Source organism: Spinacia oleracea, chromosome 6 (assembly GCF_020520425.1).
Source record: "Spinacia oleracea cultivar Varoflay chromosome 6, BTI_SOV_V1, whole genome shotgun sequence".
NCBI classification, from domain to species: domain Eukaryota; kingdom Viridiplantae; phylum Streptophyta; class Magnoliopsida; order Caryophyllales; family Amaranthaceae; genus Spinacia; species Spinacia oleracea.
Window position 1 is genome coordinate 131,001,408 of NC_079492.1, and position 63,592 is coordinate 131,064,999.

The window sequence follows — 63,592 nt, forward strand, 5'->3', positions numbered from 1 at the left end:
CTGGCTGTTACAGTGGAGCTTGTTCCACTTAACTCTTGATTTGTAAATGTTGTGCATAATATATACTATACTTGCTTATCAAAAAAAAATGAGGAAATTCTCTATAGTAGCATCATATTTTTGCAAATTTTCATTATTAACAAAAATTTTGCCATTTTTTCTTAAATAGCATTGGTAATCTAAGTTTTCTCTAATCAAACATCATTTCACTAAATTTGACTTAATTAACCAATCTACTACGGAGTACGTAGTACTAATTATGGTTATTTATCAGGTTCCCTTAGTGATTTGTAATGTTTGAATGTGAGATTAGACTGGTCAAATTTCTAATGTGATTTTAGTTAGTTTATGTTTTAGGCCTTTGTTTAATCTAATTATAATTAATGGTTTATCAATTTTTTTCCCTTTCGTGATTGGAATTAGGGATGAGGATAATTAGTCAAGATTTATTTTATGTTAGAGTTTATTGTAACAAGTGTGTACGATTTCAATGGAAAACAGTATCCATAACTGACATTTATATTTATCATCCTAAAATTACAGAAATAAGTTATTTTTTGTGTCGGAAACTCAAACATGCATCACCATACTCCGTACCTGTAATGAAAGTTGCATAACATGAACTTTTACCCACTTATCCACCATTGTTCACCTGAAAAAATAAAATGAAGGAGGTGAGAGAAAAAAAAATAACGAAGAAGACAAAAGGGGAAAATGAGGGGCTGCATGTTATGATTTTAATTATAAGAGCCTTTGGAGGAGGAATTGGTGATTTTAAATTTTTGTTGGAAAACAATTCAAATGAGTTACCACGGTTAACTTTAATTAGGTTAATTAGGTCGAAATTGGTGAAATAATGTTAGATTAGAGAGAACTTAGATTACCAATGTTATTATTGAGAAAGTTGTAAAAAATTTATTGTCAATGAGAAATTGCAAAAGTATGATGCTGCCATAGATTATTTTCCAAACGAAAAATACATACTCTGAAGTTTCTAGAGTGACCTTGTGAGACTAACGGTTTAGAAAATTGGTGTCTTTGTTTAATTATACGCAAGTTTTTTACATGCATGGCATGTGCCATTCTAGTCAATATGAATTAAGATATACAAGCTTCTATAATTTACACTTACTTCCACATAACTTGAAATAAGAATTATTTGATGCATATTAGTTAATCAATAAGAATATTAAGAAAGAAAAAAATTAGGTAGTATTCATAATTCATAATTCATAAGTTGTCATGCGACTACTCAGTAAATGAACATTTTAAAATCACGTTTTAATTATAAAAAAACAACAAACAATTTTGCTCTATTAACACCAAAATTTCTTCAACGTTAAATTAAACAGTAAAAATATCCATAAATTGTACTTTGTATAGAGTATTGAGTAAAAAGTTTAGTATAAAACAAATTCATAAACATTTGTTTTATTTCTTAAATTAACGAGCTCACTTGCAATCGTTCTAGTCGAACACAATTCAGTCTGATCAATTTTGTTAATTCTTTTGATATTTAACTATAATTTTAAGGTTAAACTTGGCTTGTTAACAAACAAATTAATCTAGCTCAAATCAATATTCAAATTTACCATACCTATCAATTGAGAACATTGTTGGGGTCCACCTACACCCTAGTAAAGAGGAAGGAGTAGCTAAGAAGATTAATTACTACTCCGTATGTTAAAAAAAAAAAAAAAAAAAAAAAAAAAGCTAAGAAGATTAGTTATAAGTTGGGACGTCCAGTAGAAAATGGGTAATGGGCTGAGTGATAAACAAAAAGTGTCCTTTACCCTAGTAAATTAAATACGCTGATTCAATAAACACTTTAAAGTTGTGACATTTATTTCTCCAACTATCTCACCACCACCCTCCATTGAAGTGTAGCAGTAGCAGTTATTACAAACCACGTTACTTCCCTCACATTTTGCATTATATAAACTCACTTCTTTCACTCTCAAATAGTCTCACTGCCTCCTTCTTCATACAACTAATTTGAGTGAGTGAGTGAGTGAGTGAGTGGGTGGGTGAGTGAGTGAGAAAAATGGGTAAGTGTAGCATTGCATTTGTTGTGACACTTCTTTTAGTGCAATCTGCCTTGGCAGCTAGAAATGCACCAGTAAAAACCACCACAACAACCACCAATGTGGTGGACACCACTAAGAAAGGTGTAGTTGCACCAACAACTGACAAGAAGAACTTTGTTTCTTTCGGTGGGATCGGAGGAGCCGCTGGCGCTGGTGTTGGCGTTGTAGGAGGACTACCCGTTGGTGGTATCGGTGCTGGTGGACTAGGAGGAGCTGGTGGTCTAGGAGGTTTGGGTGGAGCTGGAGCTGGTGGACTAGGAGGATTGGGTGGAGCTGGTGGCTTAGGCGGTGCTGGAGGAGGACTTGGTGGTTTAGGCGGTGCTGGGGGAGGACTTGGTGGTTTAGGCGGTGGTACTGGAGGACTTGGTGGTTTAGGTGGCGGTGCTGGAGGACTTGGTGGGTTAGGTGGCGGTGCGGGAGGCCTTGGTGGTGCTGGTGGAGGTGCTGGTTTGGGTGGACTTGGTGGGGCAGGTTGCGGTGGTGGTCTTCCAGTTATTCCTTAAGAATATTATCATAAATTAAATAATATAGGAGTTTATGCATGGTGTGATTAATTATGTTTTGACTAAAATTAATATGATGCAGCTGTTGGTATTATTTTGTCATTATTATGTTCTTAGTCTTTAATTTTGTTGTTTAGATGGTATTCATTGTTTGTAATACGGAGTACGGGAGTAAATATGCATGAGATCGAGCTAGTTAGGGCTTGTAGAACTCTCTTTTGCGTATGTTTTGGTTTGTATGTTTGCTAGCGTTTGTTGTTATTCAATAAAGGCTACGGAGTAATTTTTTTCTTTTAATTTCATCTTCTTCGTTTTTGTTTTGATTTACTCAACGTATACTACATACTAGGCTACTACTCTACTAGCCGTGAATCGTGATCAAAGGGCGGAACCAACAAGAATAAATAGATGAGATTTAAACAAATATTTCGTACAACTATAGGATACATATCCTTACTCGTTTTTATTTTATTTTGGAAAAACATCAGTATCTTATCTTTTTCATTTAAGCTCTTACTCGAAACCATATCCGCAATCATTTTGAATTAGACTTATAAAGTGACAAAATAGTTAGAGAAAAAATAGCGTAGGGATTATCGAACATTTATCATATTATCTAAGTTAGATTACATATTAATTAAGCTCAATACCGCAATTTAACTCAAAAATTGTACTCCCATAGTGTATACTACGTACTCAGGGTGTTTGAAGTAATTTTCCTATCCTATCCTATGTTATGCATTATACAAGTACAATTCACTCATAATCGATTTAAAGATCGTATTGCACTGGCCGTAATGATAATCGTAACTTTAATCCAAGCCTAAGCTTTAACTTCTTCATGCCTTATGTGTTATGTAGTTAATTGGTACAAAATACAAGTACGAGTAATAACGTCGGAACACGAGAAAAACACGGCGATACTCGTCGTAACTAAAACAACGTACCTATCATATTAGTCTACTCTTTAAAGTCATGGCACGGTTCATGATTTGATGTAGAAATGTAGAATCGTAGATGTATTTAAAGCTTCAAGCCTCCAAAAGACATCTCATATGGTGCCTTCAATTCTTTTGCTAGGGGTTAGGGACTTTTGCTACCTAGGGTCATGTAAAGTTATGGATACTATTGAATACGAATTACTCCCAAGTCCCAACTGCCCCCAATTAAGAAAAAAAATATATACTTTTGAGATATAAATTTTTACTACTCCCGTTCTTAAATACTCCACACTAGTCCTAATTTGATCAGTGGCGGATCTTGAACAATTTATACGAACTTAACAATACTTGCATCATTTCTTTCTTCACGTATCCCAACACGCTTATTTAAACATTAATATCTCTAATTGTGTGTAAGTAAAAATTATAAAAACTTGATATTAGGAATCCTCGCATTGATACGAATTTAACAAGATCTCACTTGACTATATTTATTCTTACATAATGTGAAAGAATGATTATTGTCAAAGTTAGTTAATGAATATTGTCCAAATGAGAAACGATGCATCTATTGCGGAACGGAGGTAGTATAAAACAATTGATATTGTGAAACGAATCATTGAGACGAATAAAACAATATCTCACATGAATATGTTTTGATATACGTGCGTGTCGAAAATAAATTAAAAAATATTCTATTTAATTGTATAGAGTACTACGTACGTGTCAAGATTTCAAATAATACTGTTATTTGATAAAAAGATAAATTGTTTTTTACCACCTAAAAAAATCGAAAAATTGTTTTTTACTACCTAAAAAACTAAAACTTGTATTTTACCACCTAAAAAAAGTTTAAAAATTGTTTATTACCACCTGAAAAATGGAAATATAAATGAAAATGTTATGTAGGGGGTCACAATTACGGTAATACTTCTAATAATATGTTCTATTCTTCCACGATTTCATGTATTTAACTCTATTTTCTTCCCCCCCCCCCCCCCCCCTCCTTAAAAAAACTTTACGGCTGCACATAACATGAAAATAGGCGTGAAAAAATAACTCATACTATATATAGTTAAATGATACTTATAATTATATGTTGACGATTTTTTCACTAAATTTAATAATTTCCATAAAAGGAGTTACCCAAATAACATTCGAATTCTATAAATATGATTTTTTTTTATTAAAATGATCCCATAATTGATTTGTAATATTTGCAACATAATTTTTATTTTTTTATTTTTTTATATATAGGACTTAGATTGAAATTATTTCTAAACAATTATTTATTTTTCATTCAAATTATAATATTTGTGTAACATTATACAATTAGGTTAATGTAAATAAAATATACGGAGTATATAACTTAAAAAAAATTGAGATGATTTCTAAATAATTATTTATTTATTTGTGTACCATTATAAAATTAGGTTAGCATAAATAAAATATATATAACTTGACACAAATTATTGTCGTACGGACATTTTTCGCGTATTATTCAATATTATTCTTTACTATCATTTTGGGTTTTCTTAAGATCATGACTTATATTTTTTTTAAATGTAATATTCATATTAATTAATTGTTACAACCAATGTTGATAAACAATGGGGATAATAACTTTTGTGTTAGTCCCCATAAACAAACTTTACGGCTACACATATCACGAAGTATAGGCGGTTAAAAATAACTCATATTATTCATAATGATACTATATATAGTTCAATGATACTTATAATTATACATTGACGATTTTTACACTAAATCTAATCATTTCCATAAAAGTAACGAGTTACCCAAAATATATTCTTAATTCTATAACTATGATTTATAGTTTATTAAAATGATCCCATAAATGATTTGTTAACATTTGTAACATGATTTTTATTATTTTTTATTTTTTTATATAGGATTTAGATTGAGATGATTTCTAAACAATTATTTATTTTGATCAAAGTTTTCTGAATTTTTGGGAGTGGTATATTTTACGTAAATCTATTTTTTTTAATAGGACCACAAAATATTTAGTTTTGAACACAACAAATACAATTAACATGGTGTTAATTTTAGGAGGGGTTTGTTTTCCATTAATTTACATAATTTTTCACCACCATTGATTTACAAAATTGACAAAATTTAATGGACGTAAAGAGCGAAGGGTGAAAGAGTTAAAGAAAATCACACAAGGAATGTATAAAATTGGAGGAAAAATGAATTAGGTAGCCATACATAAAAGTTTCATCTATTTTTTCGTTTTTTAGGTGGTAAAAAACAAGTTTTAATTATTTTTTAGGTGGTAAAATACAAGTTTTAATTTTTTAGGTGGTAAAAAACAATTTTTCGATTTTTGTAGGTGGTAAAATACAATTTGTCCTAAAATATGAAGTAACGCTTTTTACGAGGTTGAAAAATAGAAGTGTTATACGGAGTATTTTCTTTACTTATTGGCTGCACCACTTGTTATTTGAAAATCTTTCCGATATCGGATGAATTTTGTTTCTTGGAAGAGAAGGACATTAAAATGGATCCGTTTAGTAGTTCAACTAGTATAGTACCCGTGCGATGCACGTTTTGTAACATAAATATAAATTTATATGAATATAAACTATAGTGGTAGATAATAATCATCAAAATAGAGGTCATAGATATTCTGCTAATTAAAATTAATGATGGATAATTTGTTATGACCTATCTGTTGTCTTATTTATTAAAAAATACTGTAAAACAAAAAAGGGTATATGGACAAAATTATATTCATAATCATTCATCATCTATATCAATATTATATTTACTTTAATCCACCATTCCCTTCGATAGTTATATCTACATTAATACTCGTCCCATCTGCCTCATTATCCGACCACTTAACACATAACCCCACCATTTACTCTATTTTTCTAGAGATGACTTTGAGACGGGGCACGACCTTTACATCGTACCCGCCTAAAAAATTTCATCCCCATCCCCGCCACCGCCAGTGATAGGAACGATAGTCACCCCTCCCCATCCCCATCTCGAGGGGTAAAAAAAAAATCTCTCTCTGCTCCACCACCCACCCGTGTATCCACATCCGCCTCAAACCCTCCCCTATAGACTCACCTATTTTTTTCGGTAAGAGTGTTTTGAATTTTAAATCTTTTTTCTAGAGTATTCGACAATTCAGTTATCTGATTAATTAGAGTAATTGAGTAAATAAATATAACGTTATACTACATAATGTGTAGGATAGTATTCTATCCGTCCTAATTTAATCGTCACATTAAGTTTTCAAGGAGTTTTATATGATAAGTAGATTTTGGCTTATCTATTATATTTAAACACAAAAGTAGTTTAAGTGAATGAGACAATAAGTGAGACCTTAAATTTTGATAGTGAGAAGAGAGATGTAATATATTTATGTTGTTGCAAATATATTAATAATACAATAATTTTATCATAATACTACCACCATTTTTTGCCAGCCTCACAATTTTGACTAATTTTTTTTTTGTTCGAGAGGAATGTCAACATTAATTTTAATCTATGTTTTTTTAGAAAATTTTATCATAAGTTAATTTTATTGATTATTTCCTTAAATTCTTATTCTTCTAAATTTTCAATTCAACTTATTTACTTTGCTTATTTAAGTCTATTCCTTAAATAAATAGTTACTTCATAATAATATGATTTAATGAAAATTTTATTGAATGAAATTTATAATCAACTATTTTCTTAATTAGATTTATTCATAGTCAATTACAATTAATAGTCAATTCAAAGTTTACTTGAGTCCATGCATGTTAGGTTCTTGCATTTTTGGTTTTGTGAACGGATTGCATGTCCATTGAAATTTATTTTTGGTTCTAAATTGCAGAATATGAGGGACAAACTAAGTAATTTATTCCCTTAATTATTTACATTGTAATTTTAACTCTTAAAGAATTAGTTTTACCATGTTTTAGAATTAAAAAAATGTAATACGTATTAGTTCTATCAACTATTGTCAACATATTAATAAGTGCAAATTGAGATGAAATTAAATAAGTTTGAATTAAAATAAATACATAAAAAAATTAGTAGAATTTGAAAGGAATTAAAAAAAAAAAGTATGCCCTTATTTTTTTGAATTTGTGTTGATTTTTTACTGTGCATTGCTTTTTGAGGTAAGAATTTATGGCATCTGCTATGCTTTAATGTATGGTATACAAAATGACAAAATCAATGAAAGAAATTTTAATTTCAATATTTGATATTACTCTAAATTTTTTATGGGGTTTTTTTGTAAGGGCGTGTTCGGCGGTAGCGTTTGAGGTAGCGGGTAGCGTTTTGACCTAGTCAAGACGCTACTTGTAAAATTTGTAAGTGTTTGGTAAAGTAGCGATTTAGGTAGCGGTTAGCGGTTGAGGTAGCTTTTGTCAAACGTTAAAATTAGTAGCGTTTAAGGTAACGGGTAGCATTTGACAAATTTATAATAAAGTTTTAAATAATATTCTAGCTTTTATTTTTGTTTTATAATATCAACCGCTACTTTTACCGAACACTCATATTACTTACCGGCTACTTTGACAGCTAACCGTTACCCGCTACTATTCACCGCTACTCGCTACTCTAACCACTACCCGCTACTCAACCGCTAACCGCTACCCGCCACCGCTAATTAATTTTGCCGAACAGGGCCTAAGTTTTATTGATTATTTTCTTCTTTATATTGTCGACATGTTCATTTGTTTTCTCGATTTAAGTCATTTTCTTATTTATAATAGAGGTAATATAGTTTAATTAGTAACTTAATGAGTGCATTTTAATCTTTTTATATAGATCGAATAGAGGTCAATATTTGGTGATATTGTTAAATGGTGTGGATAGTCGTACAAAGCCAAGTAGTATTTGGTAATTCAAATATCTTTAGATAGTCACATGGGGAAGCTAAGCAAATTTTAGAAAATAGTCATGCGAATACTTTAAGATGATCATGATTATTCACGGCAATATGAATTATCATTGTAGAAAATATTTTACTCTTTATATAGTTTGATATTAATTACACACTTAACTTATGTAAAAAAAAAAGATCTTAATTACACATACTATTGGCAATGTATGTCATGATTGCAAATTTACGCATATAAATTCCTTTCTAAATATGCATGTTTAGATGGTTAATAATAGATGATTAAAATTGATCATATATAATTCACCATATACGAATACTACACCAAAAATCTCGATCTCCTGTGTATATTTGACTATGACATATTTCGATTACTGCACTCATATCACTTATATTAATTATATTGGAGATTATTGTTTTATCTTATTATATATGATAAACGTCATTAATAAAAAAAAATGTTCGCCAATATAAAAAGTCTTTGATATATAATTGATATTATAATTTATATAAATTATATAATTTTTAATTTCACGGCTTAAGTAATCAGTAATTAACATATTATCATTTTATTCATTGCAAATTAATTTCCATAATTTATTACGTAGTATATAATAACGTAGATAATCGAAACATTCGTGCAATAATTACGTACATAAATATGTGTATATATATTTTACATAGCTAAGTCAAAATTATATAATGACATGAATATTTTTTAATTAAATAACATATAATCAGTTTTTAAGGTTTAGGAGAGAATATTTAGCATAATATATGAATCTTTAAGAATGGAATATTCAACAAATCTTTTAGTTTTATAATGGCAATCAATAATATCTTTTCTGATTCTTTCCCAATAAGGCAAAATAAATTTAGACTAATAATTATCTTTTAAAATTAAAAGAGAGGCCAATCAATGAGTGACATTTGTCATCACCACATTGATTTCCTCTCTTTTAGTATATTATATAGATTCTCTTCCCTGACGCAGTCGGAATTACCAAAGAAAAGCAAGCGCTAATCTTTAGAACGAACGAACAGATTTACGAGCGATACATCTGTAAAAGCTCCGGAATCCACCAGAGAAAGAGATAATTTTATTATCAAAAGAATAGTTGCCTTCTAATGAAGAAAATAAAGTGTTTAAATAATTAACACAAAATCCTAATACGAAACGGAATTAAAAACAAAAGTCGAAAATAATTAAACTGCAGTTTTCGAGCCCTAGACGAACTCGGATGGCTTAAAAAGCCCATCAATCACGGCATAGCAGTGTGTTGAACTCGTGGGCCCGTTTCCTTTCCGAAAACATATTCTATTAAGCAATCGGACACCGGAGGCTCGACTAGTAGAAATCATTTCAGCAATTTTTGACAATTTGCTTCTTTGTCGAATCGTGCAGCCATCCTTCCTACATCATTCTCGGTCTTTTCTTTCCTCCAAATACTGTCCATTACCAATCCTTGTTTCGATCCCTTTCCCTTTGTATTGCTCTATATATCCGAAGTTCCAAAACACATTGCAAAGGAATACAAAGTACTTTAATTGCTTGTTTTCAAGTAATCGAAGTCTGCCTTGAAGGTGTCAAAGTGGTCATCCTAATTACTATGGTTCCATTCAGGTCATAAGTGGAAATACTACGTACGCCGTATAATATGAATCATTTGTGCAGTATTATGATATTTGTAGACTTCACAAATTCTTATTTACAATGGGTGTACAATAAATATTGAACACCGGAGTAAAAGTTAACTTTAAATGCTTAAAAGTTATGCATATATATATAAAAGTTATCTATTTTTCAGTGATAAATTTTTTCATTTTAGTAAAAATTATTTCTTCAAAATAACTAATGTATAAAATTAATCATTTAACCTTTAAAATATTTATCTATCATTTTTTTTACTAATATAAAAGTTAATCAAAATTAGGTTAAAGTTACAAAAAAAAGGGAGTTATATTGGTGTACAATAAATTTATTGTACACCTTGTGCGCGCAAGACCTTTTGTATAAACTTTTATATAAGGCGGTCTTACACACAAGATCACTTTGATGTCATATAAGTTAAGCAATTAAATCAATTAGGTAAGTACTAGAACTAATTAGTTAAGCACCGAAAACAGTTAGTTAAGCAATTAAACTAATTAGTTAAGCATTAGAATTAATTAGTTAAATAATGGAACCAGTTAGTTAAGCAATCAAAGGGGGCTTTCCAATAAAGGCAGTCTTACACAAAGTTACCGATATTTACATTTGGGTTTTTTTACCTTCTAAAAAATTAAAAATTACATTTGTGTGTGGTCATATTCGGATATTTATACTCTCAGTTAACTTGTTGATGTAGCCTTGTGAATTATGGAGGAAAAAAACGTAGTTAAATAAATTTTAAACCAAGAACCAATATGAAGTATAAGGGTCCGTTCCGCGTTATTAGTCGTTTTCAGTTTTTGATTTTGAAAGTCATCATTTGTTCTTATTTACATGACACATTTGGGTTATGGACACTATTTATACAAGCTCATTTAACTTCATTTTGTGATTTATAATACTTAAAAAAAACATTGTCGTTTTAATAGATTCGTCTCAATAAATATTTTTTAAATATCAACTTTTTATAATTTTTTTTAACCATAATTGAAGATATTAGTGTTTGAAATCATGTATTGGTAAATGTGCCTAAATAATTGTGTCATTTAAAAAAAACGGAGAAAATATATAATTTAAATTGAATCATATATTAGAAAATATGCATAACTATATTAATCAGGTTGATATTGAAAACTAACCCAAAATAATGGATAGCGTTTTAACGATCTCCTTATTTGTATTTATATTTTCCTAAAAAACAAAACATAACACCGGCCGACGGGGTTTAAAGACTACTCCTTTCTTAAGCATCATCAAATGGTGCGTTAACAAACACAAAATCAAAATATTTCCGATAATGCCGGCGTTAATATTTTGATGCCCAGTAGACAACAACATCAAATTGCTTATAACCCTCCTCGGTGGGTAACACTTTTATGTTATGGCTTACTATAATTTATCAAATTGCTGATAAGAAACTGTCAAAACATGAAATTTTAGGGCGTTGGGCGTCGTAGATTCCCTTGGACTACGACACCCTTGGACTTTCTATTATTCTTGTTCTTTTTTTACTGTTTGAGAAGTCGTCCTTTAATTTCAATAACTGAGACTAGCTGGCCAACTGTATAAAATAAATTAACTCCTCCATAATAATTTAGTTGAAAGGTAAAATAAATTAACTCCTCCATAATAATTTAGTTGAAAGGTTATTTTCCAATTTCCACAGTAATAATGTATGGCCAAAATTTATCCAGGTTTTTAATTACTACCCTTGTACCTTTCTGACAACATGCTTTTATTAATTTTTTCTCTTTCTACCTATACTAATGCCATTAAATGTCTTTCTTTCTTTATTGAATTCAGTTTGACTTTTGTTACTTTTATATATTTATCATATTTTGTGATTTATATATTGGAGAAACATAACACGAGTAAGATTTTGTTATTTCAATTCGTCTCAATTTATACTATTAAAATATCCATTTTTGTAACTTTTGGTCATTGATAATTAAAAATATGGTACGTGGTATTGAATGTTAAACTTATGAATTAACCAGCAAAGTGGTCAGAAATGTCAAGTTTAAAAATAAATATTAAAAAAAAAGGAGAAAGTAGAGTTTTTTTTTGTTAAAAAGTAAAAGTTGAGAAATGAATTTCTGAACTAAATTGAAAGAATTGAAATGGACCAGATTGGTTGTATAATTGAAATTTAGGTTGTGAATGATATTATTATTATTCAGAATTATTTATTGGAGTGCAGATTTGCGTTAGTACTGACTGAACTACTAATCAATATCTGGGGTGCAAACGGCTTAAGATCTTAGGTCCACCCTCATCCTTTTTGCACAAGTTTGGTGAGATGGTCAACATAATTTCAGTTTTTTAAATTTACGAAACAAATTGTGACCACATTTCTATTCAAAATTTGAAAAATATCTAACCCATCTGTGTTAAATCTGTTGTAAACTTGATTTTGGCGTAAGAATTTCATTCTCAATACTAAAATCCAACGCTTTAACCCCAAGAACTTACAAGAAATTGTATTATTAACGACGGGAAATCCCGTCGCGAAAGGCCAATAATCGTTGATTAACGACGGGATTTCCTGTCGCGAACCCGTCATAAAAGGGGGCCGTCGTTAATAGAAAATCCCGTCGTAAACCCGTCGTAAAAGACATTTGCGACGGTTATTCCCGTCATTGTTTGGTTGTTAGCCCCGTCATAAAAGGCTTTTGCGACGGAATTTTTAACCCGTCGTAATTAGGTTGTCGTTAAAGATACAAATTTTTGTAGTGTTTTTAGAGCTTGAGAATCAGATGAGTTTTGTCTTACCATTTCCATGCTTGGTCCCCTAAGCTTTCAAACCATACTTCCTTGCCATGGCTATAGTGTACGGTGTGCTACTATACGTCTGAGAGAAAATTTGGGGAGAAAGTCAGGAGGTCACCTTTTTTTTCCTATTTATGAGTACAAAGTTACAAACCTTATGATGTGAGTCGAGCATGAATTGAAACATTTCCCTTTAATATAACTTTTAACCAATATATATACACGTAATATCAACTAGTCATGCATAACCTTGAACTTCAACCAAAATTACATGTTACATTTATGCATAAAGTAAATACTCATAGTTATCATGAATATATAAAATGATCGACCTGTTATGTAAGCAATATATTCATGAAAGATACGTAGTAGTTCTCTATATTTCGTTTGGAGTCGGCCTCCAAATTATTTAGGATCCTACTACATGCACTACAAGAAATTGTATTATTAACGACGGGAAATCCCGTCGCGAAAGGCCAATAATCGTTGATTAACGACGGGATTTTCTGTCACGAACTCGTCATAAAAGGGGGTCGTCGTTAATAGAAATCCCGTCGTAAATCCGTTGTAAAAGACATTTGCGACGGTATTCCCGTCATTGTTTGGTTGTTAGCCCCGTCGCAAAAGGCACTACAAAAAATTATACTATTAACGACGGAAAATCCCGTCGCGAAAGGCCAATAATCGTTGATTAACGACGGGATTTCCTGTCGCGAACCCGTCATAAAAGAGGGTCGTCGTTAATAGAAAATCCCGTCGTAAATCCGTCGTAAACCCGTCGTAAAAGACATTTGCGACGGTTATTCCCGTCATTGTTTGGTTGTTAGCCCCGTCGCAAAAGGCTTTTGCGATGGGATTTTTGACCCGTCGTAATTAGGTTGTCGTTAAAGATACAAATTCTTGTAGTGAGGCTTTTGCGACGGGATTTTTGACCCGTCGTAATTAGGTTGTCGTTAAAGATACAAATTCTTGTAGTGATGTACACCTATTGTACAAAACATCTTGTACATATTATGCTTTTCTATTGGTTGAAATGGCATATTTATTGAGTTTCATTCTCATTTTTTAGTAGGTTTGATGATGTGTCAACAAATTAATGGTGGTATACAAGAAAATAGTCTTTTCCATTTATTTATAAATAAAAAACCCCTAGATTTGGGGGCATGGTCAATTCTATCCCATTAAAACGAGTATACGACCATACAGACATGCAGTAATTAGCTGGCATGCATGATGGCATGCCCCCTTTTAAGTAACATAAATTCTCCTGAACAAAGTCACAAATGGCTATTCCTTCCTTTTTTTTTTATTTAAAATAAAATTACAATTATTTACTAATTTTTGAAATAATATTTTATTAATTTAATAATTTAATCTCAATAAAGCTAGTCTCCTATGTTGAGTGTTTTAAAAACATAAAATTTTATAATTTTTGCTAATACAAAATTAAAGATATTGACAGGAGAAATTGTGTATTACCAAATGTATACAAGTCAAAACAATAATAAAAGGTCTTGCATTCACAAGATGTATAATAAATTTAGTATACGCCAACATAATTTTTATCTAGTTTTCTCTAACTTTTATCCAATTTTTTCTAATTTTTATATTATTATAAAAAAAAAGTTGATAGATAAAAATTTAAAAGGGTTAAATGATTAATTTTATACATTAGTAGTAATTTTGAAGAATATTTTTTATTAAATTGAAAAATTTTATCATTAAAAAAATATATAACTTTTACATATATAAAATTAACTTTTAAGCATTTTACGTTAACTTTAATTTCGGTGTACAATATTTATCGCACACACCATGTAAATAAGAATTTGTGAAACAATAATAATATCAATATAAGAAACGAATCATATCTATCTACCCGATATTAGTCTAGTCTTAGATTTTACTCCTTATAAATTAAATTTTGATATAAATTTGATGACATTTATTGAACCTCCAACTTCCCCAATCTTTCTTTATAAACCCCACTTCATCGACCTCTCTGCATCACCAATCCAATAACCAAACAATAGAAGAGAGAGAATTAAAAAACATTAAACATGGCAAGGTGTAATGCTGCTTTGGTATTGGCTGTTGCGTTACTTGTGGTTATGGTGAACCACTCTGCATTTGGTGCTAGGACCATGCAAATGAGCACCAATACCAAGGCTAATGTGGTTGATATTGATGCCACTAGGGCTAACCCTAGTGGTGGTCTTGCTGACAACAAGAACCTTTTGTTTGGTGGTGTTGGTAGTGCCATTGGTGGCACTGCTGGCTTAATTGGCCCCTTTGGCGGTGTTGTTGGGGGTGCTGGTGTTGGTGGGGGTGTTGGAGGTGTTGCTTTCCCTGTTGGTGGACTTGTTGGTGGTGGTGTCGGCGGTGCTGGTGGTGTTGGTGGGATTATTCCTTAAGATAATTCTTAGCATAATGTTAAGCTAATTAAGTTACGTATGTTAGCTAATGTACGGCTGGATTTGGGTGGTTTGTGTTGTAAACCATCTAATGAGTTAGTTACTTAGTTATGGTTAGGGTTTCTCAGGAGTTGTGTGAGGTAACGTAGTAATAGTGAAGGTTGTTTAATTTAAATGAAGGATGTACGTTGCATTACTTGCATAGTTGCATGAGGATGAGTTGTACGTCCACCTAGTAGTAGTATTAGAATGCAAGAGTGTGTAATAGCTTATTAAATGTTGAATCTTGTTTGTCATTTTAGTTTGTGTGTTACGAAAAATGTGGTTTTATGTGTAAGCAATATTGCTAGCTATGTATTGTGATTCAATCAACTAGGAAAAAAGTTTGTTCTATATTTCTTACTTATCTTATTTATCGCTTTTTATAAACAATCTAAGTATATATTAACTATAGCAGATTATTAGTTCTTAACCAAAGTTGATCTTAAAAAATATATGAACGGAGAACATTATTGAAATTGGTCACTCCTTTCGTATAGCTCCATCATCATGGTATATATAATTCAATTACCGCAAATGTTATCTTATTGTTACCCCGACTTATCGTTACATGATTCACCCTTTTGACTCGAGTTAACACTCTCAATTAAAATTGACCAGACTATTGAAACAAAACGACATACACAAAAGATGACAAAAGTAGTAAAAAATAAAATAAAATAATATACCGTACTTTAAAAAATAATAAAAGTTATATCATTATCAGCCTCTCATCTCTCATGCCCCCTTTATAATTAAGTTTGACTACCAACCATTTTTGGTTATATCATTCACACAATAAACCATATCAACATTCAATTTCAGGTGTAATATTATTTTATTTTATGCACTTTTCACCTTTTCTATGAGCACGTCTTAATTTTTCCAATTTATTTTTATTATTTTAATTAATCGTTTTCATTGCTATTTTAGAAGAAACTATTGTCGTTGATTGTTACTCCTGAATTTTGTTCAAGTCAATTTTATAATAATAGAAAAGAATAATAAACAAAAAGTGTTTCTATTTTATATCTTACAATAACCAAATATTTGTGAATGTACCATATAATATATATTTTATGATACCTACAAATTGTATGTCGATGTAAGTCCTTCACACTTTATATACATATAAATATATAATACTCCCATGTATTACACGGGTCAAAATACTAACGGTAGCTTTTGTGTAACACCGCCTTATCGGAAAGAACATTTTAATTGTTTAACTAATTGGTTTCATTGCTTAACTAATTATTTTCATTGATAAACTAATTATTTTCATTGCTTAACTAATTGATTCGAGTGCTTAACTAACTACACTACAAGAATTTGTATCTTTAACGACAACCTAATTACGACGGGTGAAAAATCCCGTTGTAAAAGCCTTTTGCGACGGGGCTAACAACCAAACAATGACGGGAATAACCGTCGCAAATGTCTTTTACGACGGGTTTACGACGGATTTACGACGGGATTTTCTATTAACGACGGCCCCCTTTTATGACGGGTTCGCGACAGAAAATCCCGTCGTTAATCAACGATTATTGGCCTTTCACGACGGGATTTCCCGTCGTTAATAGTACAATTTCTTGTAGTGTTAGTTCCAGTGTTTAACTAATTGATTCCATTACTTAACTTATATCATACCAATACGGTATTTTGTGAGACCGCCGTATATAAAAATTTGTAAAATACTAATTTCAAATTAATAATATAGACGATAATCATTGTTCCTAAAACTTATCGTGAAACTGTGGAAGAATGTGTAAGCTAAAAATCCTATGTTGTGCAATTAGATTATCAGCGGTCAATGAACCCTTTGTTGGGCCTTTTGTATATACTCAAAAAGTCAAAAGTCATAACCACTAACTTGCAAGTCTAATGGGCCTTAGATTGACTAATTTGCCAGCAAAAATAGCCCAAACCACTAACTTTTTCCTTTGTTGATATCATCAAATGTTTCAGGCTTTCAGTTGTGTTGCTCCCTGCCTTCATCGTTACTCCATTTTTTTTCAAAAATAAAAAACCATTATTACTGGAAAACTAGTTGGAGGTAGGTGTGTTGCATGTGTCCGTTAAGAAATTATAATTTTCACATTAAAAGTGTGTTATCTTTAACTTATATGTCCGAACTTATCTGAACCGAGTTTATTAGAATTTATATCATCCTATTTTAACTTATAGTATCTTACAAAACCTTATTTAACTTATATCATCTTATAGTAATAGAGGATACTAAGGGATACTCGTAATTGTAATATTGTACGTTATTATTATATATATGAGTCACATACACTCGTATTAGGGTAAGCCGTATCATTGTATTCACATGGTATTAGGAAAATTACATAGCTCGGTTGGTGAGATTGCCCAGCAAATTCAGCAAGGCCCACGGCCTGCTTGTGGCACATTTCCTCGTGCCACTGCTGAACCGTGGAACTCACTGAATAGTGAGCATTGTTCCACCGACACCACCCCGAATTCAAGCCCACAGCTGCACTCCACAACTCCTTCTCCCTTGCATGCGGCCCATAACTCCCCAGTGGCCCACAACTTTTCAGCGGCCCAACTCAACATAGATAGTGTTGTTCCCTTTTCTAGCACAACGCAAACACTCAATGAGCCCAATGCCTACACAAATTCATTGTCTTCCTTGTCATCGGTTCATGCCTCACCCGCTATTGCACCTCCTTCGAGTGGTATTTTTGCGGTTCCCTCTACGAGTAATGTTCACGAAATGCGAACACGTGCTAAAGATGGAATTTTTAAACCAAAATCAATATTAATTAAATCTCAATACAGTTGAAAAAGAAAAGGCACCAACTTGTTTTTCAAAAGCTAATAAAATTCCGAAATGGCGTGAAGCTATGGAGGAAGAGATTAATGCAATGCTTGTCAACAAACCTTGGGATTTAATACCTTTTGATGCGTCAAAGAACTTGGTTGGTACATTTGGATTTATACAATAAAAACTGACGAAGATGGTAATGTGATTAGGCCTAAGGCTCGTCTGGTTGCTCGTGGGTTTGGACAGCAAGAAGGTATAGATTATTCCGAGACTTTTAGCCCTGTTATGAAATCAACAACTATTCAGTTGGTCTTGTCTTTAGCTCTTTCCTCTAATTGGGTCATTCGTCAATTATACGTTAAAAATGTGTTCTTACATGGTGACTTAATTGAGGAGGTATATATGAAACAACCGGCCGACAGGTTTCATTCATCCTGATTTTCCTAGTCACATTTGTCGTCTTAGGAAAGCAATCTATGGTCTGAAATAGGCTCCTAGAGCTTGGTATCTTCGCTTCAGCAGTCTTTTGTTACAACAGGGGTTCTTTTGTTGCCAATCAGATAATTCTATGTTCATTTTTCATCGTGAAAAATTCATTGTGTATCTTCTTCTTTATGTTGACGATATCATTGTCACAGGCAACTCGGCTCATTTGATCACCAAATTCATATCCCTTTTGTCTGTCGTGTTTGCTATGAAAGATCTGGGCGATCTGCACTAATTCCTAGGAGTGCAGGCGGTGCATACTTCCAAGGGTTTATTTTTGTGTTAGAAAAAATATGTTTATGATCTACTTCGTAAATTCCATCTGCACACTGCTAAACCTGTCCGTACCCCTCTTCCTAGTCATACCACACTTTCTATTACAGACGGTGATTTATTATCCGATCCTACTGAGTATCGCAGTATGGTTAGGGCTTTACAGTACTTGACTATGACAATACCTGATATTACATATGATGTGCATTTAGTTTCCCAATTTATGCATGCACCCCGGCCCGTACATCTTACTTGTTGGTTGTCAAGCGTATTTACAGGTACTTGCAGGGCACTTCAGACTACGGTATGTGGCTTCACCCCGCCCTAGACATGTCTATCATGATTGCCTATTCAGATGCGGTTTGGGCAGGTTGTCCCAATAGTTGTCGTTCCACCACTGGTTATGCAATTTTTCTTGGTGGCAACCTAATATCCTGGCGCTCGAAGAAGCAACCCACTGTCTCCAAATCTTCCTCAGAAGGAGAGTATCGCGTTGTTGCATACACAGTACAAGATACTCTCTGGATACGTTTCTTATTAGCTGAGTTGGGAATCATCATCCGCGCCCCCGTGAAGCTCTTTTGTGATAATGTTTCTGCATCCTATCTTGGTAAATCCGGTTCAGCATGATCATAGAAAGCATATCAAAATAGATTATCATTTCGTTCGGGAGCATGTTGCTCGTGGTGACTTAGTTGTACGATATGTCCCTATTGAGTTACAAATCGCTGACATTTTTACGAAAGGTTTGTCTGGTCATCGTTTGAGTTTTTACGGTCCAATCTGCACGTGGTTCCCCCCTGCACAGATCGAAGGGGTGTAATAGAGGATACTAAGGGTATGCTCGTAATTGTAATATTGTACGTTATTATTATATATATGAGTCTCAGGCACTCGTATTAGGGTAAGCCGTATCATTATATTCACATATAGGACCTTCTTTTATATAGGTGCGTATAGCATATGGTAACATCATTGTATTGTTGCTCATAAAAATATATAGAAAAAAAATATCTTCTGATTTCTTCTTCCTGAAAATATTTTTAACGCATGTATTGAGTTCTAAAATCCTTCTTACTTGAGTGCACAATTTAGATGATTGTTGTGTACTTGTGTTAAATCTTTTGGAACAACCCCGTTTTATTTGCACCTTATTCAGGGTAAATTTTTCTTCTAAGACAATGTTACTAACACGCCACATCTTTATAAACACCTTAAACAATTAGCTCAAATTTCTTTCTAATGTTTTGCTGATTTTACAGTGATTTTCCTAAAATAATGATACTCCATTTATACAACAAACCAAAACCCAAGTAACGTCACTCAATTACAACTTACAAGCATTCCACTGTCTAAGATAATAGACCGAGCTAAAGGATCCGCCTAGAATATGCCAAAGAATTCGATTTTTATATCTCGCCCTGTTGAATTCTCTGGGGCGTTTGGTTTGGAGAATTTATTAAAGGGAAAGACAATGAATTAACCTAAATGCCTTTATGTTGTTTTCTAGACCAATTTAAAATTTCCTTTACCCCTATAAGGCTATGATTTCCTATACCCCCAAGAAATCATCCTTACCCCCAAAGTCCTCTTCATCTATCTTAGCACTTTGATTACCCTCGACTATCTCATTGCACCACATCAAACCACCACCTGGCTAACACCACTACAACCAGCAACGACTCCCTCCCAACCACCGAACCACCTAGGGAACCACCCGACCACCACTCAACCTACGGTCTACAGTTCAAATTCAGTAGAGAATTGATGTCAAGTTTGTGTGTTTCTATCTCTAAGTACACATACAATGAGAACCACCAAAATGAATAAGCTGTTGGAGAAGCAAGATTCGTAAACACCTATTGTTAGGAATTAAACACAACTTAGTTAAGTAGACAAGAATACGAAACAAACTTGTTTGGTTTAATATCTTGTTTCCTAGTTTAATTAGAATTGTAATTAGGAAACTAGATATATTTTGGTAAATATATCTAGTTTCCCCCTCTATTCTAGGTTTTCAACTGAAATAAATTTATTTGAACTTATCTAGCTCAACTAAATATAACTGAACTTAATTAACTAAACATATTTTTATTGAAAAGAACTTATTTGCGTGTTTAATTGTCTAAAAAGAAAAAAGTATTTTGCTGAACACCTGAACTTATATGATATTATCCGAATTCATGTGAACATATTTAAACTTATTTTTGTTTACATAAGTTAAAATAATAAGTTGAAACAAACAGATTCTTAATTCAAGCAAATTTACAGCTCATTTAATTTTGATATTAAATTTTTGATTACAGCTCATTTACTAAATCTCGTTTACTAAACCACGTTTACTAAAGCTCATTTAAAGCCATTTGATTTGGCTCGAGATCGAAATTGAAACGAGCAAGTATAAGCCGAGACCGAGCAAGAATTTTAGTAAAATAGCCTGGCTCGAACAAAAACAATAAAAGCTCGTTCAAGCTCGAGCCGACTCGAATACAAATATTTCTTAACAAGCTTAGCTCAATAAGGTTATTACTCGGCTCAACTTGACTCGACTCATTTGCATCCCTAATCCCTCCTTTTTAGACATCCAATTACATTTCTTCAATTTTTTATGGGATACATAATTTATAACCCAAAAAATAATTTTATACTCTAGCTATATGCATAATTCTTACGGGTTTTTTATGAAATGCCCCTGAGGTTTGCAAAAACGCACCAAATACCCTCGCGTCTTTTGAATCACATAATATACCCCTATTTTTCCATACTGTTCATGAGATGCACCTTGGGTTAACGGACGTTAGTCTGCCGTTAGTCTCGGTTTACTATTTTGCCCTTAATGTTGTTATGGCGCCATTTGACTCTCACCCCTCAACAGAAACTCAAAAAAAAAAACTTCTCATCTTCTTCTCTTTCTCTCTCCTCTCCCGTGTTCTTCTTCAAGCTTCAAATCTACTCGAAACCTAGTAATTCTGGGTAGATCTTCATTTTTCTTGTGAAATTTGCTACGCACCTTAAAGGCGAGTTCGTGGGGGTGATTTTGGTTCATTCGCGACAAAAAAGGGAGAAAATTGAGACGATTCACAGCGCGAGTTAGTGTCAAAGAGGAATCGCCAATTTTGAAGTTGGATAATCTACCTCCAGGTAATAATCTCTTCGTCGCTGTATTTTTTTGCTTGTAAAGTTGTTTTTTTCGTGAAATTGATTAGGGTTAGGGTTTGTGAAATTGTCAGTTATTTTTTTGAAATTGAGCAAATCTGTTGTTAGTGTTAGTGATTGATAGTGTTTGTTTTTTCTTAGAAATGAAAATTGTGGTTTTTGTCTGGTTGATTATTCGATGTTGGTTATTGATCAATTGTGGTTGTTGGAATGAAAATTCATGTTTCTTTCCTTTAGGATGATTGTTATTTGGTTGTTACTGCGTTATGGATCACATAGCTTTGATATTAGAGTTACAGACATGGAAAAATATCGTTTTGTTGAAGTTGTTTCTTGATATGTTTGAGGAATCAGTTAAGCAAGATAATTTTTTGCCTAGTACCTTTACCTTCAGTCTCCTTGTGGTAAGGTTGAGTTGAATGATGATAAGACCTTAAGGCATTTGTGGGGATGGAATTGGGGTAAAGACACTGTTGAAATTTGGGTTGAGGGAACAGATAATCCAGGGTTGGTGTTTAGGACTGCCGTTGCCACAATTGAGAATCATAGTAAGGAAAAAGAGAGGAAACTTAAGGAGAGACAAGAGGAACTGCTGAGGGCTCAAAGAGAGGAGGAAGAGGAAATGAGGAAAAAACATGAAAGGGAGGACATTTTGAGGGAAATACAAGAACAAATGGAGTTCACTGTGGCTATGGAGGTCCCTGTGGTTGATTGTGAGGACTTGAAGGTTGATATGTGAGGATCATTAGCAAAGATGATGTTGATGATGTGTTTCCAGGTGGCTCTCAACCACAACCAACCCAAGAATCCCCACCCCTAAAGCAAAAACATGTTGCTTCTAAGCCAAAAGCCAAGGCAACTGCTTGACCATCATGAGAACATTTTTTTGTGAATTGTAGGTGCACAAAGTGAAACTAACTTAGTCAATTAAGTTACGATTAAGTTAGAATCAGTTTTTGGAAACAGTTCAATGCTTAGACAGCCTATTTTTGTGCAGTTTCAGTGGTGTTTGTCCACTTAAAGATCAGTTTTTGTAAAGCTAATATGCTTGAACAAGTATTTATGGAACAAAGTCTCTCTTTATTTCATGAAATTTGTTGCAACTCTACTTCATTGCTATCCAAATCAGAAATGCAAACATTAATACACCAATTTTAATTGCAAAATTGATCTGCTGTTTTTGTTGTTTAATCTTGTTCTTCAATAGCTTCAACTCTTCATGCATTCCCCTGCTTTCTTCTTGCATTCCCCTGTTTTCATCAGCTCTGTTTCCCTTGCTCTGAACTTCATCAAGTGTCTGCTCAAGAAAACCTTTGCACCACTTGAAATTGTCACAATGATCACACTTGTAGTAAAGCTTTTGCGGATTTTTTGTCGTTTCCGAGCTTCTAATGGCAAATCTTCTCCCGCAAGAGCAATTTTTATTTGGAACTCTAATATATGCTAAATTTGGGATGAAAGAAGATTCGGTTTTTTAATGAGAGCTCATGGCTAATTAGGAACACTAGTAGAGGGGAAAGTATGCAAGTGAAGTGAACACTAGTAGCATTTATAGGCAGCAAGAACATAACGGCTATATTTTTCTCCCTAGGTTTAATCAAACTAGCCGTTAAATTTAAATTCTTGCAAGTTGGGTATCTGGTGAAACTTAGTTTCAAAATAGGTGTATATTGTGCAATAAGTTTGTAAATAGGGGTATTCTCTGAATTATAAACACGACTGGAAGGTCGGTTTAGGGGTATTTGGTGCAAACTTGGGAAAAACTAAGGGAAATATTATGTGATTCAAAAGACGCGAGGGTATTTGGTGCGTTTTCGCAAACCTCATGGGGCATTTCATGAAAAACCGTAATTCTTACTATATTTTTCACGGGAGGAGCTGATTAAAGCATTATAGCAATTTCAAAAAATATATCGACGTCTACCTAACAATCTAGAACCCCCCCTTTAAAAGCAAATTCTCAACTCCGTTATTGCCCACTACGACATACGAACTTTGTACCGTATATTTTATACGACCATCTTTGGATGCGATCATTTAGTGTATCACTATTCGACGTCCGCGTACGCTAAAATCACCCGCAGAAAAGATGGCTTTGCCCTTATAAAATTCTATCTCATAATAATAATAACAATTGAAATTTTAAAATTAAACAGTAATTTTTTTATTTATGGTTAAACAGAGGTTAATGTTTTTTTAAATCAAACATTTATTTTTTTTAAAAAACAGGGGTGCTGCCCAAATATGGCGGCCCATACCATGGTTCAACCGCTCAGAAAGCGGCGGCGACCATGGCTCAACAGTGCAAGATAGGCGGTTGTACCATGGTCTGGGCCGCCATATTTGAGCGGCACCTATGTGCGAGCAGAATGAAAAAATCAAAAAAAATAATAGAACGTGGTTGTCGACGAGAGAGGCGACAGTACAGAGCCACAGAGAGGCGGTTACGCGGTCATGGTGGTGGATAATTCCTGATAGACTATGAAATAGTTAACGTAAATATTAACATAATATTTGAGTTGTATTTAGTCAATATATACATAAGAATTGTTTAACTGTCAACATAATTAAAGGCTAGATATAGTATCTAATTAGCTATACAAGGGGAATATATCACACCTAATATACATTTGCTAATTATGAAAAGATTATGCTAACGTTCTTTATGGCTGTTTCATAATTTATCAATTCCCAACATACTACCCGAGAAGAAAGAAGAAGAAGTTTTTACAGTGACTTTATTGTCGAAATTATCCGCCGTCAAAACCTCTAGAGCAGTGGTGGTAATACCTCCGAAGGTTGCAGGCTGAAGGGGAAGAGATGGGGTCTAGGGTATTACCGTACTTTCATCATTAATACGCAGACAATTTTAGCGAATGAATACGTCGAATAACAAAGGCAAATTTGCTAAAAAGGACCTTTTATAACCCAAATTTTGCGAGAAAGGATCTTATATTTTTTTTTTTGTGAAATCACACCTTAATGTAAAAAAAAATTGCGAGAAAGGACCTTATATAATTTTTTTGTGTGAAATCACACCTTAATGTAATTTTTTTTTTGCGAAAGAAAACCAAAAGTAAGTTTCCAGCATTGACTGAGCTTTTCCGGCCATTGACTTGCACGTGAGAAGTACGTGTGGCTTTATTTTGCTAACCACACCCAATTTTCCTCCAAAATTCTAAACTTTAAAACCTAAAGTTAAATTTTTTTTTGAAATAAAACAAGTTTGAAAATTCTAGACTCGGCAAAATCAGTGTCTTTTGCCAACTTAAGCCACACGTGCTGTTTACGTGCAAGTCAATGGCCGGAAAAACTTAGTCAATGCTGGAAACTTCCATTAGGTCCTTTCTCGCAAAAAAAAATACATTAAGGTGTGATTTCAATAAAAAAATTATATAAGGTCATTTTTTGCAAACTTTGTGTTATAAAAAGTCATTTTTGACAAATTTACCAATAACAAAACCCATAATTTATCACCGAGAGTCGAGCATAAAGAAAATAAAAACGCCCGTCCCTTCTTTCCAAAGCCACTCGGGCACTCAACTCTCACTCTTCACTCCACCTCTACTCTCTCTCTCTCTCGCTCGAATTCCTCTCTCCTCCAACAATGGGCCAAAACAGCAGCGGTCTAAACCGCCAAGGTGGCCCTCCCGGCGACCGTAAAGACGGCGAAAAAAAAGAGAAGAAATATGAGCCAGCAGCGCCACCCGCTCGCGTCGGCAGAAAACAGCGAAAACAAAAGGGCTCTGAATCCGCCGCCCGTATCCCCACCGTAACACCCTTAACCAAATGCAAGCTCAGGCTTCTCAAGCTCGAGAGGATTAAAGATTACCTCTTAATGGAGGAAGAATTCGTCGCTAATCAAGAGAGGCTTAAACCTCAGGAAGAAAAAACTGAGGAAGATCGTTCCAAGGTTGATGATATTCGTGGGTCCCCCATGAGTGTTGGGAGTTTGGAGGAGTTGATTGATGAGAATCATGCCATTGTTTCTTCTTCTGTGGGGCCTGAGTATTATGTTAGCATTATGTCGTTTGTTGACAAGGATCAATTGGAGCCAGGTTGCTCGATTTTGATGCATAATAAGGTATCGTTTTGTTTTGAGTTGCAATTCTTCGTTTCTTTTGTGTGATTGTTTTGATTGAATTCTTTATCGATCTTTTTGAGGTGGTTTGATGGGGAAATTAGGGTTAGGGTTTGTTGGATATTTTTCTATGCGTCTTTGATTTAGGGTTTTGTGATTGCCTGATTGATGAATAGTTGGGAGTAGGGTGAATAGAGGATTACGGGTTAGGGTTTAGTGCGTGATTGGGATATGGTGGAATGGGGTGTCTTTGATTGGTTGCAAGGCGGTCATTTTCTTCACTTGGGGGATTTTGCTTTTGGAGTAAATGAGTTAGATTATGCTGGTTTATTGCTGCTGCTGAACTCGAGGATTTGTTTTCGGTTGTTATTGAGTTAGGTAATTGCTGGACTGGAGGGGTTTATGAGCCCTTGGTTAGGCTTTTGTATTACAGAGATAAAGACTGGGATTCTTAACCCAGGGATGTGAGGTGGAGATACCGCTAACTGTGAGAAGTGTATTTGGGAGAAGTAGGATGTGTTATTCAGCTGAAGAATGTCGTTTGGAGGTGAGCCATAAGGAAATTGCAATGGTCATACTACTTGTTAATCTACAGACTGCAGTTTTACTTGTTTTTATAGCAGAGTGAGCACAATATGTTATAATGTTATGATAACATTATATTGTTGTGTGGTTTTTCCTGAGGTGATCCTTATTTTGTGAAGATTTGATTATGTTCTTTGCTTTTGGGATTTCTAGGGTTAGAGAAGTTCCTTGTAGAACTGCTAGACTTCAGACAACATTAAATCAGATGATCCCGGATATTAGTAACCGGTCATGATAAAGTGATGACTACTAGGTCCATGCTTTGATTCTTGTTACTGTTTTCCCAAAGTATGAGTATATCCTGTCTTACATTGATTAGTTGTCTTCCGTGATTCAATTTTGGAGCACCTGTATTAAATACTCCTTCTGTCTCTTTTTGTTCTTTAAGTTTGGTATTTTGCACGCGTTTTAACGACTAATTAATGTGAATTGAGATTCCTCTTTTTTTTATTTAAACAAGGCAAATTACGTTTACTTAATGTTTTCACTTTTATCAAAATTATGATTTTAGGAAAATGTTAATGTCCCGATGGAAAAGTATGAGAGATTAAATGACCCAATAAATTTAATTGGTTAAAATAATTATTGAACACAAATTTTGATTGAACATTAAATCATTTATGTGATAATATAAAAGAAAATGTAAAGAACATTCTGGGACCCCAAAAAATGAAAACGTAAAAAACAAAAGGAGACAGGGAGTATTAGCATCACATTGTATAAGAGTTCTTTTTATATGCAACTTTGTTCCTATTGTATGATGCGTTGAACCTAATGGTTTTACTGAAATATTAACCAATCATTTTTTGAAAGGAGTCAATATTAGCATCATTATCATGGTGTGGAAGCTATGTTGCTAGAACACTGATTTAGGTATCATGTCCGACAAGGCGTCGGAGGATCCGACACTCCCATCCAAAATTTTGCAGACACGGACACTCAAAGGAGTGTTTTGACTAGTTTTTTAGACACGACTAATCTATATAGTGTTGGAATTTTTTTCCTGACTTTTATACAAAAAGTTAATTATAAAACAAAAAATATAGTAATCAAATCAACGAGGGAGATAAAAACAAGGGGAAAAAATGTTGTACATGACATTGGTTATAAAAAGAAAAACAAGAAGAAAAGCCTGTATGTTACGGAGGAGGGCACTTGATTTTGGATCCTTTGTCTGACACGGGTGTCGACACTTCTCCAAACACTCTGCACAGTGTCATGTCGTGTGGACATCCGACACCCCAGGTCAACCAGGGTGTCGAAGTAACATAGTGTGAAAGAATCACGTTCTACTTGATGTTGTTTCCAGAGCATCATACACTGTTCTGCACAACCTATGGGTCTTCCTGAAATTATTGTCTGACAAGTTATGCAATAGCTAAATTTCAGGAACTTTAATGCTTTTTACCCTGAAAATGTAAGTTTGCCAATTTTTGCAGGTTCTTTCTGTTGTTGGTTTACTTCAAGATGAAGTTGATCCTATGGTATCTGTCATGAAAGTTGAGAAGGCTCCATTAGAGTCATATGCTGATATTGGGGGCTTGGATCCTCAAATACAAGAGATCAAAGAAGCAGTTGAGCTACCATTGACTCATCCTGAACTCTATGAAGACATTGGTATTAAACCTCCCAAGGGAGTCATTCTTTATGGAGAACCTGGTACTGGGAAAACACTTCTTGCTAAGGTATCTAAACATGTGGCATTCCGTAATGCTTATAATAGGCTATTTCTGCAGCATAGTGATTTTCTTTTTAAGAGTTTCTATATATGGTTTTTCAATTTTGCATCTTTTATGCTTTTTTTTCAAAATGAATTTCTATTACTTAGAAAATCTGGATTAAGTTTGAGAGGTATTCTGCTTCTGTTGATTGTGTGAACAACAATCATTAACTTTCGTTGCTACTTACATGTGAGAAGAGTCAGCAAGGCCATTGAATTTGAAAGTAGACCTTGTAAGTACTGATTATGAATTACAAAGGAAAGTTAAATGGAAACTAAAAAAAATAAAATAAATTGTGGCTCAATTTTTTGTTCTGGATAAATATTACTACATTTATATTAGCCCACTAATTATCCTTACTACTTGAATGTTGCGTCCTTCATTCACAATTGTGTACAAGAGCAAACGGGTTCTGTCGTTGAAGATTAAGAAACCTGATTGTCATCTTCATCTAATTTGTATTATACACTACTTCATGTTTAGTGTTTACAATTGATCATGAGATTTCTTTAACGACTATCGAATGAATATTCAGTCAATTATAACCCCATTTTAGTCTTCAGATGCAATCTTGCTCTCATAGGTATGGAGGTCACTAGTCTTCTCTCTTGTTGAACTTACAGAAATTTCTTTGAAACTCTCTTTCCATAGATAAAAAAAAAAAATCTGATTCAAATCTAGGGAGTTTCTTATTGGAGAGAATTTTGGAAAATTGGATTGCTATTAATCAACTAGAATTTCGAGTAGAAGCAATGACTTGCCCTCTTCCCTCAAGTCGTGAGAGCCTCTTACCTGGGAGGCCTATTGTTGCTGTATCCATCAAAAAAAGGATGTGCGTGCATTCTTTCGAAGTATAGGGGTACACCGTGTAAATTCTGTATGTTCTATTTACTTCCGGGTGGTAATTCCTGTTCCTTGATTTTTCGTGATACTTTGCTTTATTTTGCACGTGTTTGATTTTGGAGGTCTCCGTAGGATTGAGGCGGGTAGGCTGTATCTGTTGGGATCAGGTTTTTATGCTTTGCGAATTCCCATAGCATATCATGATGTATCGTACCATACATAGAGTCAGAGAACCGTGGTTGCAAAGGGAGAGAGCAAGATGGTTAGAGCTATTAGGCAGTTGGAGAGATAAATTAGATCCGCAACCCTGCCTTTTACAGTTTGACTGTGTTCTTAATTTGACTGGCATGAGAGTGCATGACTGCAAAATGTGCCATCGAACTGCGTTTCTCTTATTCGCAATATCTTTTGATTTCATCATTTGAGGGTGCTCGAGGAGTCAATGTAGAAGGGTACACAATATTATGATTACGCACAGGGTATTCGTTCTGCAAATGGTATGCTTCATGTGCTTGTGTGTGTCTGCTTGACGATTTGGTTGAGCTTTGCTGATAATATGTTACATAGTTTCCAGCCTGATGTTGGTCATCACTAACTGGTGGCTTCTCTAATTCTTGCTTAGGCAGTGGCAAATTCAACATCAGCTACTTTTCTACGTGTTGTTGGCAGTGAATTGATCCAGAAGTATCTTGGTGATGGTCCAAAATTAGTCAGGGAACTCTTCAGGGTAGCTGATGACCTTTCACCATCTATTGTTTTCATCGATGAAATTGACGCAGTTGGGACAAAGAGGTAAAGTGATGAACATTAAACTTTTAGGTATGGAGATTTTTAGCAATGCTAACTAGTAAATGGCCTTTAGGTATGATGCTCATTCTGGCGGTGAACGTGAAATTCAGAGGACCATGTTGGAACTTCTCAATCAGTTGGATGGCTTCGATTCAAGAGGAGATGTCAAAGTCATCCTTGCAACGAATAAAATTGAAAGCCTTGATCCAGCTTTGCTTCGTCCTGGGCGAATAGATAGGAAAATTGAGTTCCCACTTCCTGATATTAAAACAAGGAGAAGAATTTTTACGGTACAGTTTTTTTTCTTTTCTTGTGGTGGAGTATCCAGTCTATGTTATCTCAACCTTTCGTTTATTAATATGTTCTTTAATGTTGATGTCTCTCATCAAATACTCTTTTTTTGCAGATTCACACCTCAAAAATGACATTGTCTGATGATGTTAATCTTGAAGAATTTGTTATGACCAAGGATGAGTTTTCTGGTGCTGATATAAAGGCCATATGTACTGAAGCTGGGTTACTTGCCTTAAGAGAGCGTCGCATGAAGGTTAGCTAATTGAGTGTTGCACTTATGATAAACTCCCTCCCTCCCTCCCACCCTTCTTTATCTTCTATGTAATCTGACTTTGAATTCAGTATTCTCAGTAATGATATATTGATATGTGGCAGAGGTAGTTTTTGTTCTGTTGCCTGTTGGTTCTATTTTATTTTAACCTTCATTTATGACTTGAGATTACTCGATTTACTTCGAGTTTTGAAGTAAACTGACATCTCTAGTTGTTGGAAAGTTAAATACAGGATTAATAGGAGTAAGTATGATTTGTCCTAGTTGTGTACAACGATTGAATCAAAATCAAGATGATGATGAACTCCTGAAGCATTTTTTTGGATTTTAGTGGTTTGCTCATAAATTTACATTTGTATCTTTCACGTAATTGTTTATCAACCCAGCTTCACAATTTTTGTAAGCCTCTTCTGCACGAAAAAAATGCTCTGATATGTTGGCTTGACTTGGTTTGTCTGTTAGTTGCTGCTGTATTGTTAATGATGGTTCAAAAGGCTTTGTTTCCATTGTTCTCATTTTAAAAAAAATAATGATGAAGAAAATGTTTTAAGTTGAGCTTTTGGGGTATTTATGGTGTGAATAGGTTACACATACGGACTTCAAGAAGGCTAAAGAAAAGGTGATGTTCAAGAAGAAAGAAGGCGTGCCAGAAGGACTTTACATGTGAAGAGCCTGCATCTGTTATCAACTACAATTACAATTACATAGAACTTTGGTTTTTCCTCTTTTGTCTTTGTATATTTTTGTTATCGAAGGTATAATCCCGTTAAACATACTTTGTAGATGGAATATTTGAATCTATTGGTGCCAAGTTTCTGTATGATCAGTTATGCTCAAGCATGTGTCTGGAGAATGATTAGCATTTCCTGTTCTTCGAATCTTCGTTAGGAGGATTTTGGGATGGATTCTCTCTAAATCGAAATGATTTTTGTCCATCCAACCTGCATTTCCCATGTTATGGCTATTATCTGGCGCGAGTATGAAATGAGACTTATTTGAGAGCTAAGTAATTGTTGCAGGGAACAGAATTTCTTCTGGTAGCTGCCAATGGCTAAAAGCCTAAAATGATATAGATGACATTCTTTGGCAAGCCAACTCTAGCTGATGGAGATGGTTTTGAACTTTGCAATTGAAATTTCAACGGTATTTCCATTAGACTTTATAATGATATTGCATATTGGGGAAAAATATTACGGTTTTTTCATGAAATGCCTTTGAGGTTTCATGAAATTCACCAAAATACCCCTGCGTGTTTCAAAATAAAGAATTTACGTTTTTGCCCTTATATGGCTTTCATCTATTCATCTCTCCTAGTTTACGTTTACGTTCTCTCTCCTCCCACTCAATCCATCCAAACTCTCTCTCTCTCCTCCCACTGAACCAACACCACTCCTCACCGTCGTCATCATCTTCGCCCCCGCTGCCGTCGCATACCACTCCTCACCGCCTTCGCCTACCTCGTAGGAGCGGAGGAGAGAGAAGTAGAAGAAACTTGGGTCGGCGGAGGAAGAGGAGTTGCCACCGTCGTTGGGCTGAGATGACGGAGGAGGGACAACACCCGAAACTTCCGTTGTTGACGCGGGGGAATGGCGGGGTCATGGTGGGCGAATTCGGTGGCGATTTCAGAGGGAGAAATTAGGGCTTTGAGAGCGTTTGATCTTGTTCTTGTTGTGGTTTTTGGTGGAGGGGGAGGTGATTGAGGCAATTCGCCGGCGAGACAATCAGTGAATGGAGTGTGAATCTACCGGTGGCCGAAAATTCAAGCTTGAGCGGCTAGGCGGTGGTGGCGACGAATGTCAAGCATTTATGTTCAATTTTCGGCATCTGGGTTATTTTTTATTTTCTTCCTTTTGATTTTGTTGGGTTTATTTTTTATTTTCTATTCTGTAACAATGGGTTAGTTTTAGCTTAATTTTGTTTTTAAAAAGTTTGAAAGTATAGAGCTCAGCGAGGCGGCATGCTGACATGCTGTGATGTATATATAAACACATCACAGAGGTACACGCGTCACAAATAATAAGGGCATGGTATACCATAGTTTTTGTTTTTTTATACCATTGTTCTTATTTATATACCATTGTTTTTTTTTAATACCATTGTTCTTGTGTTTAACTATTTATACCATTGTTCTTTTTTTATACTATTATAACAGGGGCATGGTATACCAATGTTTTTATTTTTGTGCCATTGTTCTTATTTATATATCCTTTTTTTTATATATACCATTGTTTTTTTATAACATTTTTGATATCATTGAAAGTTTAATATATTTACTGAATTTCCATATTCTGTATTTGTCAAAATGTATTTATAAACACATCATATAATATTCTCTATTTAGGGTGAGGTTATCCCTAGTCTTGAAGTGAGTCTTGAAGTGAGTCTCAAGCCTAAATCTTGGGATAATGTGGTAAAAGATTACCCCAAGTCTTGAAGTGAGTTTGAAAATCCAAGACTCACTCAAGACTCACTTAAAACTCCACTTTTTTCTTCCTCCAATCAAATCATGCCACATCATCAAACTTAATTTATCTTATTTCACCCAACTAAATTATTGATGGTTTATGTATTATTTTGTTTTATTTGCCTTTAAATTTATGTTCTAGATCTTTTGAATTTAATATGTTGTATTATTGTTTCTAATTTGTACGAAATATATGTCAATTTCGAAATTAACATTTTCTGTTTTTTTTTCATTTTTTTTCTCGAATTATAAATTACTTTGTTTTAGAGCGGTTCAATATGGGCCCGGCCCGACCCGGTCCAAAAATTACCGAGTTTGGGAAGAAGATTCCGGCCCGATTCTCGAGCCCAACCCAATTTTTTTCAAAAAAATTGCGGGCTTTGGATAACGCAAAACAACAATTTTAGTTATAAATTTGGCCTGACCCGAAATTGGTCCGAAAAGCCCCCTATTTTTGGCCCGAAATAGCGGGTTTTGGGCATACAAAATTGGCCCGAAGCTTGGCCCGCCCCGCCTCGGCAGACATAATGGACAGATTTTTATGTCCTCGGCCCGAACCCGGCCCGGCCCGCATGTTGATCAGGTCTACTTTGTTTGTATATAAGAAAACATAGTTTCAATATTATTTAGAAAATGTACAAAGAAAAAAAATATATACATAAAATATAATTTTAAGAGTTAGGTGAGTCTGAGGTGAGTCTGGGGATAATGTGTAAAAATAGGGTGAGTTTTTTGTGAGTCTGGATAGTGAAAAAGTTAGTGGAAAGCTGATGTGGCAGAGTCTGAAGATTGGAGATGAGTCTGAGGATAAACTCACCCTTATGAAATGAATTGCCATATTCTCTATTTATGAATTAAATAGAGGTATAATTTAAAGGTTGGAAAAATATAATATTGGATGTTAAAGTGGTGGAGTGGAAGAGACTAATGAGTATAGTAGACTATGGGGTTGTTTGGTTGACATGGGAATTTAATTCCTATAGGAAGTTGCAATTCAAGGGAAATTACTTCCCTTGTTAAATTCATGGGAATTTCCTTAATTTGTTTGGTTGACAACATGGGAATTAGAAATTCAGCTGCTTTTGTGTTAGGCGGACTGACAGGCGCGTGGAGGTACGACCAACTCACTCGCCCACGCGCGCGTGAAGTAACGCGCATATAAAATCATTTTTTTCTTTCTCCTCCTTATTTCCTTCGCTCATCCTTCAGTCGCTTCTCTCTCCTCTCCTCTCTCCTCTCTCTCGCATCTTGCCTTCATCTATAATCGTCGGAGACAACAACCACCACCACAATCATGTCCACCAGGTTCCGATGTAAACGTTCTACACTTTTTGATCTCCTTTTAGTTTCAATTTCAAGTTTCATCTAAACCCTAATTGAATCTTTGATTATCGATTTTCTGACAACATGAGGCGGTGGTGGAGGTGCGGATGGACGAAGCTATGGAGGCGATGGGTTTCGGTAGGTCGAGACTGATCGAAGGTTAGGGTTGACGTTTCCTTGCCGCCGTCGCCATCAGAGGTTAGGGTTTTCTGAATTGAATGTTAATTCATTCGTTTTTATGTTTGTTGTCTTGTAATTGTTTGAATTTTTCATATGTTTGTGTTGTTATTAGAGAATTGTGTAACAAACAATGAATTTGAATGATTTGGTTGAAATAGTTCTTTATTTAGTTTTGTGATTGAAATTGTGATTTGGGGTTCTTTAGTTAAACTTTTGTTGTAATTAGTTATCTCTTGTTAATTTTAGTTTTGATTTGTGGTACTTTAGTATGTGACATGCCTACATCTGCTTGCCATAACCTTCTAAAAATCATTACTGATTTCTGTCAACTCTCGGGACAACTCGTCAACTTCCATAAATCGGCTATTATTTTCTCAAAGAATATCACTCATTCAAAGAGAGACTCTCTTGCTAGCATTTTTAACATGACAAAATCCATGTCGCTGGGTAGATACCTGGGCGCCCACTTCTCGGGATTCACCCCCACCAGAGCAGACTATCAACGCATTCTGCAAAAAAATGAAAACCGCATCAACTCATGGCAGGCCAATTTTCTGTCTAAAGCAGGAAGAATGACTCTCATTCAGAGTAACCTCGAGTCGCTTCCAGCCTACATCTGCTCCTCCTTCCTGATTCCGCAAAAGCTATGTCATCAAATGGATGTTTTTCACCGTCAATTCTTTTGGAACCAAAACAGAACAGGGAATGCACTCCCTCTAATCGCCTGGAAAAAGGTCTGTCAACCCAAGGAGCAAGGGGGTCTCGGCCTACGAAGAACTTATCCGCTAAATAGAGCCTTCATAGCTAAACTTGGTTGGAAAGTCCTAACAGACGAAGATAATATGTGGGCTAAAATTATGCGTAAGAAATATCTCCAAAATAACAATTTTTTCACAGCAAAAAAGAAATCTAGAGACTCGCCTATCTGGTCCAGTATTCTGAACCAAAGAGAAATTCTTAGAAAAGGTATAAGGTGGAAATTAGGGAATGGAAACACCATTAATTTTTGGAAAGACAATTGGATTGGTCAATACGCCTTGGCTTAGTTTCCGGGTATATCTACGAATCTTATTGACAATAGTAAGACGGTAAGCTTTTTCATTGACGAGACTAAAAACTGGGATATTGCAAAGTTATATTCAGTTCTTCCTCCTGATGCGGTCCAATTGATTAGAGGAATTCCTATTCCTGTCAACAACCTACAGGACATTCCCATCTGGGGCTGCACAAATTCTGGGGACTTTTCAGTTAAATCTGCAACCTAGCTTGCTCACGACCTCCCCAAAACTGACGACAAATGGAAGTTTAGATGGATCTGGAAGCTTAATATAGCTCCGAAACTGAAATTTTTCCTTTGGCAAATCTGTCATAAAAGCCTCCCAACCAAAGAAACGCTTTTCCATAGGAAAATCATTCCTACAAATTGCTGCCCAAGATGTAATCAAGCTAGCGAAAACTTAGATCACCTATTCCTCCATTGTGAACACTCAAAAAATGTTTGGACTCACAGACTCACTAAAAACTGGCTAGAATTCACCTTCCCTATGACCGATTTTTTCAAAACCCTAGACTACCTCAGACGAAACCAGGTTGCTCTTCGCAAATTCATTAACCTATGCTGGATTATTTGGAAGGAACGTAATGCCTTAGTTTTCTCCAACACGAAGGTCTCTACTTGCCGCTGTTTCTTCAGAGCCCTCAATACCTTTAAAGAATGGGAACTCAGACTCCTTATTGACTCTCATCAACTTAGAGGTACCCATTTCACCACTCATTCATCTTCTCCTAACCAATCATCCACTTCTACCATCATCCTTGTGAGGTGGTTCCCACCCCCCACAGGCGCCTTCAAACTAAATTTCGATGGTTCTCGCAAATCTTCGTCAGCAGCAGGAGGAATCATTATCAGAAACAGCACCGGGACTGCTATCGAGGCTAAGGCTTTCAATTTCGGCAACTCTCAAGTCTATATGGCCGAAGCCCTGGCCCTTCACAAAGGAATCCAAGAAGCAATAAGGCTAGGTATAAAGGATATTCACATCGAAGGAGATAATCTACTAGTGATTAACTCTTTAAAAGGTACTTGGAAGCCCCCTTGGAAACTGCAAAACATTATTCATGACAGCAAGATTCTCCTTCAGCTGTTTGACTCAGCTCACATCAGTCACATATACAGAGAAGCAAACAGAGCAGCAGATTGGATTGCTAATGTAGGTCATCTTATTTGTAATCCTATGTGTATTTCCCCGAACTCCAGCCCCAAGTTAGACGAAATTGTACAGAGTGACTACTTAGGCTACACCCTTGTGCGAAGGGGTACCTAAGTTCCTTTTTCTTACCTTTTAAAAAAAAAAAAAAAAAAAGTATGTGACATGCTTAGTTATGAATTAAATTAGTTAATGATTTCTCATATTTAGTTGTCTTTTTGCTGTGTTTAGTTTTCAGTTATGAATTAAATTAGTTAACCCATAGTCATATTTAGTTAAGAATTTGCTTCATTTAGTTGAGATTCGTGGGAGTTCAAAGCACTCAAATTCATACTGAAGTTCCGCCATTATTTGCCCACCCTAAATTGTTATCAAGTAATTCACCAGCCATAAATTCATCATCTGTTTCAAGAGCTTTCATAGAATCAGGAGGCAAACCTGATTGCCTTATTACTCATTTTTCTTTTTCTTTTTGAATTTAATGCAGTATGCCAAAGGATGAAGCTCAGGAGGTGATTGATGTATGTTCATGAGATCAAGTTGTTCCTGCACATAATGGGCTGATGTTGTCATTGTTTCTCATGTTTTCTTTGTGCTTGTTCATTAGTGGTTGTGGTTCTTTCACTAAGTGGACATGTAACTCTTTGTTGAGAGATTTTTTCTAGCTGTTCTTTTTCTGATTTCTCAATTGGCGGTAGAACTTGTGAGATTTTGATCTCTCAACTTTTCACCTGTGGTCTGTAATCATTTGGGGTTCATTGTAATGTAATACAAATTTCCTTTAATCATTTGGAGTTCATTGGTATTAGGAGAATTTGATATTCTACTGGCTTGTTGGGTGCATTCTTTTTACTTAGTTGTGTCCATGACTGGTTTCTGACTACTCTTTGCTGATCTCTTTTCTCAATCTCTCTGCGACTTATTGACTTGTGAGCTTGTGGGCCTGTAGCCTCTCTGTGGCATGGTATGAGGCCGCGCCTTGGCGTTGGTGTGAGCCAGTTACTTGTAATTTTTTTTTTATAGTTGTATCAAATTTTATATATATTTTTTGTTTTAGTTATAATTTTGTTATATTTAGTTAAGAAATATATCTTTTGAGTTAAAAATAAAGTCGTTTTAGTTAAGATTAAAATTTCAGGCCTTTTCCAAAGAAAGGTTGGGTCAAAGCCCAAGAAATTACACCTAGCCCAATATAATTGGTTTCGTTGGTTTACTAATTAGCTATAATGTTTAACTAATTGGTTTCATTGCGTAACTAATTAGGTTTAGTTCTTAACTAATTGGTTTCGTTGCTTAACTAATTAGCTATAATGTTTAACTAATATGGTTTCATTGCTTAACTAATTATTTTTATTTCTTAACTAATTGGTTTCGTTGTTTGACTAATTGGTTCCATTACTTAACTAATTAGTTTTAGTTCTTAACTAATTGGTTATACTGTATAACTAATTGATTCGGTTGCTTAATTAATTGGTTTTATTGTGTAACTAATTAGTTCTAATGCTTAACTAATTGGATTCATTGCTTAACTAATTGGTTCAGTTGCATAACTAATTGGTTTTATTGTTTAACTAATTAGTTTTAATGCTTAACTAATTGGATTCATTGCTTAACTAATTGGTTCGGTTGCTTAACTAATTGGTTTTATTGTTTAACTAATTGGATTCAGTGCTTAACTAAATGGTTCGGTTGCTTAACTAATTGGTTTTATTGTTTAACTAATTGGTCTCAATGCTTAACTAGTTGATCAATTGTTTAACTAATTGAATCAGGCTTAAATTTATTAGTTCATTACTTAACAAATTAGTTCCACTGCTTAACTAATTGGTTTCATTGCTTAATTAATTGAGTCCAATACTTAACTAATTAAATTCAGTGCTTAACTAATTAGTTTCGTTGCTTAACTAGTTGGTTACATTGATTAACTAATTAATTCTAGTGCTTAACTAATTGGTTTCATTGCTTAACTAATTGGTTCAAATGCTTAACTAATTGGTTCAAATGCTTAACTAATTAGTTCGATTGCTTAACTAATTATTTCGATTGATTAAGTAATTGGTTTCAGTGCTTAACTAATTGGTTTCAGTGCTTAACTAATTGGTTCAAATGCTTAACTAATTAGTTCGATTGCTTAACTAATTGGTTCAAATGCTTAATTGATTGGTTCAAATGCTTAACTAATTGGTTTCATTGCTTAACTAACTAGTTCAATTGCTTAACTAATTGGTTCAAATGCTTAACTAATTGGTTCAAATGCTTAACTAATTGGTGTCATTGCGTAACTAATTAATTCGATTGCTTAACTAATTAATTCAAGTTCTTAACTAATTGGTTCAAATGCTTAACTAATTAGTTCGATTGATTAACTAATTAATTCCAGTGCTTAACTAATTGGTTCAAATGCTTAACTAATTAGTTCGATTGCTTAACTAACTAGTTCGATTGATTAAGTAATTGGTTCCAGTGCTTAACTAATTGATTTTATTGCTTAACTAATTGGTTCAAATGCTTAACTAATTAGTTCGATTGCTTAACTAATTGGTTCAAATGCTTAACTAATTGGTTTCATTGCTTAACTAATTAGTTCGATTGCTTAACTAATTAATTCAAATGCTTAACTAATTAGTTCCATTGCTTAACTAATTGGTTTCATTGCTTGACTAATTAGTTCGATTTCTTAACTAATTAATTCAAGTGCTTAACTAATTGGTTTCATTGCTTAACTAATTGGTTCAAATGCTTAACTAATTAGTTCGATTGATTAACTAATTAATTCCAGTGCTTAACTAATTGGTTTAATTGCTTAACTAATTAGTTCGATTGATTAACTAATTAATTTCAGTGCTTAACTAATTGGTTTCATTGCTTAATTCAATGTTTAACTAATTGTTTTCCTTACTTAACTATTTGGATCCAGTGCTTAACTAATTGATTCCATTGATTAACTAATTGGTTCTATTGCTTAACTAATTCATTCCATTGATTAACTAATCGGTTTCATTGATTAACTAATTAGTTCTATTGCTTAACTATTTGATTCCATTGATTAACTAATTGGTTCTATTGCTTAGCTAGAACGAATTTTTTCTTAACTAAAACCAAATTATTTTTAACTAAACCAAAACTAAAACGACACTTCTTTTTTGGTAAAATAGCAAAATTTATTGCCAAAGGTAGAACAAGCCTAATCGAAACAAAGAAAACAAACGAGAACTAGGGTGCACAAACCGCAACCCAAAACAATATAAACAAAAAAGCACCAACTGCAGCTGAGGCACACACCAAGTTGCAACAGCACACACAACTTGCACACAATAGAGCAGCAACAAGCCCTTGCAACATCACATACAACCTGCACACAATAGAGCAGCAACAAGCCTTCACTATTGAATTTCAGACTTAGCTAATTGATTTTATTGCTTTAACTAATTCGTTTAATTGCTTCACTATTTACCTTCATTGCTTAACTAATTGGTGGCATTGATTACCTAACTAGTTCCATTGATTAACTAATTGAATTTCAGAATTAACTAATTAATTACATTGCTTAACTAATTGAATTACAAGATTAACTAACAAGTTATATTGCTTAACTAATTGAAAACACGATAATTCTTAACTAAACTTAAGAAAATCTTAACTAAAACTTATTAAATTTTAACTAATACTCAAACAATCTTAACTATAATTAACAAATTATATCTTAACTAAAACACGATAATTCTTAACTAAAATTAACAAAAGCTTAACTTTCAAAAGCACAAAACAAAAACTCATAAACACATAACTAATTGCTTAACTAATTGGTTCAAATGCTTAACTAATTGGTTCCGTCGTTTTAACTAATTCGTTCAATTGCTTAACTAAAATATGATAAATCTTAACTAAAACTCAATTGCTTAACTAAAACACGACTTAAATGAATAAAAATTCAGCTAAACTGTTTTACTTCTTAACTCAATTCAACAAACGAATAACTAAAACAATAATTGAGAACAAATTTAACTAATCCATTTCATTTTATAACTAAATATAAAAAAAATGTAACTAAGTACATTTTTAAACAAAAACAAAAATAAAACACGACATGGACCATCGAGCACCAGTCGGTCCAGTCCTCTACTCGACTACCCGACATCTCACCACAACACCAACACCTCCGCGCAACCATCCACCACCACCGAAGATCCAACAACACCACCTCCTACATGCGGTAGCACTGGTTTCTCGCTCCGCTCTTTCATCGAAGGGTCATTTACAAATATGAAATTCTTAATCATCGACGGCAAATCGATTGAAATACTCGGCACCACCATAATCGGCGTCGAAAACCACACACAACCACCAATCTAACCGCTGCATCCGCCGCTGCGAGATTGGGCTAGTTTCCGGTAATTTGACGACAGTCGAGGTCACCTAAATCGCATAACAAATAAATCAAATCCATATCCAAATCGCATAAACCGAAAAAAAAACGTAATCGGATCTAGAACATAAATAAAATGGAGGAGACGAAGGAGAATCGAGGTCGAAGTGATGAAAACCTAAAAAGAAAACAAATCAACGAAATTCATTACCTTGTCGTCGCAACCATGAAAGATCTAACGCATCGAAAATCAATAAATCGAATCTGGTTAGGGTTTGATCTTTGAATTCTTCGTCGTCACGATCCTTTGTCGTCGCCGCCGTCCCATACTTCAACCTCCACTCGATCGGTTGGCTATGGAAGGGAGAAAGAGGAGAATTCGACAATACATGGAGGTTGGCGAAAATGAAATCCTGAGGAGAGAGGGAGAGCAGAGAGATCCTGGGGGAGGGAGACAGAGAGAGCGTAGAGAGATTGTGAGGAGAGAGAAAGTGAATTACGGAGGCAGGGTTTGGAAATGAGGGCAAAAACAAGGTTATATTATGATCCAAATAAAAAATCCGAGACCCAATTACACTTCACTTGACCCGCGACCTTAATTCGGGTATAAGGGTGGTCTGACGCGTCAGACCGCCTTTTTAGAAAGTTTGTATTAGAAATTCCCATGAATTTTGATTGACCAAGGGGGAGCTAGGTAATTAACTTCCTATGTTTTGTAGGGATTCCAACTTCCCATGAATTCCAACTTCCTCCATTTTTACTTTTTTATGTCAACCAAACAACTATACTATCTATAAATTCCCATGAATTTCCACTTCCCCCATTTTTAAATGTCAACCAAACAACCCCTATTAATAATTTGAAGTTGAATAAAGAAAATGGAGTGAAATAGGCAATAGAAGTTGTAAAACATAGAAACAATAAAGAAAAATTGAAAAAAACAACAAAACAAAATGATGGATGAAAAGAGAGATGTCACATGGCTTCTAATAATGAGATGCTACATGACTTCTAATAACCTATGGTTTTACTTTTAAAATACTAGATATAGATACTCTTATTCATCAGTAATCTTACAATGAAGCATTAGATCTTACGTCGATGATAACAAGTTAAGGATACTTGGTTTCAACCATAACCCACCGTCCTTTCATATATCATTTTCTTCCACTAATGTGTATATTTTTATCCCTCTGTAATGGGCTCTCTCGTTTGTTTCCTTTGTTGATTTATAAATTTTTGAAACAATCCTTTTGCTTATCCTATGGAGTACTACGTAATGGACTTATCAAAGTACTTGGTACTTGCAAGAAATTATTAAAATAAGCTTGAATGGTAAACTCTTTGAAGGTACTAACTGCAGCATCAATATTTGCCTTATACTTTTGATATTTTTTTATGTCAGTACCCAAATTTCACCCTTCTTTTTGGATGTAACTTATACTTTTGATATTTTTTTATGTCAGTACCCAATTTTCACCCTTCTTTTTGGATGTAACTCTTTTAAGTTTATTAAAAGAACGATTATTTGGGTACCTTATAACCCGACCCGCAAATTCCGGGTACCCGATTTTTACGGGTCGGATCGCGGGGCGATATTTTGACTATCCGCAAGAGCGGGTACCCAAAATAACGGGTACCCGCTAATGAACACCCTTAGTAATTTCACATCTCATAACAAGGACTCACAGGATCGGTCCTGACATTTTGGTGGCCTATAGGCGAAAAATTAATTTGGAGCCCTATTTATTTAATGGGTTACAATAAAAAATTGCTTGTAGACATGATGTGCTTTTTATTAAAAGGTGATCCGATATTACTCGATCTCAAGCAACTTTTTTTTTCTTTTTCATTTTTGAACTCCATTAAAAACTTTAATATAGGGCTTGAAATTAAAACTAATATGAATAAATGAGAAATGACTTCCATAATAAAAATGGTATGTATTGGCAACATAACTAACACGCGTTCTCTCCTCCCCTTGAGGTGTGTAAATTCTATGCTCAAACCATTGAGCCGCGCCTTAATTTTGTTATAATCCTCATAAAAATTTTACTTATTCACTTATTGGTATTTGCGTGAATCTGGACATTTTCCCTTGCCTAAGGGCCGGGAGGCCCGGGACGGACTCGAGTAATCGCTTTTCTCTAACAGTTATGCAAAAATAGTCAGGGCTTAACACTGTAGTCTTTAGGCCCTATTTGGTTCATTATTAGTAAAAGAAAGAAAGAGAAAGGAAAGGAAAGGAAGGGAAAAGAAAGGAAAAGAAGGGAAGAGAAAGAGATTTTATTTTCCTGTTTTTGGTTTAAGGGAAAGAAAGGAATGGAAGAGAAAGGAAATATAAATGAGAAAGGAAAGTGAAAATTTTTTAGAGGAGCTTTCCTTCTCATTCCCTTCCTTTCCTTCCACTTCCCATATACTACCTCCGTTCCTAAATGATCTTTACGGTTAATATTTACACGGTAATTAAGGAATTTTGGTGAACATGTGATGGTGGGGTAACAAATGGAAAATAAGTGGCTATAAATTGTCCAACAATGTGAGTGGGTGGAAACTAATATTAAGTATTGTCAGTGGGTAAGTTAGGGTGGGCCAAATAAGAATAAAAATGGAATAAAGTAGGAGTGTAAAGAACTTTCAGGAACGGATTAAAAGGGAAAGCTTAAAGAACTTTTAGGAACGGAGGTAGTAATTATTTGTACCAAATACAGAAAACGTTATTTTACCTTTCCTTTTTTTTTTTCCAATTCCTCCCAACCAAATAAAGCCTTAGAGCAAGATTAGTGCTAGTATAAGCTAAGACTTCCACATCATCTTTTTATTAATCAGATTCTTGTCGAGACCATTTCAGATTTACTTAATTTTTCCACTTCACCCCTCGTACTCATTCAAGACTCCTAAAATAAAAAAGAAAAAATAATAATAATAAGATTCAATTTACAATTTAAACGTCTTAAGTAGAGTTTGCTCAGACTTTTGTCATACTCTTCCAGTTAAATGGGAGGTCTTAGGTTAATACTCAATGAGACTATTGCTCAGACTACGACTCAGACCAGAGCTAATCTTGCTCTCAGGGAACAAGTACCGAACAGAAAAATCACCCGACGGTTGCCGCTGCACTTTCCTAAGGCCAATAGCTTGGTCTCACCGCAAACACCATTAACATCAACAACAGCTCGGTACGACGGTATCTCTCTATTCTTTTCAACCTGCGTCTATTTTCCCTCTTAGTTCTTGACTATCAAATATTCACAAGCATGTTCTTGAATTGATCTCTACAATTCTTTTAAAAAATTAATCTGTAAACATATATACTTGTATAGTTCTGGGAATTTATTAACTGTTTTTCTATCCCTTTTTCTTTAAGTTTTTAAGCATTATAATTCTGTTTTCGGGTTTTATTTAACTTTTTGGGGGGTTTTATACCACAGATTATGTGGGTATGAACAATAATAAAATTATATGGGCTTTTATTCAGTTAATTATATTAATAAGCATCTTTTATCTTGCTTTTGACACATTTGTGTAAGTTTTTTGCCCAATTTGTGACGCTGTTGCAATGCGGATTGCTATAAGCTTCTGTTACAATCACAATTTGTTTTAGGAATTTTGTGGATAACTAATGGATAAATTGATTACATGATTGAAGTTTGGTTAATCGGCTAGATGTTACTAGTATTTGGGTAATCTTCCTCACCTGAAATTGATGTGCAATAATGTCTATTGTTTAGGTATAAGCTTTTTTTTTCCATAATAAGCCTTAAGTCGCAGCAGCTGAAAGAAGAATGGGTCCTCAACAATGTAAGGTCTGCAATGAAGCAAAGTCCAAGTACAAATGTCCAGCATGTCTTATACCATAGTAAGAAAGCATATGTCTTATACCATAGGCTATTGTTGATGTTTATAATCTTTGACATTCTTTATTGATTGTGGTGGTGTGTCTTCTAAATTGCAGTTGTTCCCTTGTTTGCTTCAAGAAGCATAAAGGTATGACTGATGTCTTGGGAGTTGCCCACATTTATATATTTAACAATGTGTTCGAATAACAATGGTGGAACGAAGGGGAAGGGATAGAAGGAGAGGGTAGGGAAGAAGTGGATTGCCATTTTCCTTCTCAATGTTATCAAGGAGAAGGAAATTGGATCTCTCTCTTTCTCTCCCCTTCCCTTTCCCGTCTTAATTTCAAATAAGGGAGAATGGATTCCGCAATTTCCTTCCCTATCTTTCGCTTCAAATTCTTCATCCAAATACATTGTAAAAGTGAAATTAATGTTTTCCCCTTTTTGGATGAAAATATATACTTTGCGTTCCTCAGCTGCTTTAGAATAAGATCTGCAAGTTCGCTATCACTTATAGGTAGATGGGTCTATGAGATAATGCTTTTTAGAAAAGGGAGTGATGATCAAAGCAACGGAATCTTGTTAAGATGAAATGAACGTTTGATGATTTTACCTATGTAGTCCCTGTTTTTGTTTTCAAGATGACAGCTAATATGAGCTTAATTTTATGTGGTCAGAAACTCCATGTGCAACTGCTAAGCCAGTGATGTCTGATGAAGAACCAAGTAAGAACCTGTATACGATTTTCTGATATTATTTGTTACTTTTGGTTGGCAATGGTGTTTACTTTTTGTTAGCGATGGGTGGTGATGATTGATCTTTTTTTCATCTGTGCAGAAACATCTTTTGTAACTCCATTTGCTGCTGCCGAAGAACCAAGTACAAATCTGTATATTTTATAGATTTTCTGATAGTGATTGTTTGTTTTGGTGTATCATGGTGCTTACCTTTGGTATTGATTTGTCTTTCTTTCATATGTGTAGAAACGGCGCATGCTATACCTGTATCTGGTGATTATAAACCAAGTAAGACACACTAGTCTTATTACAATCCTCTTGTTGTTTAGCCTACTTTATATAGAATGATGTTGTTTGAAGTGTGATATTTTTCTCTTTTCTTTTTCCCAATTTTCCGCAGTATGGTATTTCCTTCCTTCAGCGGCCTCATTGAAACTTTTTGTTGATTTCAAATTGCTTTCTGTGTTTGTACTTGGTTGAACATTGTTTCAAAATTACAAGTTATCTGAAATGTAGCAGCGGAAGGATGTAGCTTTTATGAGTCCATGAGTCATGGCCTATTTATTTGCTTGTTAGTTGTCACACAACTGCATTATTTTGTACTAGTGTTTATGCATGTGATACGTGCGTAACAAATTTGTTTCTTTGGTTTGAAATTATCTTCTCCAAATATAGATGAAAGACATAACGTTTGTTCAAACTCAAGCCTGCTGTGAGCAAACAGCATAGGCAACACCCAACAAACAAACGCAAAAGCCTAGGCAGTAAGCCAAAACAACAACATAAGAGCAGAACCAAAACAGCAAAACTAAGGCACTAAGCGTCCACACTTTTTGTCCTGCAAGCATCTGATATGAACAAAAATTTGAGTTTATAAAAGGGAAGAAGGGCCTGAGACAGGGATCCTATATTCCTATGTCTCGTCTCTTGTTCGTTTTGGGATGGAATACTTTAATAGTTTGCTACACAAAGTAAGCAATACCAGGGGCTTTAGCTTTCATTATAGATGCAGAGGCTTGAAGCTTAATCACCTAATTTTTGCTGATGATCTTATGATATTCACAAAAGGGGATGCTAAGTCTGTGAGAATGGTTACAAAAGCTCTAAATAGATTTGCAGCTTGGTCAGGTCTTATGGAAAATATTGATAAAACTGCTATTTATTTTGGTAGTGTTTTAGAAGAGATTCAACAAGATATTCTGAATAGTTCAGGATTTGTTAGGGGTATTTTTCCTTTTAGATACTTGGGGGTTTCTTTGAATGCAAAAAGGGTTTCGGATGTCGATTGTGAGATCTTGGTTGATAAGATTACCAATAGAATTATGTGCTAGGGTAGCAGGCACTATGCTGCCAGAACTGTGTTAGTAAATGCTGTTTTGATGAGTATACATACTTATTGGGCTCAAGTGTTCACTATGCCCAAAATGGTGCTTCAAAAATTGTTCAATTGTGTAGAGCTTTCTTATGGGAGGGAAAGGATATCCTTTCTAAGTCCCCACCAATAGCTTTGGATTGGATTTGTAGGCCTAAAAGTTGTGGTGGTCTGGGTGTTAGGGAATAGAGACTGTATTGGCTGCACAAGGGAAGTATGTCTGGCAGATTGCGATGAAGGCTGACATGTTGTGGATAAAATGGATCCACAGTGTGTACATTATCATTACCCCATTGCCTCAAAGAGGCTCCCGCAAGAAGCAGGGTAAGGGGGGGTCGGACGTACGCAACCTTACCCCTACAATTGCAGAGAGGTTGTTTCCAATTGACCCAAAAGCGATAAAGGGACGACAACGGGACGACCATCTTCTACTTCATGGAAAAAAGCGAAGAGGTTTTAAGCGCCATTTCGATTTAGTCCATTACATCCCACAGCCAAAAGAAAGAACAAATGAATCTCTGACTCCATCGGAAATGGACACATCCACAGTGTGTACATAAGTTATCAAAATTGGTGGGACTATGTTCCACCTCGGGATGCCAGTTGGACTTGGAAGAATATTTGTAGAGTTAAGGATGAAATGAAGGAGGGATTTGATACTAATGGATGGGCAACTGTGGGTAAGTACTTACAATTTCTGCTGGTTATAAGTGGTTGAAGGGAGATATGCCCAAGGCCCCATTGTCACATTGGGTATGGAGTAAACTGAATGTGCCACAACGTTCTTTTCTTGCATGGATGGCAGTTCAAGGTCGATTAAGAACCAAAGATAGGCTAATGAGAGCAGGGGCCAATGTGGATGCAGACTGTTTACTTTGTGGTCAGGCAAATGAAGAGGCTAGTCATGCCTTCTGTTCTGTTTAAGAGAATGCAGTATGATGTTTGCAGTCGAGTGCAAAGCTTGATAACAGAAAAATGGAATGCTGAGGATCTAGCCTGGTTTAATAGTCTGCAGAATTCTAGGAGTCGATATTTTTTGTCTTAGTCTTTACCAGACTTTGTTAACTTTGGGCGGGTTTTGTAGTTGCTGCTGCTGTCTTGTTTTCTTGTTGGAGTGTTTTGGGTTTTTATTTTTGTAGTGGTTGGGGTTGTAGGTAGTTGTATAGTGAGGGTTTGCCTCCCTGTCTCTCTTGATACATAATTTTTGTCATCAATGTTATTATTTACTTACAAAAACAAAAAAAAATATTGAGTTGGCTTCACAATATCCGCAGGTAGTCTACAAGTATCCTTGAATCTTCCGTGATTTCTTTCCTGCCAAATCAAGTACACCACAATAGTAAAAGCCATTCTATATATGTGATGCTCACCAGAATTATTGTTGAAGTGATGCTTCAAAATTTGCAGCTCATCAGTCCTACTAGCAGGACCTCTATGCCATCCTAACCACAGTAGAAAATTATTTTTTTACAAATTAGACAGGTGAATAAGGGTATATTAGGAATTCAAAAAGCGACACCAAATTCTCAAGAGTTCCCTTATAGAATAGGGATTCAGATATTGATCCCAGTGCTATATGAAGTAAATTTATGCATATGAATTGCCGCTTATATGTATGGTAGAGATTCTAATCTGCGACTTCTTTTTTCTTTATTTATGCAAACAGCGATTCCTCCAATTCTTGCAGCAAGACCACTCTTTATCGACGAGCCATGTGAAGTTTTGGACAAAGCTAAACTGGAATCTATAGGTATGAATTATTTAGATTAGAAAGCGCTACTTCTGTCAGGAACTTCTCTGAAGGTTTAAATGTTCAGGGGAGGTTTCATGTACTCCTTTCAATCCAAGATACTAGTAGTTGTTAGTTAGATCCTTGTGATCTAATATAAAAGTCGTTCTAGAGTACCAATTCTTGATATTAACGCACTGTGTTCTAGGTCGTTTTATAATATCAACACAATATTTAATGACAATGTAAACTTAACAAAATTTAACCATTTTTTTGATGAATGAAATTCCTAAAATGGTATACTCCGTATTTTGGATCCCTGCTCTGTGATGTCTTGCATGTTCTTTGTTCTTCTTTGGGAAATGATTTTAGGATACCGGGATACATAGTATTCAGTCGTATAGGTCTGCAAATGAAAGCTTTTGTGATAGATGCTGTGCTTTACATGTTTCCATTATTACCAGGAGTATTGAAAATGATGCAAGCATGCAACATATCTTTATGCTGTGCTTTACAGGTTTTCTTTGTTCGATATCCTTGTTTGACATCTGTCCTCAGTTTACGTTGTCGTTTACTTTAATGGAGCATATCATCAGAACTAATAGTCTGGCAGATAGCCTGCCATCCACATACCGGGATAGATATTTCCAGAAGCTTCTTATACTTTTTAGTTTTCCACATCTTGTGGCTGCCTTTCTCCTGATTGTTTCCACCAACATCCCACTAGTGCAAGAGCATTACAAAGATATACTCCAGACAATTATTATAGTCTTCAAACATTTATTATTCTCAATTCACATTATTTGTTTGTGTTCCACAGCTTTTAGAGTGTGTTATCAGAGCTAAAAATCTTATCTGTGAAGTAGGGCCTAAATCTTTTATGACGCTTCTTAGTCCTGCATATGCTGCAGCTACCTTTCTGCCATTATGTTTATCAATATCCCAAAAGTCAATGTGTCATTGAGTTGCTACGGATTTATTTCACATGATGACTTTTCATACTCACTGTGACAACACAGGCAACTACAGGATTTACTGGAATTTTGGTATCTTTTAACACTTGTTTTTCAATTGTCTAGCGGCTTCTTCTGAAATTCGAGATGCTTTGAAGAGTGAAGACATCCAGAAGCTCATCTGCAGCATAGATGGTTCTCCAAATGCCTTGGAAGTAAGTGAATATCATTATTTTTCCGAGGCAAAAAACCTTCTGTTTTCTTAAAGATTTATGGCATACTATTTCAACACTTACAAGCAGTATATAATGAAATATGCTTATGTCTTATATCTCAATGACTTTTCAGGAACTTGAAAAGGCTATGGGTGTAGATGCATTTCGCATATTCTCTGACAAGGTATTCTATAATGCAATGTTCTTATTAAGTCTTGTCATTTCTAGGCATGGCAATGGCTTTGCTTTCACACAGTCCACCCTTGTGAGCCATGCATGGGCTGATTGTATTTCACTAAGCCAGGGGCCCTCCTCAGCCCATTGCCATGCCTAGTTGAGCTTTTTGAGTAAACTATAGTGGGTAATCGTTGCTTTATTGGAGTTTCTCATCGAGTTGTGATTCACGGGCCCTCTGCATTAAACTTTTTGCATTCAATTGTCATATCTTCCAGGTATTATCTGTAGCAAATCCGTAGGGCGTGCGTGCGTGCGTGCAGCCACTATGTCAGCGCAACTTTTGGCAAGTTTCTCTGTAGCAATATTCAGCATGAGCTAAGTAAAAGAAATGCGGTGCTCTTGACCAGACCGTAACTGAATCAAAGGTGAAGAAAGAAAACTGAATCAAAGGTGAAGAAAGAAGAACAAATCTAGTCGATGTGAATTGTCAAATCAACCCTTGAACCCTCTTTGATGGGTCATCTTACAAGCAATTTATGTGGAAGACTACTGTATCTTTTTTTACTACTTACTAGGTATTGACTGGTTAATTGACAATCAATTAGATCTAACAAGTTGGCCAAAACAGCATTATGGTGTATTGCAAGTGTTTGTATTGTAATTAACCAGTAATGTGGAATTCACTTGTTTGACTTTTTTTTTCTTATCTCTCTAAATCAATTGTTCTCTAAAGATGTCTTATACTAGTATGATCCATTTAGCAGGCGGGAATGAATGATACTTATATGAGTTTATATCGAATTTGTAAAATAAGTTATCCTGTACATGGTATGTAACTCCATTTACAACATAGTTTGTCTTTCCCCTGTAAATTTCGACTATCACTTTTGAGGAGGTGTCGAATGGTAATAAAAAAAGAAGTTATTCAATGTTTGAGATGATCAAACATTAACAATTAGGTCAAGCGAGAAGATAAATACAGATGTGTGAAGGCGATCCTTGATAATTTTCTGCATATTCTGAACATCTGGTATCTTTCAATTAATTCTGCTCTCGGTCAGTTGTTTGTTATGGTGCAATGCCATCAGTAGAAAGCCCCCTTTATCATTTTTGCTACTAACTGTAAGATACTTGCACTCCAGCAAACCAAGTCACTAATAGCTCAACAAAAACGAAAATCGATCTCTAGAGAATAACATTTACACACAGTTTTTCTTCACATGTTAGTTTCGTGTTTCTCTCAATGGATCTGTGTGGATTGCTTGAAGCCGGACTTGGGGTGGAAAAAAACTAACAAAATTTTGTAGGCAATATCCTTTGCCATTTCTCCATCCGAAATATCAACCTGCTGCAACAGAAGATCATTTGTAAGTAGTCCAAAACAGCAAGAATCGAGTTGTAACTCTACTTGGATCGATTAGATAGTGAAGCTTACTTCATTGATCATCTTCAGCTTCATTTTTGCTTGTGTTTGGCCCAGGTTGGCCTTCACTTCTGCTAGAGCTTGGTCTGCTTGACCCAGGTTTCCCTTCACTTCTGCTAGTGCTTGGTCTGCTTGACCCAGGTTGGCCTTCACTTCTACTAGTGCTTGGTCTGCTTGACCCAGGTTGGGAAATTGATTGGTTCTGTCAATAATCCAACATCTTTCATCAGCATCAAGGCCCAAGCATAACATTACGAAACAACTTTCAAAATAAATAAAAAAAACATTTCAACAAATATTAATTACATATATTAGACATAGTCACCTGAGCTGCTTGCATCTGCATTTGCATCTGCATCTGCATCTGTATCTGTTGGGCAGCCATGTATTGTTGATACGGGTCAGACATGTTAGGAAGTTGTGGCAAGCCGGGACTTTGAACAGGATTTGAGGTACGGGAAGAATCTGGTTGATTGCTGGCTTGGTTTACAGATAAATTGGAAACGGTCATAGAGGGCATACGGATGGGTGAACTGGTGAATCTTGGACCATATTGAGGCCCTGCTGCTGCTGCTGCTGCTGCTACTGCTACTGCAGGAGGGTTTTGCATTTGCATGTTAGAACCAGGTATGGTGGATGGTGGATATGGCATCATCGGGCGATTGATTCCCATATCCATTCCCATTCCCAAACCCATTTGTGGCATGTATTGCTGTTGCATTCCTGGGTACATCATTGGAACCATTCCACATCCCATTGACATCATCTGCAAATAACAACCACCTTCAGTTTTACTGATATATACAGGTGTAAGAAATGAACAGAGTATCTCAAGGAGGAATATACCTGAACTTGCATTTGCAGTGACTTCAAGTACTCAATTGCCTCATCAAGCATTGAAGCTTTGTCTGACTGAATTCAAACACAAAGAAAAACACTTTAGTCAAATTGTGAATGACCAGGGATAATATTTATCCAAGACAGTCCAAGACTAACTAGTCTATTAGTTGGGGAAGTGTAGTAGGCAATGATAAATGATGGTAATAGTAATGAACTTACATGTAATAATGTAAGAAGAGTCTTATGCATGCCAAAGTCCATGGTAATGCTTTATGGGTTATCCACCTCCAAAGATCTGCCTTTTTTTTCCCGTAAAGTTTCACTACCACTCAGTACATATGCCACCTCGAAACACATGTTTGAGGATAGAGTTGCATTAACATGTACTTTGGATGAAATTCAATTCATGGGACTTATCTTACAAAATTAGATATTACCATATTTGTCATTTACTACTATACCAGATGAGCCATAACTTTAATTATATAGGATTATCAGATTTAGTCTTTATACCTTGTTGCAGCGAGGAATGAGTTCTTGCAATGCCTTCATCTTCTCATTAATCCTGTCACGGCGTCTCTGCACTCCCAACACTTGAACTATCAGAAAGGAAACTTGAAGAATACAGAATTTTAATTTCATTCGAAATAATTAACAACATACACACCCTTTCTGACAGATTATGGACCTCTGCAGCACGAGATCTCTTTGAGCCCCGGGAATGCTTCTTTTCATCTTCATCGTCAGCTTCAAGCTCTACATCCTTGTGTAAATTTAAGTATGATGGTTAGTTCATTGAATGATATATTATCTTATTAATTTTCAAATGTTTCTTCTTCATTACAAGAAATGGAACATGCTTTTTATTTACATTCCCCTTTAATCATGCTGTATGAAGAAGGAAAAAAAACACTCTTAGTTCAAACTACACTATCAACATGACTACCAATTCCAGACAGGAAGAGTAAACAATTTACAAGAACCTTTCTTAAGAGGTTTGTGGAAAATTTAAACTTAAGAACAAATATTGATATTCTTACAAGCAATTTTAGACTTGTACCACATTTTAAACACAATTAAGCAACTTTAAATAAAACGAAAATGATAAAGGTCGCAACATGCGACCTTTAAGCCGTATCACAATGATGACTTGCCATGCTTATGTGTCATGATTTAAATTGGAAACTAAAATATTTAACTTATATAACCTATTATACATGTTACAAAAAAGGTAGGAAAATATTAATATTCTAATTTGTTTCCTTCTTTATATCGATAATCTTATTTACATATTTTCATAGTAAAAATATTGAATGGGTAGTAAAAATATTGAATTGACACATAATCTACGTGGCGCCTAAATGTGCCAATTAAACTGCGACACGTAAGATTGCGACAACTAAAAGTTGTCGCAAGTTGTGACCTTTATCATCACCTAAATAAAAATCGTTAGTTCATTTCGCAGCAGATAAAAACTATTTGGCTAACTTGCTTCCCTGTAACATCCCTCAAATTAAGTCGCTACCTTACTTATGAATTACATCTACGAGCTATCAAGGGTTCCCCTGTAATTTTAGTTTTCATTACTGACTTATTACTTCGTTCTACCCTTAATAAGTTTTAAGCCACGTTATTATGAGTTTCACACAAAAGGAATGCCACTTTTTTTTTGTTATTCTTTTTTTTAACTCGGCGCCATTTCAGATTGTACTTGGATAGTTACATATTCTAAAAATACTTTTGTCAAATGGATGTTTGTCACACCTCACACAACTTGTATGACTATACCGACAAATATCAAAACAGAATTATCGTTAAATAGAATATCACACAAGCTGAGATAAATCAAATTTATACTAATAGTTTAATACATAAAGTTTCGAATATAATGATGTCACCTAGTAATTTTTTTGTTGTTGTAAAATCTATCTTTTATTTGCTCTTTATCTATCTTTTCCTCTTTTTCGAACACCTTAATCTCTTTTCTAATATATTTAATTTTATTTGTTTCACATTTTAATTTTAACTTTATGACACTTTAAATTCATCATTTCAAAATTTTCGTATAAATTTCTATACCATATACAATATAACCAAAATTCTAAGTAAAGAAGCTCGTATATCACACAGGTTACTAGTTGAAGTGAATTATATCTTTAGATGACTTCAATTTTAGAGTCTACCTAACAAATACCTTAAACTGTACTACATTAATTCAAAAAATTTAAAACACGCATCACATGCATTCAAATCTAATCCGCAAAAGACATTTAAAGAAAAGGGTCGGGGAGAAAAAAAGGTAAAAGGATTGAGAATATATGCGGCAAGTTAGACCACATGAGCCCCATGCTAAGACAGTGAAAGTGGGCCTTAGCCACTTGCTCGACAAATTCGACCCAAACTTTTATACTTGTCAATTACTACTTCCATTTTTTGTTTAATTCTGCAGTGATTATCTCCTACTTTCCCTCTCCTATTCATTTGACAGCACCGACGGATCTATACACGTGGCTAAATTACGGATAAACATGTCACCATCTATGCCATGTATACAACCACAACCCACAAAAGCAATTAGAGCAACTCCAATGGTTGGAAAATAGACCTGCTCACGAATAAAAAGAATATATGAGCAGGTAGCCCACCGTTGTTGCAATAATGACATCAGCAGCTACTAAAACATTGTAGCTATTTTGGGCAGGTAGCTCAAAAAATAAAAGGGGAAATATATGAATTAAATATTATAGAAGCTACAAGAGATTGTAGTCCACCAATGTGAAAGTTTATAGCTTAAATTAATTACAGCTAGAAATATGATGTGGCTAATTTAGCTACATCACCTTGTAGCCCACCATTGGAGTTGCTCTTACAGACTACGGAGTACTATTCTCTCCAAAGAAAATACGGAGTATGTCAAAAAATTCAAGTCCTTGAACAGTAAAGAAACTAGGAAGTCAAATTTAACATAAAAAAATCACCATCTTACCCTAAGTTAAACAAGGTATATCAAGTATTATTAAAAGTAATTTTTCCTATCCTTTTTATATATTATGCATTTTATAAAAAATATTCATGTACTGTAACGTATTCTATAAAGATGAATGGATGTAAGATCACAAAGTAAGTATGTGAATGAGTTAACAAATACTTCATCCGTTCTTATTTTCATGACACAATTGAGTTTTTGACACTATTCACACATGTTCCTTTGAATTCATTTTGTAGTTTATACTTAAGTAAAAACATAGGCGTGTGGGGTCTTATTGGATTCGTCTCAATAAATACTTTTTAAATATCAACTTTTTATAATTTTTTCTTATCCGTAATTAAAGATATTAATGTACACACATTATATAGAGTTTTACTCTGTAGTAAACATCGTAAGATAAGGGGGCAAAATGGTAAAATGTGTGCAAAAAATATAAGTATAAGTTTATGCACAGTTATAAAGTAGAAGTAACAAAGCAAAAACTCAAATAAAGTGTATATTAAAAAAAAACTAGAGGGAGCATATAATATTACAAAAGTCCAAAACAATAAACAAAAGTCATGCTAATTTAATTTGGGAACAAAGATTACACGACGCACAAATATTGCCAAAACAGTAAACAAAAGTCATGGCAAATTGGAAGAAAAGATTACATGACATCCTTATTTATAGTTATAGTGAATGGTAATTGGTAAGGTTGTTGGGTACTTGGGTGGTATCTGGTAAGAGTGTAGGCAACACGTCCATTATATTTTCGGGTATACCAAACAAAAAATCGAGTTCGAGTAAAATTACTTGTAATTTTTTTGTTTGTTTGTTTTGTCGAAAATATAAAAATATTCATAATATAATATTGCGATTTATTTACGACTTAAAATATTACAAGTCGGTCTTATATAGAGTATGCAATATGTTACTCCCTCCATCTTTTGTTTTACAATTTTTTTTCTTTGTTTAGTTTCTATGTACTTTCAATATAATTTTCTTTACTCATACTTTTTTAGACATTAATAATAATATAAAAATATTCGGATTGGAGTATTGAAAAGGCATCATTGTACCAAAATGGCAAAATAAACTAAAGAACAAAAGATCCCTAATAAAAACTAAACACCAAAAGAGGACCATATGCATTATTGAATGCCAATAATACATTGAACTTATCTTAGATATTTGCACGACATAGTGAGTTGTGTAATCTTATTAGTTTTCTTTTTAAGCTATATTATTGCATGTTTTTTTGTTCCCTGTCTACATTATTATTAAAACCTTTCTATGCAAGTAATCTAATCTTCTACAAAAGTTAAGTTCATCCCTTCTCCAAAGCCCACACCACTAAGGGCAAATTAAGTCGGAATTTAGGAGACTCACATATAATTCTATGTTATCTACTGCGTATGTGATAGGAGAGAGAAAAATTATTTTCTCGTATAAAAATTGTACTTCCTGATTCACTAGCTCATACTCCGTATAATGAAGGAATTGTAACAATACACGCGTTGTACAGAGTACATAATAATAATGGTTGCAATTGTAACAATACGTTGTACAGAGTACATAATAATATTGTCTACTCCCTCCATCACTTAATACTCGGACCGATTTGACCGGTGCGGAGTTTAAGACACTTGAATTGACTTATTAATTTAATAGGTGTTAGTTGATAGTGGGGTTTTTTTTTTTTTTTTTTTTTTAATATAGTTAGTTGGAAATTGTAAGGGGTGGGGAGCGGTGAGTGGAAGATGTGAATTTTTAAACGTTTTTTTTGTAGAGAGTAAGGGTGTAGGTGGATTAGTAGGTGATGTGTGAGAAATAATATAATATTGGTAAATCATTTATAGAAGCGGTGCGAATATTAAGGGATGACCCGAAAAGAAAAGCGGTGCGAGTATTAAGGGACGGAGGGAGTACAATTTATTACCGAAAAGACGAAAATTGTACAAAAGTCAAACAAGTTAGACATGTTATAAGGGTGTTTTTGTCAACTTAGTAGTTGTTGGACTAAATCAAACGAGTGTGAGTTTAGCATCCATGATATGAAACATAAAAATAAAAATCCATAAAAGGTTAAGAAACTAATTTACATTAATTTTTGTTTAGATATATATAACAAGTTAACAACTCACCCCTATCTCCTAATGATTAGGTAGTAACTTAACAAGAACGTAAATTGCATGTATTACGCAACTAAGTGGGGAGCTCATACACTTACCCCAAGGGTAGGTCTAGTCACCATACCCTGTAATTAGAAGCTGCCAACTAAGGTAAACCATTTTTTCATTTTCGGGGAAAACCACCTTAAGTTAGGTGGGAAAATTTTCAGCTATGGCGCCATTTAGTCTATATGAGCGAGAAGTTTAGCGCCCATTTTTCAGAATATTGTGAAATTTCAGTATTTTCGTTTTTCACAAATGTCGATTATTTCTTTTATTTTACTATCATTTTCTTTTATTATCATTTTCAATAGCATTTTTTTCAATATCAATGGTTAACAGCAGAAATGAAAAAAAGTATCCCAAACAAACCAATTATTTTTATAAAAACATCATTTTCGTTTTCGATTTTAATTAAGAAATCAACCACTACAGCTTGTCATGAGTTTGGCCTGGGTGGGAGCAGAAAGAACAAAATGATATCCCCAAAAAAAACCAATTATTTTTTTGCCAAAAAACATTCAATTTCTTTTTCGATTTTAATTAAGAAAGGAACAAGACCAGATTTTTTTCCCAGTAAGTTTAATAGATCTAATTGAATTAAGGCGCAGACTAAAGTTATTAAGCAACAAAGCTATGGATTCTTTCACAAAAAACGCAAATAAATTGAACTTCGGTATCATCGAAAATGAATCGCCCTTCGGTTTCATAGATAAAACTTGATGCTCTGAATGAAAATGTGTTGACGAAAATAATATGGACGAGGGAAAGCCATAACAGATGAACAAGGGAAAGACATAAAACATGAACAATGAAACAAAGAATTCTTCGATTAAAATGCAGGGGAAGAAATAGCCTTCAGATGAAAAAACTTTGGTTTCACCGACAGATAATAAAAATGAAAAGGAAAATAAATTTTTTTTTGAAATTCAAATTTAAAAGAAGATCTGAAAATTTTGAGTCTAACTGGAATGTGAGTAGGACATGACTTGGCGAAATAACCCAATCAGGTAATGGGGTATGCAGCATAGACTTACCCACGGGGTAAGTGTAGGTTTGGCGTGGCGAACTAAGTGATGGAACTTATAAAGCTATTCATAACTCAATCATTTAAGATTGTAAGGGTATTAAAACGAGTAAAAGTATTGCCCTTGATTTCATAAGACTCTAAGAGCCCAACCCCAATATTTTGTTAGTAAGTAGTAACTGCATAGTAACAGGTATGGGTTTTTCATACTTCCTTTGTTTCGGAAATATTGCACCATGGTTAAATTAATATTTAGAAAATATATATCGATACGAATCTAAATGAACCACATGACTAAAATTTTCTTACTTACGAATCACAAAAAATAGCCAAAGTTATAGTGTGAATAGTGTAAAAAACAAATGGTGCAATATTTCCGGAACATTCGATTATTTTTAACTCGTGAAAGTTGTTTTGACACTTAACGAAACCTTATAAGATCTACTCCCGTACTAATAAGATAAGATTCATACGTGGATTTATTTTCGTAATTCAATATTCAATACGTACGCATAACCAACTAATTTAATTAGTATCCAACTATTATCGATAACATAGAGACATTTAATTTGCCCACATGTCCTTACTGAAATTAGTAAATTCATTAAAAAAAATTAACAATCTCACCTGATCGGTGGCGGTAGTAGGGGTAGTAGGTTCACTGATTTCCCTTTGCTTCCTCTTACGATCTTCCACCTCACTCTTAACCCCTTTATCTTCAAAATCTTCGGAAGCGGTCACAGCCGTTGTGGTTGTGGTAGGACCACCGCTATACCCACCAGACGACGACGACACTGTCACCTCCCCACTCCCTCCACCCTTATCCAACAACCTTTCTATGCCGCCACCGCCTGGGCAAACAGACGACACTTCCCCTATGCTCTTCATCGTCGTTAGCGCTGGCGGTGTCGTGTTTGATTCCACCACCGTCAATCCTGGCTTGCTTGATGACACCTCAGGATCCTTCCCTCGCATCTTCGAGAACATCGGAAAGTTCTTCGTCACCCTAGGTGATGGAGGAACAGGTGGAGGCCTGACAGACGAAGCAGTAGAAGCAGGAGGTGGTCGAACCACCTGCTGTTGGCTTACGGTAGCTACCGGTGGAGGCGGAGGTGCCTGGTATAGTTCACTGTACAAGTCTTCCATAGGGTAATGAAGCCATGTCGCCATCTCGTCTTCCGCCATATAAAGGTGTTGTTGCTGCGGTTGCTGTTGTTGTTGTTGTTGTTGCTGCTGCTGCTGATCATTTTGATACTGATTTTGCGTAGTAGATGGTGATTGAGATTTTTGTTGGTTTTGAGGTTGTGCTACAATTTGGCCATCTTGCCATAACAGCTCAAGAATCTCGTCGTCGTTTACCCTGTTCACAGTACGTTAATCAAACAAAAAAAATTATATATCACTAATTTCAACTAATACATTTGCGGAATTAGACAATAAAAAGATAGAAGTTTAAATTTACTTGGGACGGGCGATGGCAGAGGAGTTAGGATTCAAGTGTTGTTGGTCGTCTTCCATTTCGAAATCCGGAACATAGTAGTTGTTCATCCTTAGATATCTACAATACTTTGCTTTAAAAGCTTAGTAGCTGGCTATCTAATTTTGGTAATTTGCACTTCATCCAAAAATATTAATCAAAACAAGAAAACAAACACTAGTACTTATATTGAGGAAAGTACTAGAGGAAAAGTGGAAATATAAATATCGATCACCGTTATAAATACAGTTAGGAAATAATTAACGGACTGTATATTTCCTTGAGAAAAATGTCGATCTGTCTATCTTTCAGTGACACACAGTTAACGAGAAGAGACGATAAATGAAGTAAATGGAGGTGAGCAGTACGTGAGCGAAGCAAAATTAGAATTGGAGTTGAATTTTGATTGTTTGATTTAATTTGGTAATTTGTAAGCTAGAAAGTGGGAGATTTTTTGGGGGGAGGAATAAAGTATAAACTACTAGTGTTTGGGATATGGGGATTAGTTATGTATGTGGCTTATTTGAGCGGTGGGGTGGGGGAGATCGGGAAGAAGATAAGGCTGTTTTCTTTCTCTGAGTTTGTTGCAGTGTCTTTTCGAGAGAAAATTGTTCAGATGGCTAACACGTTCTATATTCAACACATTACGGCAATTCGTTTACATACGGGATTACGGATCGACTACGGTCTACGGATTATTAGCTTAGCTGCGCTTACATTCGCCGAAGACGCTTGTCGTCGGTTCATCGATTGTCTTACATTGTTTTCTACAGCTTAAGGAGATATGGTCATACATGCATTTTTATTATTTTCAGATTAAATAATTTAATGACACAATTTTTAAGACAGGGAGGTCAGTTATTGTTCCGAGTATGGAATTGGAGAGATGCTCTGGGTGAAGATGTTGTCCTGTCAAGCAGAATAAACGTAAGCTAACCTCGGGGGTTTAACCGAGGAAACCCCTCTGATGCCTAAGTCAGCAAGTAAGCTAATATTCTTAGAGAGGGAAAGTAGAGAGGGTTAAGAATTGTACTTATATTGAACTTTTGAACGTGTCCGTAAATGAATGGGGACGGCGGTATTTATAGGCGTACTATTCAGTACTTTGGCCTATTCAGATGTTGCTGCGTATACGTTGGCGATGTACTTGTTATTTGTCTTTTTGCTTAACGACATACCTCTGTTGTCGTCTAGCAGGTCGTTGTCTAGCATACCTATGGGCCTGCGTGGTCCTTTAAGCATTTGTATTACTTTCGCCAATTACCTTTGCGGTTGCTCCGTTGGAGGGTTTGCCAGGCGGTTGACTCGTTCTGCTAGGAGCCGAATGGTCTGATAGGTTATGTATATTCCCGTACGGCCGTACAGTCATTAAGGGTGAAATTATCAATCAAATTCACACTCAATCTCATTTTTTTGTTAAATCAGTTTTCCATTAACTTCATATTCACACAAGAGTATAAGACTCTTCCTGTTTTTTACCTATAATCCCCACACTCACCTAAGACACACCTAAACTCCTAGAAAAAGTAATTAAATAGGATAACATTTGATGATGTGTCATAATTTGATTTAGTTGGAAAAAAAAACGAATTCTTGAATTTTTAAATCAGATCAATACTTGATGTTAGTCTTTTACCATATTATTACAGGAGTCTGACTCCGAACTCCCTTTCATACTCTCCTTCAGAATAAGTATTCCCTTCGCTCCAATCTTTTTTTATTGCTTCATAGGAGAAACTTCACTTTACTAAGAATTTGGTGTAAATAATGCACATGAGTTAGTGGAGTGGCCATATGAGGAGAGAGAAAGAGAGAGAACAAGTGAGAAAGTTTACCAGCTGGTCATAAATAGTGTCGATGATAATGAATTTATATGTAACTTTGTAAGGAAAATTAACATTCACTCCCATGGTAAATAGTTCAGCCAAAATTTTATTTTTTTCTCCATAAAATTTAATTATCATCTATTACCATTTGAGAAGTGGTATTGATTGGGTGGGAAGCTGGGAATATGATTTATAGAGAAATACAACAAGTTTGAGATAAAGTTTCATTACCATGAAAATTGTGATTTTATTTTTCTTACTAATACTATTATTATCGTTTACAAACGGATCGTAAATTTATGAAACAATGTTACAGAATACAGAGATATCATAAAAGAAAAATAGGGCAAATAAAATGAAATTGAGGGAGTACCGTGTAAGAAAGGAGGTTTTCTGAATCTATACTGGGTATACCATTAAAATGGTATACTAAGGTTAAAATAGTAACTTCAGTTGGTATATTAAGGGTTAAATGGTAAGCTATGTAGTAAATTGAGTCTGGCCCACAAAAAATAACACTTATCTTTGACTTGTGAATACCAAACTATGTTGTTTGGAACCAAATAACAATGAAACCATGTTACCAAACTATGTTGTTTGGTCTCACATGAGAAAATACAACTAATTTTCTTGTACTAAACTATGTAGTTTGGTACTAAATAAAAATGCAGAATATTAGTATAACATTTCAATAGTATACCTAGTATAGATTAAGACTTCCTCGTAAGAAAGAGAGGTGACCGGGGTGCATGCAAGTGGACAGCTTTGGTAGTGCAAATGTGGAAAGAGACTTATTTGACGGCTATTATTGGATGCTGCTGCTTGTTGTTTAATGCTGCGCCCACTTTACCCATCACTGTCGCCAAATGATAAGTACTACTGTATAACTGCATACGACGCCGTAATTTTACTCTATACGTAAGCGTACTACTGTAGTATTATGGGGGGTACAGACTACATAGTACAAATGTACAATCAACTTGAGACAGTAGCACAGGATCCAAATTCGTTTTCAATTTGGTCAGTCCGTGTCCGTATTTTGTAACCATCAAATAACTTACTCCCTCCGTCCCGGAATACTCGACCCGGTTTGACCGGCACAGAGTTTAAGGGACTTGAATTGACTTATTTAATTTAATAGGTAATAGTTGATAGTGGGGTATTATTTTAATGTAGTTAGTGGGAGATGGGTTAAGAGGTGGGGTTGGGGGAGAGTAGGGGTTGAATTTTTAATTATTTTTTGTATGGAGTAGGGGGTAGGTGGGTTAATAGGGGTGGAGTGAGAAATAATATAATATTGTTAGAATATTTCCATTTTTAGAAACAGGTCAAGTATTAAGGGACGGCCCGATAAGGAAAACAGGTCAAGTATTCCGGGACGGAGGGAGTATGTTTTTGTCATTCGTTTGTATTTTAATTTTATTTTCTAAATAGACATTAATCAGAATAACAAAGTGAAACAATGTTAGAAATCCAATGTTAATCATAAGTAATTATCCCATATTGGAGAAAGATGAGAGAAAATTTTACCATAAAAAGCTTATTGGGTTACGCCCACTATTATCAATTTATTTTAGTTTGGAACCTCCATTGAATTTATAAGTGGATCGAACTTCCGTCCTCCTTATTGAATTGCCCAAGCCTATTTCAGATCAAACTCCACAAAAGCTTCTTTGAAGGTGCAGGTTTCCCTTATAATCTCCCCATGAACTGTAAGTTAATTGGCCA

The 63,592-nt window shown here is 34.7% G+C and overlaps 5 protein-coding genes across 7 annotated transcripts; 4 read left to right on the plus strand and 1 right to left on the minus strand.

The window, feature by feature from the left end:
• Window positions 1–1,767: 1,767 nt before the first annotated feature.
• LOC110789786 (uncharacterized) lies at window positions 1,768–2,887 on the plus strand. The gene has a single exon (XM_021994486.2). It carries the CDS (start codon window positions 2,045–2,047, stop codon window positions 2,588–2,590), a length of 546 nt encoding a protein of 181 aa, XP_021850178.1. The 5' UTR covers window positions 1,768–2,044; the 3' UTR covers window positions 2,591–2,887.
• An 11,997-nt stretch (window positions 2,888–14,884) lies between these two features.
• Window positions 14,885–15,238, plus strand: LOC110775508 (glycine-rich protein 5). Its single transcript, XM_021980108.2, has one exon. The coding sequence runs from the start codon at window positions 14,885–14,887 to the stop codon at window positions 15,236–15,238; it is 354 nt and encodes a 117-aa protein (XP_021835800.2).
• Window positions 15,239–25,429: 10,191 nt separating this feature from the next.
• LOC110775501 (26S proteasome regulatory subunit 4 homolog A-like) lies at window positions 25,430–31,404 on the plus strand. The gene is made up of 6 exons (XM_021980099.2): window positions 25,430–26,067; window positions 28,089–28,334; window positions 29,836–30,005; window positions 30,076–30,292; window positions 30,409–30,549; window positions 31,151–31,404. The coding sequence occupies exons 1-6, from the start codon at window positions 25,591–25,593 to the stop codon at window positions 31,232–31,234; spliced, it is 1,335 nt and encodes a 444-aa protein (XP_021835791.1). The 5' UTR covers window positions 25,430–25,590; the 3' UTR covers window positions 31,235–31,404.
• Window positions 31,405–44,132: 12,728 nt separating this feature from the next.
• LOC110775504 (uncharacterized) lies at window positions 44,133–50,808 on the plus strand. 2 transcript variants are annotated; one of them, XM_021980104.2, is made up of 10 exons: window positions 44,133–44,286; window positions 44,839–44,966; window positions 45,063–45,094; window positions 45,624–45,671; window positions 45,784–45,825; window positions 45,930–45,971; window positions 48,722–48,805; window positions 49,864–49,952; window positions 50,086–50,136; window positions 50,405–50,808. In XM_021980104.2, exons 2-10 carry the CDS (start codon window positions 44,893–44,895, stop codon window positions 50,426–50,428), a joined length of 486 nt encoding a protein of 161 aa, XP_021835796.1. In that variant the 5' UTR covers window positions 44,133–44,286; window positions 44,839–44,892; the 3' UTR covers window positions 50,429–50,808. The 2 variants fall into 2 exon arrangements, with proteins under 2 accessions (XP_021835796.1, XP_021835795.1); XM_021980103.2 differs by having other exon boundaries at window positions 44,140–44,294.
• Window positions 50,809–50,900: 92 nt separating this feature from the next.
• Window positions 50,901–60,739, minus strand: LOC110775503 (transcription factor PIF1). 2 transcript variants are annotated; one of them, XM_021980101.2, is made up of 8 exons: window positions 60,024–60,739; window positions 59,189–59,921; window positions 53,060–53,155; window positions 52,906–52,971; window positions 52,399–52,464; window positions 51,878–52,318; window positions 51,565–51,754; window positions 50,901–51,477 (listed from the first exon to the last, which is right to left on the minus strand). In XM_021980101.2, exons 1-7 carry the CDS (start codon window positions 60,107–60,109, stop codon window positions 51,566–51,568), a joined length of 1,677 nt encoding a protein of 558 aa, XP_021835793.2. In that variant the 5' UTR covers window positions 60,110–60,739; the 3' UTR covers window positions 50,901–51,477; window position 51,565. The 2 variants fall into 2 exon arrangements, with proteins under 2 accessions (XP_021835793.2, XP_021835794.2); XM_021980102.2 differs by having other exon boundaries at window positions 50,901–51,474; window positions 60,024–60,737.
• Between the last annotated feature and the right edge of the window lie 2,853 nt (window positions 60,740–63,592).

Bases quoted from the DNA above. Each gene is read 5' to 3' on its own strand.
- LOC110789786 (XM_021994486.2), top strand. From the start codon at position 2,045: ATGGGTAAGTGTAGCATTGCATTTGTTGTGACACTTCTTTTAGTGCAA.
- LOC110775508 (XM_021980108.2), top strand. From the start codon at position 14,885: ATGGCAAGGTGTAATGCTGCTTTGGTATTGGCTGTTGCGTTACTTGTG.
- LOC110775501 (XM_021980099.2), top strand. From the start codon at position 25,591: ATGGGCCAAAACAGCAGCGGTCTAAACCGCCAAGGTGGCCCTCCCGGC. The intron at 30,006-30,075 runs GTAAAGTGATGA...AATGGCCTTTAG, and splicing joins GACGCAGTTGGGACAAAGAG to GTATGATGCTCATTCTGGCG. The intron at 30,293-30,408 runs GTACAGTTTTTT...CTTTTTTTGCAG, and splicing joins CAAGGAGAAGAATTTTTACG to ATTCACACCTCAAAAATGAC.
- LOC110775504 (XM_021980104.2), top strand. From the start codon at position 44,893: ATGGGTCCTCAACAATGTAAGGTCTGCAATGAAGCAAAGTCCAAGTAC. The intron at 45,672-45,783 runs GTAAGAACCTGT...TCATCTGTGCAG, and splicing joins GATGTCTGATGAAGAACCAA to AAACATCTTTTGTAACTCCA. The intron at 48,806-49,863 runs GTATGAATTATT...TCAATTGTCTAG, and splicing joins AGCTAAACTGGAATCTATAG to CGGCTTCTTCTGAAATTCGA.
- LOC110775503 (XM_021980101.2), bottom strand. From the start codon at position 60,109: ATGAACAACTACTATGTTCCGGATTTCGAAATGGAAGACGACCAACAA. The intron at 53,156-59,188 runs GTGAGATTGTTA...AATTTACACAAG, and splicing joins CTACTACCGCCACCGATCAG to GATGTAGAGCTTGAAGCTGA. The intron at 52,465-52,905 runs GTATAAAGACTA...GTTTGAATTCAG, and splicing joins TCATTCCTCGCTGCAACAAG to TCAGACAAAGCTTCAATGCT.